The sequence below is a fragment of the Dipodomys merriami genome, unplaced genomic scaffold (genome assembly GCF_024711535.1).
Source record: "Dipodomys merriami isolate MVZ:Mamm:240054 unplaced genomic scaffold, mDipMer1.0.p SCAF_422, whole genome shotgun sequence".
Classification (NCBI taxonomy): domain Eukaryota; kingdom Metazoa; phylum Chordata; class Mammalia; order Rodentia; family Heteromyidae; genus Dipodomys; species Dipodomys merriami.
The window spans coordinates 167,920-240,008 of NW_027205849.1; the positions used below are offsets into that span (position 1 = coordinate 167,920).

General features: G+C 38.9%; 1 protein-coding gene across 1 annotated transcript; it reads left to right on the plus strand.

Moving 5' to 3' along the window:
* The first annotated feature begins 24,542 nt into the window (after positions 1-24,542).
* LOC138807623 (zinc finger protein 182-like) lies at positions 24,543-45,641 on the plus strand. Its single transcript, XM_069993405.1, has 7 exons — positions 24,543-24,577; positions 34,298-34,409; positions 35,801-35,927; positions 37,134-37,223; positions 37,860-38,768; positions 38,852-39,419; positions 45,248-45,641. Exons 1-7 carry the CDS (start codon positions 24,543-24,545, stop codon positions 45,639-45,641), a joined length of 2,235 nt encoding a protein of 744 aa, XP_069849506.1.
* Positions 45,642-72,089: the final 26,448 nt, after the last annotated feature.

The window sequence follows — 72,089 nt, forward strand, 5'->3', positions numbered from 1 at the left end:
TGTAGGAAATATTCACGCCTGATATTCAGTCTTCCAGTGCATGGGTTCTCCATGCCTCTTTTAGTGGACCTGAGCTATTCCTCATGAAAATGGAGATCATGAGGCACATTTGGCTATATAGATGTCAACTTTGGAGCACCTATAAAATATGAAGCAAAAATAATACTTTCTTTTTTTTATTTTTTATTTTTTAGAATCATGAACATTTTATGTGTTTTGAAGTTTTATGTGTATATGAGACTTCTACAACTTCAAGTTGGAAAGCTTACTGACAAAGATGTATGCTTATTTATTTATTTTACAATATTGTTAATATTTACTATGTTAAAATCCAAAGGATTGAAATGTGAAATAGTTAAACTTGAAAAGAGATTCATTCATTACTTTTCAAAGAAGAAAATCTTCTTAAAGCTAAAACATTCAATTCTTGGTTTCTGTCCAATGGCTCTGTCTAGTTGTTTTGAAGTTACAAGGGAAAAATGTACTTTTCCTATCGTGCCCATTGACATTTTTAAACAAAAATAATTCAAAGATATTTAAACAGTATGACTTCAAATGTCTGTGGTTAATCTGTTGCGGAGAAGAATCTGTTGAAGAAAAAAGTACTATGAAAAAAATAAACGCAGTTTGATCATCCTTTCAAACACTGGAATCAAACACGAATTCTTCTAGGTTCATGATTGTCCTATCAAAGTGGAGTTTATTTTAGACTAAATGAGAATACATGTTTACTTTCTTTTTTTTAATTTTATTTTATTTTATTTGAGAACATACTGTACAGAGGGGTTACAATTACATGGGCAGGATAATGCATACATTTCTTACCAAGTATTGCAGCCTCCTCCTTTGTTTACCCTTCACATCCCTTCCCAGCCTCCCCCCTCCCCCCACCCAATTATACCCCCCTCCCCCCCACACCGACATTGTAAAGTTGGTATTGACATGACATTTTGTACTTCTCATTGTTGCAACAGGTCCACCTGAATCCTTAAACGACTTGTTTGTCCCCATCTCCTCCACATGTTATACTGACATCAAATATAGTGAAAGCGGGGGTTACACTGTGGGGGAGGGACATACAAAGCAACAAAGAAATAATCTTATAAATGCGTTAGAAACACATGCATGAAAGAAACAAAAACATTAAAATACATATTTAAGGGTTCATTTTCCTCAATAATACTTTCTTTCTGAAAAAGTAAAACGTAAGTTTCTGAGAGGCAAGAAGATAAGGATCAGGTATAAATCAGTGCTTCCTAGACTAGCTGTGTCACATAGTTTTCATTGTTCAAGCGTACATTTTTCAAACATTCATTTCTAAGCATTATGTTCATTGTACTAGTATAAATAGAATTTATTTCCTACATTATTTTTGAATTGTTCATTGCTCACAGAATAAGTCTCATTATTTGCTATACAAATATTATATCCTCTTTCTTCATTCATCTCTATGATTGACTGTTGTTGATCCTGAGGTAACAGGTACAAGTATGGTAAGGTAGTCACGGATAGATTATGGTTCTGACTTCCTCTGGAGGAAAAGGTGAATGAATGGAAAACATGGAGCTTATGCATAACACTTCTAGAATTCCTTTGGCAGGAGATATGGTACACCCCTCTTGGGTTTCACTATGACCAGAGATTCCTGTCTTTGCAATGATCCACCATTATGGAGGGCATGTAGATTATGGAGGGCTTGTGGATTTCACATCCTGTCTACTGTTGGGCTGGTGGAAGTCTACCAAAATGCACTGCACAACTGGGCTCAGAGGAATGACATGATCAGTGGTACCTTGCTGGCCCCCATGTTTGTCAGTCTGTTTGGACAAGCTCACCCTGACATCTGTAACTGACTGCTGCTGAGGTCTTATGGAATAATGCCTCTCTTCATTCCATACCTCTGTGTCAGAGACATGTCCTGTTTCATGGTTTTGTATCATGTACTGTGCAAGGTTGTGTTATGTATCCATACATGCTGATAGTTGAGCTAGGTATGGTTTTGAAGGGTGGGGTGGTTTTTGATGCCTCTAGCAGGAACAATTGTGTTCTCACTAACTGCATAAATACTCCAAGGTTACTATGCAATCACCTTAACTTATGTTGCCTGTTCTGTTGATATAACCATTATGGTATAATAAGTTTGGGTCTCTGTTTGCTATTGAGGTTTATAGGCTCTTAGCCATTGCTGCAGATTTTTGGAATATTGGTTGCCAGCATTTTTGCTACCCTAAATGTTCTTGCTAGTGCTACTGATTCTGCTGTGAACCTTATCCAAACCATATATACAACATAACATGTTAATATTTTGGCTTGATATGTTTCTGGTGCCCTGGGATGCAGGTGGGCTTAGATAAAAAGATTGTGATATGTTTTATAATTTGGAAACAGCAATGATGTATGTTGATAATCAGGTAGACGTGCTAAAGACTCGGTTAAAAATGATGTGCCATGCTAATGGTTAGTACAACTGTGTTCTCATTCTTAAATATGGTGGAAATAAGATTTTGGCCAATATCCAGTGACATATTTGAGCAATCTAGTACTTTGATAATTTTTGGGGGGGTACGGTAATGGGGCCTGAACTCTGGGACAGGGCACAGTCCTTCAGCTCTTCCCAAGGCTAGCGGGTTACCACTTCAGCCACAGCTCCAATTCCGGCTTTTTTCTTTTTGCTTATGTGGTGCAGAGGAATCGAACTCAGGACCTCATGCATGCAAGGCAAGGATTCTACCACTGAGCCACCTTCCCAGCCCTCCTTTGATAAATTAAGCTTAGACATTATGGAGCTTCAGGGTCAGAAATCTGATATTGGTCACTCCACCCTACAGGTAGCACACCCTGCAGACTTAGCTACATCAGTTCTCCACTACCTGCAGGGATTTAACCTGGGAAATAGCAATCCTTTTACCATTTCTAAGCATTTTCCTGTTTCTTGTTTTGTTATTCCTTTTCTTCCATTTTTCCTGAGATATAAGATGTGCTGCTTTTTCCAGGTTCAGGCTGATAGATACTTGCTCAATTTACAAAATAAAAAGGAGGACTTGTTGCAGACTCAGAGGTGCCAGGAGCTGGCAAGGTGTGAGCAAAAGCTCCACAACCCCAGACTACAACCTTCAGGGCTATAAGTACTTGCCCTTTTCATAGGAGGGAGTGTTCTTTTTAGCTTCTGGGCCTGGGGCCTTACCTGTAGGAGTTTGGTGGACAAAGGTTGAACTAGAATGAGGAAGGATGCATATGATATGCAGTTGTTGCCACATTGAGTCCTAGAACAGTGATGCAAGCACTGGACAGATATACAAAGAGTCTATAGCTAAGGTTATTGCTGAATTAAAGAGAGATTCATCATTGGCCTTGTCTCTGTCTCTTCCATTATCATCCCCTTGTGCTTCTGGAGCACTGCTGGTGTTGTGGCAGGCCCCCTGCAGTGGTAGTATGCTTACCTAACATGCATGAAGCCCTGGGTTCAAGTCCTCAGTACCACAAACACAGCAAAGCAAAATGTGGAATTGTCACTCAAGTAGTAGGCTGCTAGTCTTGAGCAAAAGAAGTTCAGTGACAGTGTCCATGCACTGAGTTCAAGACCCAGCGTTGGGACATAAAACACAAGAAATGTAAGCTGGGTGCTGTTCCTCATGTCTGTAATCCTTGCTGTTCAATAGGCTGAAACCTGAGGATCCCAGTTCAAAGTCAGCCTGGTCAACAACATGTGAGACATTATCTCCAGTGACCACTAGAAATCCAGATGTGTGTTATGGCTCACATGGGAGATCCCTTGAGCTCAAAGTTAGTTCCCAGGCTCAGAGTACAAGTGCCATGACCGACCAAAAAAAAAAAAAAGGATAAAATAATAAATAAATGCATCAGAAATATAGGCTTGAACAATGAAAACTAAACTTCACATGTAATCTTGGAAGTATTCCAGTTCTTTCTGATCCTTTTCTCCTTGCTTCTCAGGAATTGACTTTTACAGGATGAAATTAGGTTTTCTTTATATTATTAGAGGTGCTTTTTAGGTGAAGTCTATACATCCAAATATGCCCTTTGATTCCCATTTTCATGAGGATTAGTTCAGGTCCACAAAAGAGTCATGGAAAATCAATACACTAGAGGACTAATATCAGACGGGAAAGTTTCTAATCCAAACTATCCCAATTATAGTGCGTGTAAAGGATTAACAAGCATCACAATAAACATTTAAGAGACAAGTATAGGATCTCTGATTATGAGAGAGGGAGACTGTTGCAGACCCTGGGGTGCCTGCCAGAAGCAGGCAAACTGAACAAAGGCTTCAGGGCCATTGACTCCCACTCTCAGGACTGCAAGTCCTTGCCCTTTATGGTTTGAGAAAGTGTGTGTTCTTGCTGATTGGCCTGGGCCTTTAAGTGAAGGGAGGCTTTGGTGGAAAAGATAGATTGAAATAGAATGAAGAAAGATGCGTGCTGTTTGCACTTTTTGGCAGAGTGTGCCTAGACCTATTTTATACAAGCATTTGAGAAATACAGCAGAATTGTGCCATCAGCCATCTTTCTGTCTCCTTAATTATTATCCCGGTGTCCCAGAGAAGTCTTGCTTGTGCTCTGATGGCACTGTGGAAGAAGACAAACATTTATTCCACAGCTTAATGGGTAAGGTCTGAGAAGACAAGTCTGAGGTCCCCTAGATATGTAGCCTAAAGCTACTGAGAGGAACTGTTAGGATCAGAGAAGAGGTAAGAATTGTAAAGAGATTTTCACATGCAAAATGAAAAGACAAAAGCAGACTGGTTTGTAAATGATTAAGATTCACATCAACATAGCCTAGCCTAAACTTCACTCTTCTATCCCTCCTGCATTCATTCCTGACACCCAAATCAGTCTCTTTGTAGGAAAATCAGGGAAATGTGCCTTGGTCTTAAGAATCCCTGTGAGGAAACTTTTCACTAGTTACCTGAAGAAATTATTAAAGGAAATCCAATTAGAGCACAGCAAATGCTCACAGACAGTGACCAACCTCTGAGTTGAAGCCTCAGGACAGAAAAAGAAAAAACATAAAACCCTTAAATGAAAAGCAAAATTCAGAAACAGCCAAAAACTCATTTTCATTTAATAGATAGAATTGGGGATTTTCAGGAAACTTAATTGTTTGATTTTGTGAAATCCAAATCAACAGAAGGATTATGATGCATATCCACATAAACATCTTCTTATTCTATGCCAGTGTGTACATTACACTAATGGAAAATGACCCGGTATAAGTTCAGTGTCTATGAGTATGTTTGTAGCTGAGAGGGAAGGTATTAAACAATGTAAAGCAAAACAGAGATACAATTTACACTCAGAAGAACACAGGCATAGAACAAAAAAGAAAGGTATGAGAAACAGTCTCATAACCTCAATTTCATTATTAGAACTAAGTTCCAAAAAGCCAATGCATCTAATTCTCCCCATGTATATCCATTTTCTGGTTGGTCTTACAATATTTCACAAAGGAAACAGTGGTTTTGAAGAAGAAACTCACCTTAGCTCCCACAACAGGGAGAGAAAAGTCCCAATGCATTCAAGCACTCTTCTCAGCAGAGGTGAAGCAAGGTGGAGCGGAGCATTATGGGAATTGTAGTCTCAGTGGAGGGCTTTAGGTTTGAAAGTCCTGAGTTGTTTTTGTTTTTGGAGGGCGGAAGTGGCGCAGAGATCCTTTTGCGCATGCGTCTCCCCACCAACCTTGGGCGTTTTAAGTCTGCCCCTTCTGGGTTCTTTTCCTTTGCCTTGCTGCTGGAAGTGCCCTGAAGTAAACTTTGGCCTTTCATAGGTGGGAGCCAGGAGGCAGGCGCCCAGCTCTGTGCAGTGGAGCTTGGTAGCTGTAACTTGAAGGAATCTCAGGCTTTGCAACTGATGTCAGGTAGGAACTGTGGGATTGTTGCCGGACTCTATCCTCCATGGGTTTCTTTTTCTGGTTCTGTTTTTTTGGTCGTTGGTGGGTCTTGAACTCTGGGCCTGCAAGCAATGTTCCTGAGCTCGTCAGCTCGATAGGAGAGCTTTACCCTTGAGCCAAAGCACCCGCTTTCCCCTCCACGTTTTTCTCCAGTCTGGGGTTGATAATTTGCTTGAGGTTCAGGAGCTTGTGCTGCCATTAGCTTCTGGGCCCTGAGCTGCAAGAACCTGGTTCCCAAATGTCTGAGAGCAAGCTTGGTGATTCTGCAGACAAGGAGAGCCCAAGAGCTGTGCATTTGTACTCCAAGACCAAGGGATTCTTCTATTAATCCATGTGACTTTATTGGCTTTGCCCAGGTGGAAGAGGAGTACAGGAAGAATTCTAGTGAAATTGTGAGGTGTGTGCCTGTCTTGAGTCCTCTTACATTGAAATTGTATTTGGGGTTTCTGTGTTGTTTCTCCTAGAGATATTTTAATCTGTTTGGCTTGAGTTTTTAATCTCTTGGCTTGAGTTCACAAGCGTTTGTAAACCACCCTGTTTCTAGAGACAGTTGTACATGGGATATTGGAGTATTGAGTGCTGGTCCTGTATTTTTAGGAATGAAGCCTAGCAATGTATGAAGCAGAGCATACTATGAATAGCAATTGCCATCCTATATGGACAGACCTTGTCAATTTTGAGAAGCCCTAGAGGGAAGAAGCAGAAAAGCACAGGAAGGGGAAGATGTTGCTAGCATCCATTGCCTTATGCAAAAATTATTGATACTTCCCTGAGCACCAGATTCACGTGGTACTCTTTGCCTACACCACTGTCAATCACTTTGTGTTGTTGCAAGATTTGAACTAATTTCCAGGAATTGTGATGCACTGGATTGAGGAATAAGCCAGAGCATAATTATCAGAGGGTACCTGAGGCTGTGGTGTGGGATGGTGGGGCAATTGTTAGGACTGAAAGTATCTATTCATGTAGTAATCCCTAATCCTCTTCTTGCTAATTTATTCAGCCTGTTACCACTATTATTTTTAGTATGTAATCATGTAAACTTATGTTAAATGTCCGATCTAAGGATTTGCTAATGCTAGCTCTTACTGGTTGGTTTTGCCTGGTAGTTCAGAAAGTATTGGTCAGGGACATTTGGCCTTAAAAAATCACAGAAGAAAACTTGAGATAATTATGTCTTACTCAAGGTTGTATGCTTTGTAGATGTTGCTTATCTTCAGGTGATATCACTCCTATATGGAGTATTTTATGTTGTATCTTTAGGATGGCCAAGGTACTTCTCAAGACTGTTTAGGGAAATGAACATTAGGGACTTCTCAAACCTGGGTTTACCTCATCTTTACTCTTGTCCCTTTGACCAAAGCATGTTAAATGGAAATTGAAAGTCTTTGCATATGTGTGCAATGGGTACAGTGAAATGTGCCATTTGACAATCATTGTTGAAATATTTTAACACAAGAAATATGTTCTGCATACATTTTTTCTCTAACTTTGGGTGAAAACTACTGAGTTACATCATACATGCTTTCCCTGGTGTTTAAATATGTAAATGAATGAGGTAGAACACAAATTCCAATGGATTCCTAGGATACCTTTGCATTAAAAAAAGCAGTTCCTACATCCCGAAGTATATTCAGTAATAAGTACATTTAGTGGAAATGTGATGTTTTTGCTTTCAAGTATTCAATAATATTAGTGGAAACATTCCTTTTTTTCGAATTTAATGTGTACAGAAACATAGAAATTAGTTGGTTTAATAATATCTATCTACCAGGAAATGGACTGGATTGGGTTTACTGGAGACTTTAATGCCCTGCCTGAGACATTAAAGATTCTTCTAAGACAGCTTTATGGTTTTGCAGCCCATGTATCATGTATACAAGAGAAAATTGTGGACCCCAAATCTCACAGATTCATTTCTGAATATGTCATTTGCCTTATAAAACAGCCATGCTTCCAGAGTCTTCTGTTCATTGTCAGCAGCAAGACAGAATGAATGGATCTCTGGTGAGTTTTTTTTTTTTTAATTTCTCATTTGTTTTCCATTCCATTATATGAACCTAAAGATTTCCAAGAATAACAAACAATACCAACCACACAGATTCAGCCTCAGGAATGTATTCATAAATCAGAAAAAGATGGCATGTAGATTAGGAGATAAAGATTACTTGTAGGTTTAGCAGATTAAATGGTTATATTCTTTCTAAGTTGAATTCAGATTGGCTTCAGAATGTCTAGGTTTCATCTTGTCATAACATGTAGTCATACCTGTTATGTGATGTAGTGACACCGAGAAGGATACATCTCATGGAAGGTGAAGGGTAGATTGCAACCAGTAACATTAAACTATCTCAATGAAATTTTCCTGGAATTGCTGAAATAATGTGGTCATATGCACCTTCATGTGTTCTTAAGGAATGATTAACCTATATGTACTTAAATTACTCTCCATATATAATTCTTGAACTACTTCATGGTCTTGGTCTTACTTGAAGCTGTGGCTATATTTGTTGCTAAACTTTATGGTCTTTTTACAAAATCTTGTTTGTTTTCTAAAGTATCCTCACAAGATTTCTTTCCTCTATAATCTCTCTCTACTTTTGGTTTTCTATTCACTTGTGTTGGTTATTTTTCTCTTTCTCTCTCTTTGTATCTATCTTTGAATAATTTTTTCTTACTTTTTTGATTCTCTCTTTCCTCCATATGTCTCTCAGTTTTTTCATTTCTTCAATGATCTATCTGGAAACTAGTTTTTCTTAGTGATTATTTTTAGTTTGCTGACATGGCTCTTAGGATTGGCATTTTTCTTACCAACTATATGGGAAAATTGTTGCCTAGAGAGTTCTACAGGATTCCAGAAACAAAGAAAATTAGAGAAACACAAAAACATAAACAGATAGACTTAGGGGAAACCAGGGTTCTGAAGCCTCTCTGGCACTTGGTCTTTGGTTGTCAGCAAGCTAGCATAGTACCTTGAGTTCACACAGGGAAGATTACCATTGATAACATGCAAAATTGAAGTATCTATATTAATATTACAATCTGAGCAACAACAGGTTGTGAGGAAAACATGTTTCCTTATTCTCCTGAGACAGAAGATTGGAGCCCAGAGAAAATGCAGACATGAAGTTCACCTTACCTTGCCTTCAAGGTGAACAGCAGCTCAGTTTCAGATGCTATCTTTCCAACAGTAAGGAAAAGGCCTGCACTCCAGTCTCTTAACCCTCTCCAGAATTCTCTTTTAACCCTTCTGCAGCCAGCTCTCAGTGCTCTCAATTCTGTCAGGCTGGAATTCCAACCTTTCAAAACTTTTCCCCCTTCAGCTCAACTTCAGAATTCCATACAGAAAAGGACGTCCTTCCCCCAATTGATAAACTACAAGAAAATTTGATTTCACCTGATTCTGTTATCTTTGGTCCAACTTCATTTGTGGTGGTACTCAGTTTTGTTTTTCCATACCATTACTTTTAAATATTTTCATTCACTGTCAGTATAAGATAGGTAGTTTTGATAAAAAAAAAAAATACAGTGAGGAAGTTTTCTCTATTATAAAAATTTGTTGCAAATTCCCACATGTTTGCTCAGGAATTGAATTTGTTCTCTGAGGAATTTCGCTATTAACTAACACAAGGGGAAATGTATCCTTAGGGATCTACTGGAGAAATGACTAAGAAATATGTAATACATTTGAGCATTTGGTCATATTTATCATTTTTGTCATCTTGAGTGTTCCTTGAGCCTATATTAATTTGCCTCCACCTTCCATGAAGATCTATTAAAATGAAAATCTTCTGAAGGGACATTTTATTCTCCTCCCACCTATATTTTGTATTGTAGAATGTAGGGAAAGTTTACAAAACGTCATGATAGCAGTTCTTTTTTACATAGGAAGGAAATATCAGGGAATCTATGACCACATTTCAATATTTAGTATTTAAACCAATCATGCTGAACCTAGGATATTTTTATGTGAGAACTAAATCAAGTCTTATAAGGGTTCAATAAATCATTAGGTACTTTCTGGAGTACTGTTACTGTTTTAAATATTCATGTGGTTACTGCTTTTCCTTGATCTAGTAATGTTGTATGTTCTGTATCCCATGTGATATCCTGAATGTGTTCTGCTTGCTTATGAGAGTACTTGTTAATAGAAGGTCTAAATAGGATTTATGGTGAAGCAGTATAGGTAAATGCAGAAAAAATATTTGTTTAATTCATTTTTATGCTGATATGTACTAAAATTTTATCAAAAATAATAATATAATTTTTTAGACACCACCTTAGGCTTAATGTCATCATGCCAGATTATTGTCTCCTTAGAGTTTTTATCTTGTCTCTATTGCTAGTAGCAGAAATGTGTTTGCATGCATTAGGGAATCTGTAACTTTTTATTGTTCTTGGGGCTTGAATTCTCGGCCTGGTTGTTGTCCCTCAGTTCTTCAGGTCAAGTTGAGTGCTCTACCACTTGAGTCACAGTGCTACTTTCAGTTTTCTGGTGGTTTATTGGAGATAAGTGTCTCATGGACTTTCCTGCCTGGGCTGGCCATGAACCTTGACCCTCAGACCTCAGCCTCCTCAATAGCTAGGATTACAGGCATCAGCCACCAGGTGCCCTGCAAATCTGTGTATTTTAAGGGCCAGGTTTATGTATTGTCAAATATTTCTAATTTGCTATTTAATTTTCCCAGTTAAAAGATAACACAGCCAGCTGCAAACATTTTATGTAAGATAAAAGCATACCTGCAGCGTAATGGAATTCCAGATTGGAATTCTCATGACTCTGGTCTAATTTCTTGATGGAAATGTGCCATTACAGAAGCTGATGTCATTTGATAATGTGGCTGTGTACTTCACCTTGAAGGAGTGGCAGGATCTGGATCCTGGACAGAGGAACCTTTATAGAGAAGAAATGCTGGAGATCTATAGCAAGCTAATGTCCTTGGGTGAGCAAAGGTCACTTTTATTTGGAAGAACAAGTGCTTTTATTTTAGTAGACATTTGACTGTTTATGTTATTTAGGTATAATATTCCAGTCCATTCCCAGGTAAAAAACTGCTAGTATAAAAGCCAGCCAAAGTCAGGCCTGGGAGCTTGATATTGTTTGCCTTTCACACTACTGCTTCAGCCACAACACAATTTTGGCTTTTGTTTTGGGGTATAGTCTGAATTTCCATCCCAGGTTGGTTTCAAGCCTGCCTCTTCTGATCTTACCTCCTAAATGTAGGGTTAGAAGTGTAAGCCTTTGGACCATTACATTTTGTTGAAAAAAAAAAAGATTCCAGTCCATGGGAAGTGTCATTTCTTCCTAAGGGAAACTTCAACTTCATTGTATGTAACTCAAGAGCTAATTTTATTCTCATTCTTTAATAAGGCAAATTAGTAGTTGGACAAAAGTTCTAAACGATGATCCACTAACAGGAAACTGACTTCCCAGACTTGGGGTGATTATTATAGGTGGATGTGCAGTCTAGAAAGAATATATATTACTACAGTCAGTACGATTTGGAAATCAGTAGTTGAAAGTGTGAAAGTGACATAGGTTGCATTGCTTCAAGCTTGGAATCCTAGATACTCTGGAAGCTGAAATCTGAAGATTTTGGATTGAAGCCAGCAACTGTAGAAAAATGAACATGATACTCTTATCTCCAATTAACCATTCCAAAACTAGAAAGGTAGCCAAGACTCAAAGTAGTAGAATGCTAGATTTGAGCAAAATAGCTGAGTTCAAGCCACACAATTGGCAAAATAAATGCGCAGCTGGGGAAAAGTCCACCATGGAGCTGTTAGAATTGAGACACCATGGGTTGGGAAGGTGGCTCAGTTGTATAGCGCTTGTCTTGCTTGCTTGAGGCACTGTGTTTGATTGCTCAGCACCACATAAGCATAAAAAAATCTGGAATTGGCATTGTGGCTCAAGTGATAGAGTGCTAGCCTTGAGCTTAAGAGCTGAGAGACAGCTCCCAGGTCCAGTGTTCAGGCCCCACAACAGAACCCACCCACCAAAAAATAAAACAATTGAGAAACCAGATTTAGGAGCAACCTTGTGAGCAGGATGTCTGCAACCTTATATTAATGATGACCCAGCAAGAACAATAGTTCTCCACTATTGCTTAATCACAGGCCTCTGTGTTCCTAAACCTAAATTGATTGTCAAGCTGGAGCAAGGTACAGATCCATGGATAAGAGAAGACTCAGAAGAGAATTTCACAGGTGAGTTAAAGCATCTTGAAGGTGATAATTGGTCCAGAGCCTATTGGTCTGTTTATCTTGAGCTGTTTAGCGGGAAATATGCCTTGTACGCCTGAGTCATGTGTAGCAGAAAAGTAGGTGATCTTTTGTCTCAAGGAATTGTAAATCCAGTATTCACGTGGAGACAAACTGAATTTGGTGTGCCAGTGTAGTTAATGTTAGCAATTCTCTTTTTCTGTAGAGAAGTCATTCATAAAGAGAAAAAGACAATAAAAAATGTAGAAAGGAGATCTCATTTTCTTTTAAACTAGTATTATCAAGTTAGGAGGAAAATAGGATTTGCTAGGGCTGCTATCCTCTGCTTTGACAATTTCTCATCAGTTATGCTGTGCATAGAGTGAGATTCAGAATGGAAGCATTAAAAGTACATAGATGAATAATTTGAGTAAATATTTCCTTGACAAAAAAAGAAAAATCTGAAATGCAGAAAAACATTATTTTCCATTGTGAAATGTCAGTACTACTTTCTTAATTACTACATTGCATAGGAAATATATATTCTGCATAAAGGAATGCTTTGATATTTGAAAATCTTGTAACAGTTAGAGTGTGAGAAAATACCTTTACATTAAGGAATTTATGGATCTCATTTATGTTTTTGTCTATTTTCCTGTTATTCATTTTAGATGTCCCAGAAATGGAGGATGAAATTAGCACCTGTCAGGAAAGTCACAATAAATATCTCTCTGAAGTAGCAGTCATGAATAGTAACCCAGGGGAGGAAAAAGTGAGACCTATAAGAAGGTTTAATTTGAGCTCAAAACAGAAGTCAGAACTGATTAAGAATAATGGGAATTCCTTAGGGATGAGGACAGAAAAGGTCACTGGGTGTCAGAACATGGGTGTTTTCAGTGAACCTGGTAAGATGTGTGCTGCATATTTTCCTCACGTGCCTTCTGTAGTTGAAGAATATAAACAATGTGAAAGGTCTTTCACTGAGAAGACATACCCTATCATCCCTCAGAGAAAACAGACAGGAGAGAAACCTTATGAATGTAACATGTGTGGAAAGATTTTTACCTGTAAGGCATACCTTACTGTGCACCTGAGAATTCACACAAGAAACAAACCATATGAATGTAATGTATGTGGAAAGTCTTTCACCTAGAAGTTACACCTTACTGTCCACCAGAAAAGCCACACAGGTGAGAAACCTTTTCAATGGAACATGTGTGAAATGTCTTTCACCTGGAAGTCAAACCTTAGTACCCACCAGAGAACACACACAGGAAAGAAACCTTATGAATGTAACATTTGTGGAAAGTCTTTCAACTGGAAGTCAAGCCTCACTGAACACCAGAGAACACACACAGGAGAAAAACCTTATGAATGCAATGTGTGTGGAAAGTCTTTTGTCAAGAAGGCATGCCTTAATGTCCACCAGAGAACACATACTACAGAGAAACCTTATGAATGTAACATGTGTGGAAAGTGTTTCACCCAGAAATCAAAGCTTACTTGCCACCAGCGAATACACACAAAAGAGAAGCCTTTTGAATGTAACATTTGCAGAAAGTCTTTCACTTGCAAGGAATACCTTAGTAGACACCAGAGAACACACACAGGAGAGAAAATTTATGAATGTAACTTGTGTGGAATGTCCTTCATCTGGAAGTCAAGTCTCACTGTGCATCAGATAACACATACAGGAAAGAAACCTTTTCAATGTAACTTGTGTGGAAAGTCATTCATCTGGAAGTCAAACCTTACTGTCCACCAGAGAACACACACAGGAGAGAAACCTTATGAATGTAATGTGTGTGGAAATTCTTTCATCCAGAAACCAAAGCTTGTTGTTCACCAGAGAACACACAAACAAGAGAATCCTTTTGAATGTAACATTTGTGGAAAATCTTTCACCTGCAAGGCATATCTTACTAGCCACCAGAGAACACACACAGGAGAGAAACCTCATGAATGTAAGGTGTGTGGAAAGTCTTTCACCCAGAAGGCATACCTTACTGTCCACCAGAGAATACATACTAGAGAGAAACCTTATGAATGTAACATGTGTGGAAAGTCTTTCCCCCAGAAATCAAGGCTTACTAGACATCAGAGAACACACTGGAGAGAAACCTCATGAATGGAACAGGTGTGGAAAGTCTTTCACCAAGAAGTCATACATTACTGGCCACAAGACAACACACACAAGAGAGAAACCCTATGAATGTAACATGTGTGTCGTGTGTCACCTGGAAGTCAAACCGCACTGTCCATCAGTAAAGACACACAGGAAAGAAACCTTATGAATGTCATATGTGTGAAAAGTCTTAGCCAGAAGCTACACCTTACTGTCCACCAGAGAGCACACACAGGAGAAAAATTTTATGAATGTAAGCTATATGGAAAATATTTCACCCAGAACATACAACTTTCTGTCCATCAGAAAAAAACCCACCAGAGAGAAATGTTATGTATGTAGCAGGCATGGAAATTCTTTCACCTGTAAAGCACACCTTAACCTCCATCACAGAACACAAGGAGAGAAACCTTATGAATGCAACCAGTGTGGAAAGACCTGGAGGTCACAGCTTAATACACAAAAGTTGATTCACACTAATGAAATAACTTAGCATTGTACCAAATGGACAAAGTTTTCGATCTGTATGAAAATTGAAATTGCAATACTGAACCAATACAGGATAGAGACCTTATGATATAGCAGATGTGGAGTCCTCCAACTAGAAAACAGAGCTCAGGGTTCATCACAGAACACACAAAACACACAGAGACACACCCTCTCACACAAAGAGGAGAGAAATCCTACATAGGAAAAATAAATGGAAAGGTTTTCAAGAAAAAGTCCTAACTCAGTTTGCATCAGAGAACAGACACAGATGAGAAAATACAAATGTAACAAATGTGGAAAGTCTTTTACCAAGTATTCATGGATCCAAGTTCATAGAACACACACACTGAAGAAATCTTACAAATATTACAAATGTGGAAATCCTTTGATCAGAAAGGAATACCTCATGTTCTTCAGAGAACTGACTCAAATAGGAGAAAAGAAAGTAGTACATAGAAGCTATGTGAAATGACTTTCAATGAGAATTGAATCCTGAGCATATGTGAGAGCATAGACAGGAAAGAAATTATGAGTATAGAAAACATTTTGCAAGAAGTCACATCTGTACAGGTTCCAGAGACCGGGACACATAGCAGAATTTCTGTAAATATAAACATGAGAGGAAGTCTTTCAACCAGAAGCCGTCCTTTAGCAATTAGTAAAACATTCACCCAGGAAAATAGCCCAATGTAGGAAAACATTTGTCAGAAAACCTCTATAAATTATGTAGAGAAATGCTTCCTGGCAGAGGTAAGCTAGGTATGATGGAAAACCATTCCTCACTCTTCAGCTTTCTTTGAGCCAACATTTCTCATCCTCTCATCGTGTTGAGTGGATATGGTGTCCTTCAATATTATTCAAAGCATGTGGAAACAACCAATCACAACAAGTAATTCAGAGATTCAAGTTATTAACTTGTGTTTTTTATACTAAGGAATGGTGTGTCAGGGTAATTTGATAAACTCTTCTTAGAAACATGAGCTCTGGCCCTTTGGGACTGGATTGAGGTCATCTCCAAAATGGTTAGGGGAACAATAGATAGGTAAAGAATGTGATGATTGGAGGCAAGAACATGAGAACAACCATTTTTCTACTGCTCCCTTAAGTCTCCCTCCGCGTGTGTGATCCATGCCTTATAGTACAAAGGCCTAACTTATTCCAGTTCAGTTTCTGAATGGAAGATCTAATGGAAGATATGAATCCTTATTGCAGTACATACATAGTAGTAAAGTCTTTCTCGGAGGGGTAACAATGCTCGATAGGAAATGTATTCATGACCTAACTCATATAATGGTATAACGAATCTATAGTATAACTACAATATATATATTTTAAAAAATATGGTGGAGGGCTTGCAAGGTGGCTTAGTGTTAGAGTGCTTGCCATGCATGCATGAGGCCCTGGGTTCAATTCCTCAGCACCACATAAGCAAACAGAAAAAAGCTGGAAGTGGTGCTGTGGCTCAAGCGGTAGAGCACTAGGCTTGAGCTGAAGAGCTGAGGGAGAGTGCACAGGACCAGAGTTTAGGCCCCAGGACTGGACGAAAAAAAAAGAACAAATGAAAAAATATGGTTGATAAATAAAGACAAGAGTCTCTGCATTTTTCCTTGGGGCAGAACCCCAAAGTGTCTTCAGTGCTTGATCTTTTCTTTATTTAATCACTGGTGATGAGCAACTTGTGATTGATTCACTCTTAGCCCATTATGTTGTTCTGCTGAGTAAGTTATAATAAAACAGTGTGGACGATGTGTCATGCCTGTTTTATCTTATAGAGGGCAAATGTAGATATGACATTAGGGAAAATAATCAGGCACAAAATGATATTGATCAATCTCACAAAAATTGAAGTTAACAAAAACATAAAACCATCTGCCACTTGAGCTACAGCATCACTTCTAGGCCCTGAGACAAGGGAAGGAAGGAGGGAAGTGAGAGAGGGAAAGAGAAAGGGAAGGAATGAAGAAGAAGGAAGAAATAAACTATTCAAAAGAAGAATGTTTAATTTTTGTTGAATGTGAGAATTATTCTTTCAGAGGTGGGGCTCAAGAAAAATGGCTTTTACAAAAAGCAAATTCTTTAACTGTTTACAAAACGATAAAGAGGATGTAACATTTTGTAAATTAATTTAATAATTCAGTAATATTAAGTAAGGAAGTCAGGTGTGGCTGGTGCGCTATTGGCCACAGGGTGGTTGGTGGGGTCTGCCGTCTGGTATTTATGCTTGGGGAAGGAAATGACAACATACATCACTTGCCACCCAACAGATGGGTGTGTCTGGTTTCCTGGAAGCAGGGGTGAGCATTTGGCTGATATGTTACTCAATCTGTTAGTCTAGTGCCTGGGACTGGAATTTCCTGTAGACGTGCCTCCTGCTTAGGTCCTATTTAGGCTTGACCAGCAGTGGCACCAGATACAATGCCACATGTCTCTGTGAACATGTCCTGTGTCCTTTCCCCTGGCTTGTCTCTGGTCATCCTAGTGTCCCAATTCAACACTCTCTTGGTGCTGATTGGTTTCTTGGTGTTGGTTTTATTCTTTTTTTTTCCTTTCTGTCCTATTTCCAAGCTGTCTAAGTGTATTTGTGGACTTCAAGTCTTTGTTACTACAGGCTGCTTGCAGACTGCTAGCTGTGTAATAAACACTGCAGTATTCCATTTTCAAAAATGTGGCTTCCAACAAATATACTGTCTTCTTTTACAGAAACACAAAGGTGGACCTAACATTAGAATTTCTAGAGCCAAGATAGATGCCACAGTATAGTGATGTAATTAAAGATATCCTGGAGGCATTTACAAAATATGTCTGTTACATCAGAAAGTGCTTAATTAGTAAACCAAGACCAAGACTCCAGATCCTATATAAGCCAGTCATTCTAGATATGTCCAGAGCTTTTTGGTTACATGAAGAGCTCTACTTTCACACTTTCTTTTTTTTTAATTTTAATTTATAATGTCATATTGTGAAAATACTCTACAGAGGAGTTACAATTCCATGGGTGATATAATGAGTACATTTCTTATCAAGCATTGTAGCCTCTTCCTTTGTTTCCCCTTCCCATACATTCCCTTCATCCCCCCCAGCTCCCCACCTAATCATCCCCGCTTACCCACCCTGTCCACCCCCACCAAAGTTGTAAATTTCATTTTTCGACATAACGACTTGTACATCTCATTGTTGCAATGGGTCCACCTGTATCCCTATTTACTTTCACACTTTCATGAAGGAATGCTTTTGTGCCAATATGAGGTCTGGAACTCAGGAACTGAGTTGAAGCCAGCTAGAGCTGGCTTCAAAGGAGATTCTTTCATCTTGGCCTCCATAAAAGTTAAGAATCAAAGCATGAGCTCTGTGGGCTGTTCTGAAGAAATCTCTCTCTGGTAACAGGAGGTTTCCTTCAGTGCTTTACCTCATGCTACCTGTGCCTTCAACAATTTCAGTATTTATTTTAATTGTTTAAAGAGAATCCTTAAATACTGCCTATGATTCCATGTACAAGAAAAGGACAGTGGACTTCACATTGCAAGACTTACCTAGTTGCTAGCTTAACCCCTTCTCTAACACTGTTCACCCTTCTGCTTTTTTGGGGGGGGGGTTGGTCGTGTGCCCTGAACTCTGGGCCTGGGTGCTGTCCCTCAGCTCTTCAGCTCAAGGTTAGCACTCTATCATTTGAGCCACAGCACCACTTCCAGCTTTTTTTTCTTTTTGTTTATTTGGTGCTGGGGATTTGACAGGGTCTCATGCATGCAAGGCAAGCACTGTACCACTCAGCCACCTTCCCAGCCCAACACTTCTGCTTATCTACAGAGGACTAGTCAAAAAAATTGGGGGATTGGGAGGCACCTGTGCCCTTGGCCTTCCTACTTGTACCCCCCCCCCACACACACCCTCAATTTGGAAATAGCTCATTCTCCCACGTTTACAAACTGGATGCTTTCTGAGAAGGTATGGTTCACAGACTGGAGTCCTACCTTGGCCTGTTATATAGCTCAATTTATGAATCAACATACCACATTCATTTAAAGTATGCCTGATGATAACATTTTATTAATGCTTTCTATTATTTTGTTATTATCATGTGTCCAACACTTTGCTTGAACTCACAATTTAAGGGACTTAATGCTCATTGAATTGGTAATGTACCCTATCCTTCTTTTAATTTAAGACCAGCAATTAAAAATGAGCAATTACACTCCCTCATGTGTGGAATCTTAGCAACTCAGGAAGCCGACATTAGATATTATTTGTAGGGTATCCCATGCAAAAGCTTCATGAAAATGGTATCTTAGCTAATAAAAGTGTGGCTCTGGTTATATGTGCCTATCTTGTTTGCTACTTGTGATATGTAATTATAAAATTAGTGTGTCAAAAGACCAAGGCAGAGAAGCAAGATCCTAAGGTGAAAAATCAGTGATACGAAAGGGCATCTGGTACAGAAGGTAAAGGAAGCCTCACAAATTTTTGTCCCTGAATTCAACCTGAGGACCAATAATAGGATCTGTGCAAACAATGCATTCTTCCAAATATTTAGTGGAAGCATTTGAATGTAGTTTACAGAATGATAGGTAAACAGTCTTTTACCAAGTTATTGCAAAAGGAACTTTGCATATGGCTATATGATGTTAAGAATTTTATATCCTGTTATGTGGACACCATGAGTCCTGCTTGGATCAAGAAATTAAGATCTCCTGATCTAACAGGGCACTGATGCTTCACATGTGAATAATTAGTTGCTCAAGAGGATGAGCTTTAAAGATCACAATTGAAAGGCAAACTAGGTAGGAATTGCTGTGAGAGTGTTATCGCCAGTTATCACCAAATTTCCCACAAGTAGTGCTGTGAATAAAATTGATAGATTGTCAACACTTTTGTTCCTTTATTACCAAAGCTCAGGGACAGTACCCAGGCCCTGAGTAGAAAGCACTCCAAGGCTAGGGAAGATATTTTGTAAAATGGGTTCTTTGGCCCTCATGCAGAAAAGTTACCATTCCTGAGAAAGCCTAAAGTTCTCCATATTGTATAGTCATTGACCTCAGTTGAAGTTGATATTGAAATGTCTGATAGATTGTCACGAATAGTTTGGTATCTTTTTTCATGTGAACCCACATGCACATACCTTTATGTTTCTGACTAGTTCATAGGTCCTTGCAGAGTTCAAGTTACTATGTAGGACAATGTGGTCCACGTGTGTAAAGTGCAGAATGAGACCTTCAAAGAGATATCTCAACAGAAAATATGACCAAATATTTCAGTATCCTTGAAACAGTATCATAAGAAAAGCCATTTGAAGAAAAGTAAAATTAAGAGAAAAATGGAGGAAAGATAAGCAGAGAGAATGAAAGAGAAAAAGAGAGAGAGAGAAATAGACAATGAGAGAAGAAAGAGAGAAATAAAACTAGTGAAGCCACATGATGGTGGCTCATGCCTGCAATCCTAGCTAGTCAGAAGGCTGAGATCTGAGCATAGAAGTTCAAAGCCAGCCCAGGCAGGACCATCTGTGAGACTCTTATCTCCAATTAACCACTAGAAAATTGGATGTGGTGATGTGGCACCAGTGGTAGAGTACTAGCCTTGAGCTGCAGAGTTTAAGTATAGCGCCTAGGCCCAGAGTTCCAGAACTATGACTGAAAAGAAAAAAAAAAAAGAAAGAAGAGATGGTAAAGAGAAAAAAAGGCGGAGGCAACAATGTGTGATAAGAAATGTACTCACTATCTTGACCATGTAATTGTAACCTCCCTTTATGGTATTTTCACAATAAATAAATGTAATGCAAAAGAAAGAAAGCTAATAAACATGAAAAATAGAATGAATTGGGAAAATAGGTAAGAGAACTCTTATGAGAGCAACATAGAGAAAAACAGTGATTTCTATAAATACCATCAAGCTCAGCCTAAGTTTCAAGTAAAACAAAGACCACAAAGCAGTCCAAGAGTATTTACAGAGATTAATTGAAGTACTTAAAGCTCACTCAGTCCTGTAGAATATTTGAAGTTATGTTTGACCACACTATTTCAGCAAATCCAATAAAATTTCATTAGGATAGTTTAATATTACATATGAGGATGTGATGTCTGAGCAGTTGCTAGCCATCCTTCACGTTCTATGAGAAGTCATCTCCTGGGTGTCACTGAATCACATAACTAGTGGGACAACTTTCTCTCACACTAGAAAATGTAGAAACAAACAAGCATATCTGCACTTAACTTGGAATGTCAGATTTTATAATCTTCTCAATCTCCAAGCCATCTTTAGTTTTTTGTTTTGTTTTTTTTTGTCCATCGTGGGGCTTGAACTCTGGGCTTGGGTGCTGTCCCTGTGTTCTTCAGCTCAAGGTGAGTGCTCTACAGCTTGACCCACAGTGCCACTTCCCTTTTTCTAGTGGTTTATTGGATAAAAGAATCTCACAGACTTTCCTGCTTGGGCTGGCTCTGAACCCTGATCCTCAGCTCTCACCTCCTGAGTAGCTTGGATTACAGGTGTGAGCCACCCGCGCCTGGCTACATCTTTAGTATTGTTAGAAACATGTTCCTGAAGCTGAATCTTTTTTTTTCTCTTCATCCATCTTGGACATCCTTAGGTTCATAATGGAATGTCAAACAAAGTGAAAAATAAAAGAATCTCACTAGAGATCCTTTCATGCTTTCTTGCTGTTGACAATGAATAACGATTATGGAACCATGGCTTGCAGTGAAGGCAAATAATGGAGTCAGAAAAGAACCTGTGTGATTTTACCCTAGATGTTCCTGTTCAAAACATGATATGTGGCCTGGAAGAGCCTTCCTATGGGAGAAGAATCATTCCTGTCTTAAGAAGAGCATTAAATTGTCCACTAAAGACATATGCATGGGGGCTGGGAAGATGGCTCAGTGGTAGAGCACCTGCCTTGCATGCCTGAAGCCCTGGGTTCGATTCCTCAGCACCACATAAGCAAAAAGAAAAAAGCTGCAAGTGGCACTGTGGCTCAAGTAGTAGAGCTCTAGGCTTCAGCTGAAGAGCTAAGGTATAGGGCCCAGGCCCAGAGTTCAGGCCCCAAGACCAGACCCTCCCCCCAAAAAAGAACAGAAAAAAATCTAAAGCTCCTACAAAAGATTGTTGAAAAATTGAACCCAAAAAAGGAAAACAGGTAACTTGTTCACTAAAAGTAATTATCACTGAAATACACCTAGGGATATATAAACTATTTTTCTATTAATGTAAAGATATCTTAGGAATCCATTGATTATTTGTACTCTACCTCATTTATTTACATATTCAAACACATGTATGTTATGAACAGTATTTTCACACAAAGTTATAGAGATAAAATATATACAACACATATTTTTGTTTTATAATATTTCAGTAATAGTTGTCATATGGCACATTACCCTTTATGCAAATAATTAGCATACCTTGGTACAATGACTTGCAATTTGAGTTTGAACCTGCTTTGGCCAAAGGTACCTCAGTAATGATGATATAAACACAGATTGAGAAGTCCCTCACTTTCCTAAGTAGTCATATTAAGAATCATGTCCATTCTGCTGGAGATACAGGGCCTAATAAAGATGCAACATAAAATGCTGGTCAGAGGAGTGACAAAATCCCAGTCAACCATCCCCAGCCAAGGCACCAGTAGATTGAAGTCTTATGTGTTATCAAACAATCTTAACAGAAAATACACCCCAAAATGTACATCCATCAAAATTAAAACCAAAAAATTATATCACAATGTGCTTTTGCTTGTACTTATTGGTTGATTACACAGGATATTCTGTTATCGAGTAGTGATGTAGTTTCTACAATTACATAGAACGGTAATTGTTAATATAAAATACATGACCTTTACAGTGACATATACAAAAAGTGAAAATCTATTCTGTATAAATCATTGAGGTTGTTTTTGCTCAGAAAGACACTATGAATACTTTAAAAGCAATACTTGCACATTACTACTCGGTTTTTCTGTCACAAGAATGTTTTCTCACAGTGAAAGACTTAAAAGAATTTATTATAGATTAAGTGTTCACATTCACAATTCTTAAGATCAGGAGTGTTACAGATTTCAAGGTGGGGGCATTTTCTGTGTGTTTTGGGATTTGGACTGTCCTCATACACCTTAGTGACTGATCATCCTGCCTTAAAAATGTCAAGTTTTCTATTTCATATTATTGCATTAGAATATAATCTGAATTTAAAAAAGAGCATTGTAACTGGGCTATCATGTGTAATAACTGTAATCTTAGTTATTCAGAAGGCTGAGATATGAGGAAAGTTAGTATTATCCTCACCTTTACTTCTCAGCTCCACCAAGACCTGAGCTCTTCCCAGACCTAGAGTTCCCTCAGTACAGCTGGCCACTCCCTCTCTCATCTCAGACTCACCTGAGCATGTATTTAATTCACATCCTGCCCCCCAGATCCTGTTGCAACCAGAAGAGGGACAAATGCTTGTGCTCCCTGTCCTGGGAAATATGTTCCTTCTAATAAACCTTATAATAATTTTTCTCCCGTGCCTGCTTGTGGCTCCCTGGGATGGACATGAAGGAATGATACAAGGATCACAGATTGAAGCCAGGGCATATGAAAGTCTGACAGACTTATCTCCAATACACTACCAAAGTAGTGGGAAACGCAAATGTGGCTTAAGTGGTAGAATATTAGCATAGAATCAAATAATTTCAAGGTCAGTTTCCAGACCTTGAGTTCAAGAATCAGGACAGGCAGACACATATCAAGGGCATTGTATTGTATTCAAATTATATTTTAACAATTGTTTTTGGTGTACATGTATAGGAAATCTCTCTCATTTTTTTTGTCGGTGTGGGGACTGAACTCTGAGCCTGGGCACTGTCCCTCTGACCTTCAGCTCAAAGTTAGCACTCTACTACTTGAGCCACAGTACACTGCTGGCTTTTTCTGCTTATGTGGTTCTGAGGAATCAAACCCAGGGCTTCATTCACGCAAGGCAAGCAGTCTACCACTGAACCACTTGCCCAGCCAGTCTCTCTCATTTTAAGTGATGTAATATAGGCTAATTAAATTAGTGGAGAAATTGTAATTTGTCAAGAACAGACACATTAATTGGAGTATATTGGTGCCAGCAGCATTTTGAAAGTTTCAAAAGCCCTAGAAAGTGCAGAGGATGAAAAGAGGATCAATATGTTTATATAAGACATTTTCAAGGAATGTTTACCATTCATTGACTTCAATTCAAAAAACCAAGTTCATAAAGTCATATGTGTGCATACCAGAATCTCTAGGTTCAGGAGTATAAACGCACAACTCCTGACTCCTTGTCTCGAAAATCAGAGGTTTGTGAGCCACTTTCTGGCACCTGGAGCAACAAGTGCTAATGGCAGCACAAATCTATGAGCTCATAAAGTATCATCCACCCCAGACTGGGGAAAGATGGGAAGGGCAGACTCTGGCTAGGAGCCTCAGATCACTTCCAGTTAAAGCTCCCAAGATCCCCTGAAAAAGAGAAGCTGGGCTTCTACCTCTTGGCTCTGACTATGGAGTGCAAAGCTCTACTTCAGAGCACTTCCAGAAGCAAGGGAAAAGCAAAGTAACCCGGATTTGCAAACTAAAAACACCAACAGTGGGCAAGGAGGGACTGGTGCCTCTTCCCCCCACCCCTGCCACCCTGATTTCCCCCCACCCCCGACCGCTCCCTCCCCCTCCTCCCTGCCCCCCCACCCCCCCCCACACACTTTCAAAGGATCTATACCACCATAGAAACTACAATTCCCAGAATGGATGCACAATTCACCTAGAGGAAGTGGTCTTGTTACAGGGTTTTGATTGGCACAAGGCACTTGGTCCTAAGTGTGCAAGGATGCATGGGGACCTTTCTCTTCCAGCTGCGGAATCTTAGGTGAGTTTCTTCTTGAAAATTCAGTTTACCAACATAAATATTGTGAGACCAATTAAAAACACAAATGTATTAGGAGCACTGCATATTTTGGCTTTTTAATTCTTAGTTCTTTTAATATAATTGAGGTTATGAAACTACGTAGTTTTTGTTTTTGTTCAAAAAGTGCGTTCTGCTGAACGTAAATTATGTCTCTGTTTTTCCTTAAAGTTTTGAATATCTCCCCTCTCATTTTACAACAGTATTTGCAGCTGGGTGCCAATGGCTCATGCCTGTAATCCTAGGTACTGAGGAAGCTGAGATATGAGGATCCCCGTTCAAAGCCAGCCTGGGCAGGAAAGTTCATAAGTCTTATCTCCAACCAACTACCAAAAAAATGGAAGTGGCCTTGTGGCTCAAGTTGTAGAGAGCTCACTTTGAGCTGAAAAACGCAGGGGCAGTGCTCAGGCTGGTTTCAAGCCACAAGATCGACCAAAAAAAAAAAAAAAGTACTTGCAGACAGTAAACTGATTAATTCTGGCATCATCTTCCCCTGCTCTAATATATATACTGGAACAAAATAACAGAATTTAAAGACATATACGTTATAATCTTTGAATTAAATTGATTTGTCAAATTCTACTCATTATTTTCCCCAAAACTCCCAAATTCCATCTATGAAATTTTAAGGAGTTTTTGCTTATTTCTGTCTGAAATTTGCCTTTCCTTATAAAGTTTTTCCCTCATTTTGTTGTTGGTCCTGTGGCTTGAACTCAGGGCTTGGGCACTGTCTGTAAGCATTTGCTGTGCTGTACTTGCATTTCTTTTAGTAATTGTTTCAGGGGACTAGTGAAATGTTTCCTCCGAGGGATTTCTTAGAAAGTGGCACTGCTCCTCCAAAAAATTGGTTGTCTAGGTAGATCAGGATGAATGTGGGAGGAGGTAGAGTTCAGGGCAGGTTCAGGTTCATGTGAAGCTTGATTACTTGCTCCAAACCAGTCTGATTTTACTTTTCTGTTTTGCATATCCTATTTTGTTTTGATTTTCTACCTCTTATCTGAACCTAGAAGTTCCTGTCAGCAAGTCTAGGTCACATATCTAGGGGTCCTCAGACTTGTCTTCCCAGACTCCATCCATTACACTGTGGAACAAATCTTTTGCCTCCCTCCTCCCTCCCTCATATCAGACATCCTAAGCTTGTCTCTTAAGGGTTTATTGTGATTGATGATGATCCTTTCCCCACATCATGTTTGGGAAGGATTGTGTAGGAAGTTTTCATGCCTGATATTCAGTCCTCCAGTGTAAGGGTTTTCCATCCCTCTTTTAGTGGACCTTAGCTATTCCTCATGAAAATGGAGATCATGAGGCACATTTGGATGTATAGACGGCAACATTGGAGCACCTATAAAATATAAGGGAAAAATAATTATTTCTTTGTGTAAAAGTTAAAAGTAAGTTCCAGAGAGGTAAAAGTGGGTGCTTCCTAGACTAGCTGTGTCCCATGGTTGTCCTTCTTCTTGGTTACCGTTTTCAAACATTCATTTCTAAGTATTATGTTTATTGTACTAGTATAAATAGAATTTACTTCCTACATTACTTTTGAATTGTTCATTGCTCATAGACGTAAGTCTCATTATTATACAAATATTATATCCTCTTACTTAATTGATCACAGTTATTGACTATTGCAGATCCTGAGGTAGAAGGTACAAGTACGGTAAGGTATTCAGGGATAGATTATGTTTCTGACTTCCTCTGGAGGAAAAGGTGAACCAATGGAAAAAGATGGAGCTTATGCATAACACTTGTAGAATTCCTTTGGCAGGAGATGTGGTGCATCCCTCTTGGGTTCCACTATGCCCAGTGATTCCCATGTTTGCAATGATCCATCGCCCTGGAGGGCCTGTGGATTTCACATCTTGTCCATTGTTCTTGTGGTAGCAATCTCCCAGTATGTAAGGCAGGACTGGTCTCACAGTTGCTGGCTCCCATGTTTGTCAGTTTTTGTGGACAAGCTCACCCTGACATCTTGAGCCTGACTGCTGCCATGAGGCCTATTTGAACTAATGCCTCTCGCCATCCCATAACTCTGTTTCAGAGACCTGTCCTGTTTCATGGTTTTGTATCATTTACTGTGCAAGCTTGTGTTATGTATCCATATATGCTAGTAGTTTGCCTGGGTATGGTTTTCAAGGGTGGGGAGGTGGTGTTTCATGCTTCTTGCCGGAACAATTGTGTTCTCACTAACTGCATGCGTAATCCTAGCTTACTCTGCAATCCCCTTAACTTACATTGCATGTTCAGTTGATAGAACCATGGTATAATAAGTTTGGGTCTCCATTTGCTATTGAGGTTCTGAGGACTCTTAGCCATTGCTGCAGATTTTGGGGAATATTGGTTGCCCTCATTATTGCTACCCAGACTCTTATTGCTAGAGCTACTGCTTCTCTTGTGATCTTTGTACAAACCATATATACAGCATAACATTTTAATGCTTTAGTTTGAAATGTTTTTGGTACCCTTGATATGCAGGTGGGAGTAGATAAAATGATTGTGATATATTTTATGATTTGGAAACAGCAATGATGTATGTTGATAATCACATAGACCTGCTAAAGACCCAGTTAAAAATGATGTGTCATGCTAATTGTCTGTACATCTGTGTTATCCCTCTTAAATATGATGGAAAATGATTTGTACCAATATCCAGTAACATATTTGAGGAACCTTGCCCTCAATAATTTAAGCTTAGGTATTATGCAGCTTCCAGGTCAGATATCTGGTATTGGTCACTCCACCATGCAGGCTTAGCTGTATCACTTCTCCATTACCTGCAGGAATTCAGCCGGGGAAATAGCACTCTTTTTGCTATTTCTTAGGCATTTTCCTGTTTATTGTTTTGGTATTTCTTTTTTCATCCATTCTCCCTGAGATGTATGATCTGCTGATTTTCCAGGTTCAGGCTGATAGACACTTGCTCAATTTCCAAAATGAAAAGGGCAGAAGTGGTGCAGACACTGAGGTGCCAGGAGCTGGCAAGGTGTGAGCAAAAGCTCCACAGACTCCAACCTTCAGTGCTATAAGTACTTGCCCTTTTTGTAGGAGGGAGTGTTCCTTGTAGCTTCTGGGCTTGGTGGGCAAAGGTTGAAATAGAATTTGGAAAGATGCATATGGTCTGCATTTGTTGGCACAGTGGAAGCACTGGACAGATCTAGAAAGTGTCTATAGCGAAGGTTATTGCTGGAATAAAGAGAGATTCATCATTGGCCTTCTCTCAGTCTGTTCCATTATCATCCCATAGCCCTTCCAGGGCACTGTTGGTGTTGTGGCTGTCTTGCAACAGTGGTAGAGTGCTTACCGAACATGCATGAAGCCTTAGTTCAAGTCCTTAGTACCACATACATAGGGTGCTAGTTTTGAGCAAAATTTTAGGGACAGTGTCCAGGCACTGAGTTCAAGCCCCAGGGCTGGGACATAAAAGAAAAGAAATGCAAGCTGGGTTCTGGTACATCATGTCTTTAATCCTTGCTCTTTAAAAGACTGAAACCTGAGGATCCCAGTCCAAAGTCAGCCAGGGCAGCAATGTCTGTGAGACACTTATCTCAAATAAAAAACAGAAAACCAGAATTGGTGCTTTAGCTCACAATGTAGAGCACTTGACTTGAGCTGAAGGGCTAAGGGATGGTTCCGAGGCTCACAGTTCAAGTTGCATGACAAAAAACCAAACAAAACAAAAGGATAAAAGCATAAAGAAATTCATCACAAATGTAGGCTTGAACAATGAAAACTATATTTCAGGGATGGGAAGATGGTTCAGTGGTAGAGTGCTTGCCTTGCATGCATGAGGTGCTGGGTTCGATTCTTCAGCACCACATAAGCAGAATAAGCCAGAAGTGGCACTGTGGCTTAAGTGGTAGAGCACTAGCCTTGAGCTGAAGAGCCGAGGAACAGTACCTAGGCCCAGACTTCAGGCCCCATGACTAACAGAAAAAAAAAGAAAGAAAAGAAAACTACATTTCACAGGTACTCTTGGAAGCACCCCAGTTTTATTTCTTTGTCTCTCAGGAATTTAGTTTTAGGGAGGATTTATTTTTTTGGTTGTGGGGCTAGAACTCTGGGCCTGAGCACTTGTCTCTCAGCTCTTTAGCTCAAGGCGAACGCTCTACCTCTTGAGCCACAGTTCCACTTCCCAGGAATTTAGTTTTAAAGAATGAAATTATTTTTTCTTTATATTGTTAGAGGTGCTTTTAAGTTGAAGTCTATACATTCAAATATGCTCTTTGATTCCCATTTTCATGAGGAATAGTTCCAGTCCACAATAGAGACATGTTGAACCCATACACTGGAGCATTAAAATCAAAAGTGAAAGTTTCCAATCCAGTCTTTCCCAATTATTTTTTATGGAAGGGATTACAAAAAATCACAATAAACATGTAAGAGACAAGGGTAGGTTCTTTGATAAGAGAGAGGGAGACTGTTGTAGACCCTGGGGTGCCTGCCAGGAGCAGACAAAATGTGAGCAAAGGCTTCAGGGCCATTGACTCCCACCCTCAGGACTGCAGGTCCTTGCCCTTTCTTGGTTTGAGGAAGTGTGTGTTCTAGCTTTTTGTCCTGGGGCTTTATCTCTCTGGAGGCTTGGGTGGAAAAGATGTATTGAAATAGAATGAGGAAAGATATGTGCTGTTTGCACTTTTGGGCACAGTGGGTCTAGACCAATATTATGCAAGCATTGGAGAAATATAGAACTGTGTCATCAGCCATCTCTCTGTCCCCTTAATTATCATCCCATTGGCTCTCAGAGCCTTGCTTGTGCTCTGATGGGATTGCCGCAGTAGACAAAAGGTTTATTGCACATTTTAATGGATAAGGTCTGAGAAGACAAGTCTGAGGTCCCTTATATATGTAGCCTAAAGTTACTGAGAGGAACTGTTAAGATCAGAGAAGAGGTAAGAAGTCTAAAGAGATTTTCACATGCAAAATGAAAAGACAAAAGCAGACTGGTTTGCAAATGATTAAGCTTCACATCAACATAGCCTAGCCTAAACTTCACTCTTCTATCCCTCCTGCATTCATTCCTGACACCCTAAACCACTATCTCTTTGAAGGGAAATGGAGGTGATGTGCCATGTTCATAAGAATCCCTGTGAGGAGACTTTTCACTACTTACTTGAACAAATTCTTAAAGGAAATGCAAATAGAGCACAGCAAATGCTCACAGACAGTGCCCAAGTTCTGAGTTCAAGCCATAGGACCAAAAACAAAACAAAACATAAAATCCTTCAAAGAAATGCAAAATTCAGAAAAAAAACAAAAATTCATTTGATTTAATCGATAGAACTGGGGAGTTTCTGGAAAATTAATTGTTAGATTTTGTGAAATCCAAATCACCACAAGTATTATGCTGCATACTTACCTAACAATCTCACTATTTTATGCCAGTGTTTTCATTACAGCAATGGGAAATGACACAGGTATAAGTTTATGGCTGTGAATACCTTTTTTTTTTTTTTTTTTTTTTTTTGGCGATTGTGGGGCTTGAAATCTGGGCCTGGGCGCCTGTCCCTAAGCTCTTCAGCTCAAGGCAAGCACTCTACCACTTGAGCTACAGCACCACTTCCGGTTTTCTAGTGGTTTATTGGAGACAGGAGTTTCACAGTCTCTTCCGTGCGCGGGCTTGCTTTGAACCTCGATCCTCAGATCTCAGCCTCCTGAGTAGCTAGGATTACAGGCTTGAGCCACCGGCACCCGGCAATATCTTTGTAAAGTAGGAGGGGATATATTAAAAAAATTTAAGACAAAACAGAGATATAATTTACATTCAGCAGAAGGCAGGCATTGAATAAACAGAAAGGTATAAGCAACCCAATCTCATAACCTCAAATTCATAATTAGAACTAAGAATCAAAAAGCCAATGTATCCAATTCTCCCCATATATATCCATTTTCTGGTTGATCTTATGTATTTCAAGAGGAAACAGTGGTTTTCAAGAAGAAACTGAGCTTAACTTCCACAGAAGGCAGAGAAAAGTCCCAATGCACAAGAGCACACTTGTTCCCATGTATGTAGCAGGGTGGCACCGAGCATTGTGGGAATTGTAGTCAGCAAGGAGGATATTTTCTTTGAAAGTCCTGGTTGTTTTTGTTTTTTGGAGGCTGGAGGTGGGGCAGAAGATGCTTTTGGGCATGTGTCTCCCCGCCCACCACGGGCCTTTTCAGTCTGCTTCTTCCTGATTCTTTTCCTTTGCCTTGCTGCTGGAAGTGCCCTGAAGCACAGTTTGGCCTTCCACGTGTGGGAGCCAGGAAGCTGGCGCCCAGCTCTGTGCAGTGGAGCTTGGGAGCTGTAACTTGAAGGAATCTCAGGCTTTGGAACTAATGTCAGGTAGGAACTGTGTGATTGCCGCGGGAGTCTACCCTCCACTGGTTTCTGTTTGTTTTTCTGTTTCTGTTTGTTTGGTGTGGCTTGAATTCTGGGACTGCAAGCAGCATTCCTGAGCTCTTCAGCTCAGAGGGAGAGCTTTATACTTGAGCCAAAGCGCCTACTTCCCTTTCCATGCTTTTCTCCATCTGGGGTTGATAATTTGCTTGAAGTTCAGGAGTTTTTGCTGCCATTAGCCGCTGGGCCTTCAGATGCAAGAACCTGGTTTCCAAATGTCTGAGAGCAAGCTAGGTCATTGTGCAGATGAGGAGAGCCCAAGAGCTGTGCATTTGTACTCCAAGACCAAGCGATTCTTGTCTTAACCCATGTGACTTCATTTGCTTTGCCCAGGTATAAGAGGAGTACAGGAAGAATTCTAGTGAAATTGTGAAGTGTGTGCCTGCCTTGAATCCTCTTACATTGCAGTTGTATTTGGGGCTTCTGTGTTGTTTCTCCAAGAGATAATTTAATCTGTTTGGCTTGAGTTTTTAATCTCCTGGGTTGAGCTCACAAGTATTTGTACATGACCCTGTTTCTAGAGACAGTTGTTCATGGGATATTGGAGTAGTGAGTGCTGGTCCTGTATTTTTAGGAATGAAGCCTAGCAATGTTTGAAGCAGAGCACCCTATGAATAGGAATCTCCATCCTAAATGGACAGACCATGTCAATTCTGAGAGGCCCTAAAGGGAAGAAGCAGAAAAGCACAGGAAGGGGAAGATGTTGCTAGCTTCCCTTGCCTACTACAAAAATTGTTGCTACTTCCATTAGCACCAGATTCACGTGGTACTCTTTCCTATACCACTGTATATCACCTTGTGTTGTTGCAAGCTTTAAACTAATTTCCAGGAATTGTGATGCGCTGGACTGAGGAATAAGCCAGAGCCAAGTTATGAGAGGGTACCTGAGGCTGTGGTTTGGGAAGGTGGTGTAATTGTTATGACAAAGTATCTATTAATGTAATAATCCCTAATCCTCTTCTTGCTAATTTATTCAGCCTGTTACCACTATGATTTTTAGTATGTAATCATGCAAACTTATGTTAAATGTCCCATGTATGGATTTGCTAAGGCTAGCTCTTATTGGTTGGTTTTGCTTGGTAGTACAGAAAGTATTGGTCAGGGAAATTTGGCCTTAAAAGAAAAATCACAGAAGAAAACGTGAGGTAATATGTCTTACTCAAGGTTGTATGCTTTGTAGGTGTTGCTTATCTTCATGTGTGTCACTCGTATATGGAGTATTTTATGTTGAATCTTTAGGATGGTCAAGGTTCTTTCCAAGACTGTTTAGGGAAATGAACATTAGGGACTTCTCAAACCTGGGTTTACCTCATCTTTACTCATGTCCCTTTGGCCAAAGCATGTTAAATGGAAATTGCAAGACATTGCATAGGTGTGCAATGGGTACAGTGAAATGTGCCATTTAACAACCATTGTTGAAATATTATAACACAGGAAATATATTCTGTAGACATTTTTTCTCTAAATTGGGTGAAAACTACTGTGCTACATCATACAAGCTTTCCCTGGTGTTAAAATATGTAAATGAATGAGGTAGAACACAAATTCCAATGGATTCCTAGGATAACTTTGCATTAAAAAAAGCAGTTCCTACATACCGAAGTATATTCAGTAATAAATACTTTTAGTGGAAATGTGATATGTTTTTGCTTTCAAGTATTCAATAATATTTGTGGGAACATTCATTTTTTCAAATTTAATGTGTACATAAACATAGAAAATAGTTGGTTTAATAATATCTATCTGTCAGGAAATGGACTGCATTTTTGTTTCTTGGACACTTTAATGCTCTGCCTGGGACATTAAAGATTCTTCTAAGACAGCTTTATGGTATGGCAGTCCATGTATCATGTTTGCAAGAGAAAATTCTGGACCCCAAATCTCACAGATTCATTTCTGAATATGTCATTTGCCTTTTATCCCAGCCCTGCTTCTAGAGTCTTCTGTTCATTGTCAGCAGCAAGACAGAATGAATGGATCTCTGGTGAGTTTTTTTTTTATTTCTCATTTGTTTTCCATTGCATTATATGAACCTAAAGATTTCCAAGAATAACAAACAATACCAACCACACAGATTCAGTCTCAGGAATGTATTCATAAATCAGAAAAAGATGGCATGTAGATTAGGAGATAAAGATTACTTGTAGGTTTAGCAGATTAAATGGTTATATTCTTTCTAAGTTGAATTCAGTTTGGCTTCAAAATGTCTAAGTTTCATCTTGTCATAACATGTAGTCATACCTGTTATGTGATGTAGTGACACCGAGCAGGTTATATCTCGTGGAAGGTGAAGGGTAGATTGCAACCAGATCTCATTCTCATGAGTAACATTAAACTATTTCAATGAAATTTTGCTGGAATTGCTGAAATAGTGTGGTCATAAGCACGTTCTTGTGTTCTTAAGGAATGATTAACCTATATGTACTTAAATTACTCTCCATATATACTTCTTGGACTACTTCATGGTCTTGGTCTTACTTGAAACTGTGGCTATATTTGTTGCTAAACTTTATGGTCTTTTTACAAAATCTTGTTTGTTTTCTAAAGTATCCTCATAAGATTTCTTTCCTCTATAATCTCTCTCTACTTTTGGTTTTCTACTCACTTGTGTTGGTTATTTTTCTCTTTCTCTCTCTTTGTATCTATATTTGAATCACTTTTTCTTACTTTTCTCATTCTCTCTTTCCTCCATATGTCTCTCAGTTTTTTCTTTTCTTCAATGATCTATCTGGGAACTAGTTTTTCTTAGTGATCAGCTTTATGTTGCTGACATGGCTCTTAAGATTGACATTTTTTATAACCACTGTATAGGAAAATTGTTGCCTAGAGAGTTCTACAGGATTCCAGAAACAAAGAAAATTAGAGAAACACAAAAACATAAACAGATAGACTTAGGGGAAACCAGGGTTCTGAAGCCTGTCTGGCACTTGGTCTCTGGTTCCCAGCAAGCAAGCATACTTCCTGAGTTCACACAGGGAAGATTACCATTGATAACATGCAAAATTGAAGTATCTATATTAATATTACAGTCTGAGCCACAACACATTGCGAAGAAAACATGTTTCCTTATTCTCCTGAGACAGAAGACTGGTGCCCAGAGAAAATGCAGACATGAAGTTCACCTTACCTAGCCTTCAAGGTGAACAGCAGCTCAGTTTCATATGCTATCTTTCCAACAATAAGGAAAAGGTCTGCACTCCAGTCTCTTAACCGTCTCCAGAATTCTCTTTTAAGCCTTCTGCAGCCAGCTCTCAGTTCTCTCAGTGCTGTCAGGCTGGAATTCCAAACTCTCAAACCTTTTCCCCTTTTAGCTCAACTTCAGAGTTCCATACAGAAAAGTACGTCCTTCCTCCAGCTTATAAACTACAAGAAAATTTGATTTCACCTGATTCTGTTATCTTTGGTCCAACTTCATTTGTGGTGGTACTCAGTTTTGTTTTTCCATACCATTACTTTTAAATATTTTCATTCACTGTCAGTATAAGATAGGTAGTTTTGATTAAAAAAATAATAATAATACACTGATGAGGTTTTCTCTATTAGAAATATCATTTGTTGCAAAATCTCACAAGTGTTTGCTCAGGAATTGATTTTGATCTCTGAGTAATTTCACTATTAACTAACAAAAGTAGAAATATATCTTTAGGGATCTACTGGAGAAATGACTCAGGAATATTTCACACATTTGAGCATTTGGTCATATTTATCATTTTTGTCATCTTGAGTGTTCCTTGAGTCTCTATCAATTTGCCTCCACCTTCCATGAAGGCCTATTAAAATGAAAATCTTCTCAAGGAACATTTTATTCCCCTCCCACCTATATTTTGTATTGTAGAATGTAGAGAAACTTTACAAAATTTCATGGTAGCAGTTCTTTTTTACATAGGAAGGATATATCAGGGTATCTATGACCACATTTCAATATTTAGTATTTAAACCAAACATGGTTAAAGTAGGATATTTTTATGTGGGAACTAAATCAAATCTTATAAGGGCCCAAAAAGTCATTAGCTAATTTCTCGAGAACTGTTACTGTTTTTTTATATTCATGTGGGCACTGCTTTTCTTTGATCTAGTAATGTTCTATGTTCTGTATACCATGTGATATCCTGAATGTGTTCTGCTTGCTTATGAGAGTACTTGCTAATAAAAGGTCTAAATAGGATTTATGGTGAAGCAGTAAATGTAAATGCTGAGAAAATATTTGTTTAATTCATTATTATGCTGCTATGAACTAAAATTTTATCAAAAATAATAATATAATTTTTTAGACACCACCTTAGACTTAATGTCATTATGCCAGATTATTGTCTCCTTAGAGTTTTTATCTTGTCTCTATTGCTAGCAGCATAAATGTGTTTGCATGCATTAGGGAATCTGTAACTTTTTATTGGTCTTGGGGCTTGAATACTAGGCCTGGTTATTGTCCCTCAGGTCTTCAGGTCAAAGTGAGTGCTCTACCACTTGAGTCACAGTGCTACTTTCAGTATTCTGGTGGTTTATTGGAGATAAGTGTCTCATGAACTTTCCTGCCTGGGCTGGCCATGAACCTTGATCCTTAGACCTCATCCTCCTCAATAGCTAGGATTACAGGCATAAGCCATCATTGCCCTGTACATTTGTGTATTTTAATGGTCAGGCTTATGTATTGTCAAATATTTCTAATTTGCTATTTAATTTTCCCAGTGAAAAGATAACATAGCCAGCTGCAAACCTGCTATGTTAGACAAAAGCATACCTGCAGCATAATGAAATTCCAGATTGGAATTCTCATGACCCAGGTCTAATTTCCTGATGGAAATGTGCCATTACAGAAGCTGATGTCATTTGATGATGTGGCTGTGAACTTCACCTGGAAGGAGTGGCAGGATCTGGATCCTGGTCAGAGGACCCTTCATAGAGAAGTAATGCTGGAGACTTATAGCAACCTCTTGTCCTTGTGTGAGCAAAGGTCACTTTTATTTGGAAGATCAATTGCTTTTATTTTAGTAGACATTTGACTATGTTATTTAGGTATAAGATTCCAGTCCATTCCCTTGTAAAAAAAAAAAAAAAAGCTTCTAGTATAAAAGCCAACCAAATTCAGGTCTGGGAGCTTGATGTTGTTTGCCTTTCACACTACTGCTTGAGCCACAACTCTATTTTGGCTTTTGTTTTGGTGTATATTCTGAATTTCCATGCCCAGTTTGGTTTCAAGCCTGCCTCTTCTGATCTTACCTCCTAATTGTAGGGTTAGAAATGTAAGCCTTTGGACCATTACATTTTGTTAAAAAAAAAAAAAGATTCCAGTCCATGGGAAGTGTCATTTCTTTCTAAGGGAAACTTCAACTTCATTATGTGTAACTCAAGAGCTAATTTTATTCTCAGTCTTTAAGATTTCTATTCAGTAATTGGACAAAAGTTCTAAACTATGATCCACTAATAGGAGACTGACTTTCCAGACTTGGGGTGATTATTATAGGTGGATCTACACTCTAGATAGAATATACATTACTACTGTCAGTATGATCTGGAAATCAGTAGGTGAAAGTGCGGAAGTGTGTATTTGTAAGCCAAACCTGACATAGGTTGCATTGCTTCAAGCTTGGAATCCTAGATACTCTGTAGGCTGAAATCTGAAGATTTTGGTTTAAAGCCAGCAACTGTGGAAAAATGAACATGATACTCTTATCTCCAATTAACCATTCAAAAACTAGAAATGTAGCCAAGACACAAACTAGTAGAATGCTAGATTTGAGCAAAAGAGCTGAGTCCAAGCCACACATTGGCAAAATAAACCCAAAGCTGCGGGAAAGTACACCATGGAGCTGTTAAGAATTGAGACACCATGGCCTGGGAAGGTGGCTCAGTGGTAGAGCGCTTGCCTTGCATGCTTGTGGCCCTGTGCTCGATTCCTCAGCATGAAAAAAGCAGAAAAAAAGCCAGAATTGGCGTTGTGGCTCAAGTGGTAGAGTGCTAGCCTTGAGCTTAGGAGGTCTGATACAGCTCCCAGGCTCATAGTTCAGGCCCCAAAAACGATCCCACCCCCCAAAAATAAAACAATTGAGAAACCAGATTTAGGAGCAACCCAGTGAACAGGATATCTGCAACATTGCATTAATGATGACCCAGCAAGAGCAATAGTTCTCCACTATTTCTTACTTACAGGGCACTGTATTCCTAAACCTATATTGATTGTGAAGCTGGAGCAAGCTGCAGAAACATGGATGAGAGAAGACTCAGAAGAGAATTTCACAGGTGAGTTAAATCATCTTGAATAGTGATGTTGGGTCCAGAGCCCAGTTGGTCTGTTTATCTTGAGCTTTACAGAGCAATAGTATTCCTAGTGCCCTGAGTCATGTATGGAAGAGAACTAGGTGATTCTTTGTCTCAAGGAATTGTCAATCCAGAATTCTTGTGGAGAGAAACTGAATTTGATGTTCCAGTGTAGTTAATGTTAGCACTTCTAGTTTTCTGTTGAGAAGTCATTCATAAAGAGAAAAAGACAATAAGAAATGTAGTAAGGAGATCTCATTTTAAACTAGTATTTTGCAGGAAGGAGGAAAATAGGATCAGGACAATTTCATATCAGTGGTGCTGGGCATAGAGGGAGATTCAGAATGGAAGCATTAAGAGTACGGAGATGAATAATTTGAGTAAATATTTCCTTGAGAAAAATATAAAAATCTGAAATACAGAAAAACATTATTTTCCATTGTAAAATGTCAGTACTACTTTCTTAATTACTACATTGCCGAGAAATATATATATTCTGCATAAAGCAATGCTTTCATATTTGAAAATATTGTAACAGAATGTGAGGAAATATCTTTACATTAAGGAATTTATGGATCTCATTTATGCTTTTGTCTATTTTTCTATTATTCATTTTAGACGTCCCAGAAATGGAGGATGTGATTACCACCTGCCAGGAACGTCACAATAAATATCTCTCTGAAGTAGCAATCATGAATAGTAACCCAGGGGAGGAAAAAGTGAGACTTATAAGAAGTTTTAATTTGAGCTCAAAACAGAAGTCAGAACTTATTAAGAATAATGGGAACTCCATAGGGATGAGGATAGAAAAGGTCACTGGCTGTCAGAGCATGGGTATTTTCAGTGAACCTAGTAAGATATGTGCTGCATATAGTACTCATGTGTTTTCTGTAGTTGACGAATGTAAACAGTGTGAAAAGTCTTTCACTGAGAAGAAACACCCTGTTGTCCCTCAGAGGACACACACAGGAGAGAAACCTTATGAATGTAACATGTGTCAAAAGTCTTTCACCCAGAAATCAAAGCTTACTGTCCACCAGAGAACACACACAAAAGAGAAACCTTTTGAATGTAACATTTGTGGGAAATCTTTCATATGCAAGGCATATCTTACTAGACACCAGAGAACACACACAGGACAGAAACCTTATGAATGTAACATTTGTGGAAAGTCTTTCACCAAGAAATCAAAGCTTACTCGCCACCAGAGAACACACACAGGAGAGAAACCTTATGAATGTAACATGTGTCAAAAGTTTTTCACTGAGAAATCAAAGGTTACTCGCCACCAGAGAACACACACAAAAGAGAAACCTTTTGAATGTAACATTTGTGGAAAGTCTTTCTCCTACAAGGAATATCTTACTCTGCACCAGAGAACACACACAGGAGAGAAACCTTATGAATGTAACAAGTGTGGAAAGTCTTTCACAGAGAAATCAAAGCTTACTGTCCACCAGAGAACACATACTAGAGAAAAACCTTATGAATGTAACGTTTGTGGAAAGTCTTTCATCCAGAAATCACAGCTTACTGTTCACCAGAGAACACACACAAAAGAAAAACTTTTTGAATGTAACATTTGTGGAAAATTTTTCTCCTGGAAGCATATCTTACTAGACACCAGAGAACACACACAGGAGAGAAACCTTATGAATGTAACAAGTGTGGAAAGTCTTTCACCCAGAAATGGCTGCTTACTCGCCACCAGAGAACACATAATACAGAGAAACCTTATGAATGTAACATTTGTGGAAAGTCTTTCTCCTGGAAGGCATATCTTAATCTGCACCAGAGAACACACACAGGAGAGAACCCTTATGAATGTAACAAGTATGGAAAGTCTTTCACCCAGAAATGGATGCTTACTCGCCACCAGAGAACACATAAAACAGAGAAACCTTATGAATGTAACGCGTGTCGAAAGTCTTTCACCGAGAAATCAAAGCTTACTCTCCACCAGAGAACACACACAAAAGAGAAACCTTTTGAATGTAACATTTGTGGAAAGTCTTTCTCCTGCAAGGAATATCTTACTCTGCACCAGAGAACACACACAGGAGAGAAACCTTATGAATGTAAGATGTGTGGAAAATCTTTCACCAGGAAATCAAATCTTAATCTCCATCAGAGAACACATACTAGTGAGAAACCTTTTGAATATAACATTTGTGGAAAGTATCTCCTGCAAGGCATATCTTACTCTGCACCAGAGAACACACACAGGAGAGAAACCTTATGAATGTAAGATGTGTGGAAAATCATTCACCAAGAAATCAGCTCTTAATCTCTATCAGAGAACACATACTAGAGAGAAAATTTATTAATGTAACTTGTGTCGAAAGTCTTTCACCCATAAAGGAAACCTTACTATGCACCAGAAAACACACACATTAGAGAGACCTTATGAATGTAACATGTGTGGAAATTCCTTCTCTTGGAAGTCAAGCATCAATGTCCATCAGATAATACACACAGGAAAGAAACCTTATGAATGTAACATGTGTGGAATGACTTTCACCTGGAAGTCAAACCTCACTGTCCATCAGCAAACACACAGGAAAGAAACCTTATGAATGTCATGTTTGCAGAAAGATTTTCAGCCAGAACCTACAACCTACTATCCATCAGAGAGCACACACAGGAGAGAAATTTTATGAATGTGACCTATGTGGAAAATCTTTCATGCAGAACATACACCTTTCTGTCCATCAGAAAAAAACCCACCAGAGAGAAATGTTATGTATGTAGCAGGCATGGAAATTCTTTCACCTGGGAGGCACAACTTAACATCCATCACAGATACAAGGAGAGAAACCTTATGAATGTGACCAATGTGGAAAGACAGCTTAACACACATAAGTTGATTCACACAAATGAAATAACTTACGATTGTACCAAATGGGAAAGTCTTTGATCTGTAAGAAAATTGAAATCGCAATACAGAACCAATACAGGATAGAGACCTTATGATATAGCAGATGTGGAGTCCTCGATCTACAAGACACAGCTCAGGGTTCATCACAGAACATACAAAACACACACACACACACACACCCTCACACACAAAGAGGAGAAAAATCATATGTAGACAAAATGGAAAGATTTTCTAGAAAAAGTCATAACAGTAGTAAAGTCTTTCTTGGAGGTGTAACAATGCTCGATAGAAAATGTATTAATGACAACTCATATAATGGTATAACCAATCTATACAGTATCTTTACAATAAAATATATATTTAAAAAATATGATGGATTAATAAAGACTAGAATCTCTGCATTTTGTTTGTTTGTTTGTTTTTGGGTCCGGTCGTGGGGCCTGAACTCTAGGCCTGGGCGGTGTCCCTCAGCTCTTTAGCTCAAGGCTAGCACTCTTCCACTTGAGCCAGAGCACCACCTTCGCAGCCTTGCATTTTGTCTTGGGGGAGAACCCCAAAGTGTCTTCAGTGCTTGCACTTTTCTTTAATTAATCACTGGTGATGGAAAACTTGTGATTGATTCACTCTTAGCCCATTTAGTTATTCTGCTGAGTGAGCTATAATAAAAGACCATGTGGACGATGTGTTGCACCTGTGTTATCTCATAGAATGCCAAAGTGGATATGACATTAGGGGAAATAATCAAGCACACAAAGATATTGATCAATCTCTCACAAAAATTGAAATTAACAAAGAAATAAAAACATGTGCCACTTGAGCTACAGCATCACTTCTAGACCCTGAGAGGAAGGAAGGAAAGAGTAGGGAAGTGAGAGATGGAAAGAGGAATTGAAGGAATGAGGAAGAAGGAAGAAATAAACTATTCAAGAGAAGAATGTTTAATTTTTGGTGAATGTGAGAATTATTGTTTCAGAGGTGGGCCTCAAGAAAAATGGCTTTTAAAAGAGCAAAATTTTGAATGTTTACCAAACGATAAAGAGGATGTAACATTTTATAAATTGATTTAACAATACAGTAATATTAAGTAAGGAGGTCAGGTGTGGCTGGTCCCCTATTGGCCACATGGTGGATGGTGGGGTCTGGCATCTTTTTTTCATGCAGGGGGAAGGAAATGCCCCATCCATCACTTGCCTCTCAAATGATGGGTGTGGCTGGATCCCTGCAAGCAGGCATGGGCATTTGACTGATATGTTACTCAAACTGATAGTCCAGTGCCTGGGACTGGGAATTTCCTGTAGACCTGCCTCCTGCTTAGGCCCTACTTAGGCTGGCCCAGCAGTGGCACCAGATGCCATGCCACATGTCTCTGTAATCATGTCCTGTGTGCTGTCTCCTGGCTTGTCTCTGGTCATCATAGTGTCCCAATTCAGCACTCTCTTGGTGCTGATTGGTTTCTCATTGCTGTTTTTATTCTCCCCCACCCCCCTTTCTGTCCTATTTCCAAGCTGTCTAAGTGTATTTTTGGACTGCAAGTCTTTGTTACAACAGGCTGCTTGCAGACTGCTAGCTGTGAAATAGACTCCAGTATTCCATCTACCATAATGTGGCTTCCAACAAATATACTGTCTTCTTTTACAGAAACATAAAGGTTGATCTAACAATAGAATTTCTAGAGCCAAGATAGATGCCACTGTATAGTTATGTAATTAAAGATATCCTGGAGGCATTTAGAAGAAATTTCTTTTACATCAGAAAGAGCTTAATTAATAAACCAAGACCAAGGCTCCTGATCCTATATAAGCCAGTCATTCTAGATATGTCCAGAGCTGTTTGGTTACATGAAGAGCACTACTTTCACACATTCATGAAGGAATGTTTTTGTGCCAATATGAACTCAGTTTTGAACTCAGGAACTGAGTTGAAGCCAGGCAGAGCTGGCTTCAAAGGAGATTCTCTCATCTTGGCCTCCATAAAAGCTAGGAATCAAAGCATGAGCCCTGTGGGCTGTTCTGATGAAATCTCTCTCTGTGAACAGGAGGTTTCCTTCAGTGCTTCAGCTCAGGCTTCCTGTTGCTTCAAGAATTTCAGTATTTATTTCAAGTGTTCAAAAATAATAACTCTTCTTTACAGTATTTTCACAATAATAAAAGGAATCCTTAAATCCTGCCTATGATTCCATTTACAAGATAAGGACAGTGGAGTTCACATTGCAAGATTTAGCTAGTTGCTCGCTTAACCCCTTCCATCACACTGTTCACCCTTCTTTTTGGGGGTGGGAGTTCTGGTCTTGTGGTCTGAACTCTGGGCCTGGGTGCTGTCCTTCAGCTCTTCAGCTCAAGGCTTGCACTCTACCACTTGAGCCACAGTGGCACTTCCAGCTTTTCTTTCTTTTTGCTTATGTGGTGCTGGGGAATCGAACCCAGGACCTGACCTCATGCATGCATGGCAAGTGCTCTAACACTGAGCCACCTTCCAAGCCCAACACTTCTGCTTATCTACAGAGGCCTAGTAAAAAAAATGGCATTGGAAGGCACCTGTGCCCTTGGCCTTCGTATTTGTACCACACACACACACACACACACACACACACACACACACACACACACACACACACACACACACACACTATCCATTGGAAATCTCTCATTCTCCCATGTTTACAAACTGTATGCTTTCTGCGAAGGGATGGTTCACAGACTGGAGTCCTACCTAGGCCTGTTATATACCTCAAATTATGAACCAACATACCACATTCATTAAAAATATGCCTGATGATAACATATTTTATTAATGTTTTGAATTATTTTTGTTATTATCATTTGGCCAACACTTTGCTTGAATTCAGAATTAAAGGGACTTAATGTTCACAGAATTGGTAAAGTACACTTTCCTCTTTTAATTTCAGAAAAGCAATTAAAAATGTGCCATTACACTCCCTCATGTGTGGAATCCTAACTACTCAGGAAGCTGAAATTAGATAGTTTTGTAAGCCATCCTATGCAAAAGCTCCATGAAAATGGTATCTTAGCCAATAAAAGCATGGCTCTGGTTATATGTGCCTATCTTTTTTGCTACTTGTGATATGTAATTATAAAATTAGTGTGTTGAAAGGCCCAGGCAGAGAAGCAAGACCCTAAGGTGAAAAATCAGTGATACAAAAGGGCATCTGGTATAGAAGGTAAAGGAAGCCTCACAAATTTTTGCCCCTGAATTCAACCTGAGGACCAATAATAAGATACGAAAACCAATACATTCTTCCAAATATTTAGTAGAAGAATTTGGGTGTGGTTTAGCCAATGATAGGTAAACAGTCCTTTACCAAGTGATTGCAAAAGGACCTTTGCATATGGCTATATGATGTTATGAATTTTATATCCTGTTATGTGGACACCATGAGTCCTGTTTGGATCAAGTAATTAAGATCTCCTGATCTAACAGGGCACTGGTGCTTCACATCGGGATTCTTACTTACTCAAGAGTATGAGGTTTAAAGATCACAATTGAAAGGCAAACTAGGTAGGAATTGCTGTAAAAGTGTTGTGGCCAATTATCACCAAATTTCCCACAAGTAGTGCTGTGAATGAAGTTGATAGACTGTCAACACTTTTGTTCCTTTAATACCAAAGCTCAGGGACAGTACCCAGTCCCTGAGTAGAAAGAACTCCAAGGTAAGGGAAGATATTTTGTAAATGGGTTTTTGACCCTCCTGCATAAAAGTTACCATTCTTGTTTAAGCCTAAAGTCCTCCATTGTCCTCAATTGAAGTTGATATTGAAATGTGTTATAAGCCAGGGTAATGATAGATTGTACGAATATTTTGGTTTCTTTTGTCAAGTGAAAACACATGCACATATATTTATGTTTCTGACTAGTTCTTAAGTCCTTGTAGAGGTTCAAGATACTATGCAGGACAATGTGGTCCATGTCTGTAAAGTGCGGAATGAGACCTTCAAAGAGAGATCTCAACATATAAAATGTGGCCAAATATTTCAGTATACTTGAACCAGTATTACGAGAAAAGAAGTATCAAGTAGTGATGATTTAAGGTCCCAGAATACCAATATATTTGAACGAGAAAACTGTGATCTTGTGATGTGTGCACATAGATGTAGGAGAAAACCTCTTTTCAATCTGAGCTCTTCAGATGTGTTTAAGCATTTTTGTTGTTTTTCCCTTTCTGATTGCACTTTATTTCAAGGCCACTCCCAGGGGTGAATGACAGGATATTTAGTTTCAGCTCATTCTAAAAGCTATGTCCTCAGAAGAGAAGTGGTGAACCATGACTTAGGTACATATTCACCCTAGACACAATCACTAAGAGTGGGTTAAGTTACATAAGTTTTCAGAATGTCAAGGGTCCTACCACATGGTTCATCCTGTAGCCCTTTTCAAAATTAGGCTTTAGAAGAGTTCTGCCTTTGTATGAAGATTGCAGCTCTAAATTAGAATATTTTCAATAGCCATTCAGTGAATGTTATTGGATAAAGTATACAAATGAAGTCATATTTATTTTAGAGAAAATTCTGATATCATCAGCAGGGGCAGTTAATATGATTCAAAGTCATGACCCTGAAGAGTCTGCTCTCCAGAGATCTCAGTACTTAACCAAGAACCTCCAATTCCCAATCAATCTTGATCCCAATGAGAGAACAAGATGTTAGGAGAGCCCTTGTTTCTTCCTCAGGTTAACCTGGAATGATGCACCTCAGAGTGACTGGAAGGGAAAGAAGCTGGGATACTGGGCACAGTGGGTACTGAACAAGGCTATCATAGGATTTTGACTAGACCCTCAGGGACCACCCAAGGACACCTTTCATTACCTTGAGCTCTTATATCTTTATGTTTATCCAGCTCTAGGTCATTTTTCTTCCCATAATTAGCTTAACATTAAGTGTACAATTTTTTCTGTTCCCTCAATGAATTGAGTTCTTTTAAAATTCTCTTTCATTTTTCTGGATCACTTACACCCTTGTATGAAGTCCCTGTTATACAGGTCTCAGTACTTTGAGTAGATGACTAACTGGAGCATCCACAGCCAACCATCTTTGCTTCAGTTGTATATGGATCTGAGCAAAACCCAGCCAAAACTTTATATGTGCATTCTAACTTAAATGTTTGTTACCAAAAGTTTGATGTGGAGACTTCATCTGATGTGGTGGAAGTTGGTTGGGCTCATGGTCTATGCCAGAACTCAAAATGGAAGGTACAGCAAAGAAAAGTTTGGTAAGGAGCCAGCTGAGGAGAGGAGGACAGTGCCAAATTCTTCATGCAATAGGCAAACCTGGCAAGCCCCTTGGGACAGGAGTGAGAAGCCCAGAGCAGGGTATGTGCTGCCCATCAGTCCACCACCAGCACAGCATGGCACCTGCAGCATGGGCCAAGGTGCACACGTGTTTCCTGCAGGGCTGACTGTTGACACAGGGACCTGTAAGAGAAGTCAGTGGCCTAATGTAATAGTCTTGTCCTATGTAGATGATACAATTGCTTGTGGACTAGAAGAATTAGTAGTAAAACATTGTTAAATGAACTAGTAAAAATTCTTCAGGATGGGGCTGAGAAGTTGGCTCAGTGGTAGAGCACTTGCCTTGCATACATGAGGCCCTGGGTTCGATTCCTCAGCACCACATAAGCAAAAAGATAAAAGCCGGAAGTGGCACTGTTGCTGAAGTGGTAGAGCGCTAGCCTTGAGGTGAAGAGCTGAGGGACAGCGCTCAGGCCCAGAGTTCAGGCCCCACGACCGGACCCAAAAAAAAAATTCTTCAGGATGTGTGTGAATGTGTGTGCCCTAAGAAGAAAAGAAATTGAAAAGTAGTTCAGAGGGAACTTCAATGACAAGTGTGGGACTTGAGTGCACAGCAAAATAGATCCATTACTATCACAACAAATATGTGAAAAGGAAGGGTTTCCTTCACTTATTTTTATCTACCCTTACAAATCCCATTGTGTTCAAAATAATAAGAATAGAAATGTATGTGTTGATGCTTAATGTTGTACAACAGCTAGTTTATAAATGACAGCAGAGGCCTAGGGTCTCTTCTGTGTGCTGCCCCTGAACTCTCTGGAAAGGAGGACAATACTATTGAAAGTGAACTTATGTCACTTTTAAGTTTGTCGTTTAAATTCCAGAGGAATATTGACTAATTTAAATGAGCAGACTTTTTGTTTTGCGGTCTTTAGGCTTGAACTCAGGGGACAGGTGCTATCCTTGAGCTGCTTTTGCTCAAGGGTAGCACTCTACCACTTGAGCCACAGCACCACTTCTGGCTTTATCTGTGTATGAGAATCTGAGGAATAGAACCTATCTCCTCATTCATACGATGCAAACACTCTACCACTTAGCTACCTTCCCTGTCCTATAAGCAGACTTTTTATGTTAAAAGGAGAAAGAATAGGTTGCTATGTAGGATCCACTTTCCTTGTGCAAGTCTGAAGGTTCAACCCCTCAAATTGAAAGGAAGAAAGTAGAAAATGGAATGACAGGAAGTATTCAGTTACAACTACAAAGAAAAATAGAACAAAGGCAATGAGCAAGTAATAAGGTTTTTGTTTGGGATTGTTTCTTTTTTCTTTCAATTGTTAGCTGTGGGATTTGAACTCAGGGAGGGCCTGGCATATTCCCTATGCCTTTTACTAAAGGCTGGCATGCTACGACTTCCAGCCAGAATGTCACTTCTACTTTTCTGGCATTTAATTGGTGATAAGTCACAATGAATTTTCTGCTGATGTGGTGCTGAGGAATGGAACCCAGTGCTTCATGTATGCAAGGCAAGCACTCTACCACTGAGCCACACTCCAGCCCTGCCTTCTTTCTTAAAACAGTGTGGTTGGGGCTGGCAATGTGGGTTAGTGATAAAGTACTTGCCTAGCAGGCATGGAACATTAAGTTTGATATCTCAGTACCCAATAAACAACAACAGCCCCCAAACACTCCTAAAAGCAATGGTGCTGTAGCTCAAATGGTAGAGTGGTAGGCTTCAGCATAATGAAATTCAGGAACAGTTTTCAAGCCCTGAGTTCTAGCCCCAGGAATCTCAAACAAAAACAACAAAAACAAGCTGAAATGAGCCAATGAAAACAATAAACCCACTATCAGCAAGTTTCATTGATAAACACAACACACAAACACACACATAGACACACATACACAAATAGACTTTTATCAAACCATATTACTCTCCTTTTCCATGTCTGCTCACCCTCCCTGCAGCAACTGCTACCTACATCCACTGGAGAACTTACTCTGTGTTTCTCTTGTTTTTGCATTCTTAAAAAAATTTATTGTGAAGATTAACATATAAAAGTAGTATCAATACTCATGAGAAAAATTCCAATCAAAAGTACAATAAAATAACCATTTCATACATGTTAGTGTGGCCATAGTTTTAAACAAAACAACGAAAACCCTTCCAAAGTCTAACAAAATCTAGGAAAGATGTGACAACAATGTGAACTTGGTGCATTTCTCTCCGGTATGTAAAACTATCAAAGATGGGACAAAAAGTCCTAAAAAGAACTGAATATAGAATTACATAGAAATATTGTCCAGTACTTCTACACTTGTACATAACTTAGGGAAAAACAAAGATTTCTATAAATACCATCAAATACGGACTAAGTTTCAAGAAAGACAAATACCACAAAGAAGTCCAAGAGTATTTACAGAGATTAATTGAACTACTTATAACACACTCAGTCCTGTACAGCAGTCAAAATTATGTTTGACCACACTTTTTCAGCAAATCCATTAAAACTTCATTAGGATAGTCTAATGTTATTTATGTGAATGTGATGTCTGACAAGATTCTAGGCAACCTTTACCATCCATGAGAACTTACCTCCTAGGTGTCATTGAATCCCAAAAAAGTGAGGCAACATTGTGGTCAAATTAAAAAATGAGAAGCAAACTAAAGCAAATGTGCACTTAACTTAGAAGGCAAGATTTGATCATCTGCTAAATCTACAAGTCATCTTTAGCTTTTTTAGAAACATGTTCCTAAAGCCGAATCTTTTTTTTTTTTCTGTTTTTCAATCTTGGGCACAGTTAGGTTCATAAAATGGAATGTCAAACAGAGTGAGAAAAGAATCTCATCAGAGATCCTTTCTTCTTTCTTGCTATTGACCATGAGTAAAGATTCTGGAACCATGGTGTGGAGAGAAGCCAAATGAGAGAGTCAGAAAAGAACCTTTGTGATTTTACCCTAGAAGTTTCTGGTCAGAACATGATAGGTGGACTGGAAAAGCATAAAGCCTTCTTATGGGAGAAGAAACATTCCTGAATCATGTAGAGCTTTAAAGTCTCCTCTAAAGACAAATCCACAGAAGACTGAAGTCTTATGTATTACTGAACAGTATTAACAGAAAATACACTCCAAAATGTAGATCCATAAAATGTAAAAGAAACAACTTATATAGGTATGTGCTTTTGCTTATACTTGTTGGTTGATTACACAGGAAATTCTTTTATCCAGCGTTCTGGTTTTTCTTACACTTACCCATAATGATAATTGTTAATATAAAATGCATGAACTTTGCAGTGACATTCACAAAAAGAGAAAATCAATTCTGTTTACTTCAGTAAGGTGTTTTTGATAGGAAAGACGATATGAATCCTTTAAAAGCAGTGTTTGCACATTAGTACTGGGTTTTTCTAATTCACAAGAATGTTTTCTTACTTTGAGAAACTTAAAGAGAATTTATTATAGGCTAAGTGTTCACATTCACAATATTTAAGATGAGGAGTGGTACAACTTTCAAGGTTGGGTATTTTCTGTTTGTTCTGGGATTTGGACTGTCCATATCCACATTAGCGACTGGATATCTTGCCTTAAAATTTTCAAGTTTTCTATTTCGTATTATTTTTTAGGATATAATCTGAATTTAAAAGAGGACATTGTAACTGGGCTCTCATGTCTAATGGCTGTAATCTTAGCTACTTAGAAGGCTGAGATCTGAGGAAAGTTAGTATTATCCCCACTTTTGCTCCTCAGCTCCACCCAGACCTGAGCTCCCCCCAGACCTAGATTTTTCCTCCATACTGCTGACCACCCCTCTCTCTACCCACACCTACCTGAGCATGCACCTACCTAACTTCCTGCTCCCCAGCTCCTCTGGCTACCTGCAGAAAGACAGATGCATGTGCTCTGTCTCCTGGGAAATATAGTCCTTCTAGTAAACTTTATAATAATCTTTCTCCTGTGCCTGCTTGTGGTCCCATGGTATACACATGAAGGATCCCTACAAGGATCACAAAATAAATCCATGGGTAAAAGAATATCTGAGACACTTATCTCCAATAAAGTACCCAAAGTAGCTGGATGTCGAGATGTGGCTTACGTGGTACAACATTATCATTGATCCAAATAATTTCATGGTCATTTTTGAGACCTTGAGTTCAAGAATCAGGACAAGCACACACATATCTAAGGCATTGTAATGTATTCAAATTATATTTTATATATTTTATATATATTTTATATTTTATCAATCATACACAGGAAGTCTCTCTCTCTCTCTCTTTTTTTTTTTTGGTAGGACATGGGGCCTGAACTCTGAGTCTGGGAACTGTTCCTCAGCTCCTAAACTCAAAGCTAGCACTCTACAATTTGAGCCACAGTGCACTGCAAGCTTTTTCTTTTCTTTTTTCTTTTTTTTTTTTTTTGGGTCCGGTTATGGGGCCTGAACTCTGGGCCTGGGCACTGTCCCTCAGCTCTTCAGCTCAAGGCTAGCGCTTTACCACTTGAGCCATAGCACCATTTCCGGCTTTTTTTTCTTTTTGCTTATGTGGTGCTGAGGAATCGAACCCAGGGCCTCTGGCATGCAAGGCATGCGCTCTACCACTGAGCCACCTTCCCAGCCCACTGCAAGCTTTTTCTACTTATGTGGTTCTGAGAAATCAAACCTGGGACTTATTCATGCAGGCAAGCACTCTACTACTGAATCACTTGCCCCAGCAGTCTCTCTTATTTTAAGCGATGGAGAATAGGCTAATTATATTAGTTGAGAAATTGTAATGTGTCAGAACATAAAGTAGAGTATATCTGTGCAAGCAACATTTTAAAAGTTTCAAAAGCCATAGGAAGTGCAGAGGTCAAAAGAGGATGAATATGTTTATATAAGACATTTTCAATGAATCTTTAAGATTCATTAGCTTCAATTCACAAAAAGCAAGTTTATAAAGTCACATGGGTATGTACCAGAATCTCTAGGTTCAGGAGTATAAGTGCACAACTCCTGACTCTCCTTGTCTAGAGGACCAGAGGTTTGTCAGCCAGTTTCTGGCACCTGGAGGAACAAATGCTAATGGCAGCACAAACCTATGAGCCTATAAGATATCATTAAACCCAGACTGGGTAATGACTCTCCCTAGGATCCTCACATGGCTTCAAGTTACACCTCCCAAGAAGACAAGCTGGGCTTCTACCTCTTGGCTCTGACTATGGAGTGCAAAACTGTACTTAAGAGCAAGTCCAGCAGCAAGGCAAAAGGAAAGAAACCCGAATTTGCAAACTAAAAACACCAACCGTGAGCAAGGAGGCATTGGCTTCTTTTCTCCCCTTTCCCCCAAACACACTTTCAAATGATCTGTGTCCTGATAGAAACTACAATTCCCATAATGCGATGCATTCACCTAGAGGAAGTGGGCCTGCTACAGGGTTTTCACTGGTGCCAGACACTTGGTCCTATGTGTGCATGGATGCATGGGGAACTCTCTCTCCCATCTACGGGAACTAAGGTGAGTTTCTCCTTGAAAACTCAGTTTACTTCCTGAAACTTTGTGAGATCAACCAAAAGAAAGAAATGTATTAGGAGCATTAGATAATTTGGCCTTTAAATTCTTAGGTCTATTAATGTAATTGAAGTTATGAGACCCCATGGTTTTGTTTTTATTATTGTTAAAAATGTGTGTTCTGTTACATATAAATTATGTCCCTTTTGCCTTAAATTTTGAATATCTCCCCTCTCACATTAAAAACGTATTTGTAGCTGTGTGCCAATGGCTCATGCCTGTAATCCTAGGGACTCAGGAGGCTGAGATCTGAGGATGTTGGTCCAAAGCCAGCTCGAGCAGGAAAGTTCATGAGATTTCTCTCCATTAAACCACCAGAAAAATGGAAGTGGCCTTGTTGCTCTATTGGTGTAGAGCTCACTTTGATCTGAAGGGATCAGGGATAGTGCTCAGGCCCAGAGTTCAAGTCACACAATCAGGTATTTACAGACATTTAACCGATTGATTCTGGAATCATTTCCCCCTTCTCTAATATATGTATACTGAAATAAGATAGCAGGATTTGAAGGTAGACATACTTTATACTCTTTGAATTAAATTGATTTGTCAAACTCTCCCCATTACTTTCCCAGAAACTCCCCAATTCCATCTATGAAATTTCAAGGAGTTTTTGGTTATTTGTGTCTAAAGTTGCCTTTCCTTAAAAAGTTTTTTTCCCTTGTTTTGTTGTTGGTCCTGTGGCTTGAACTCAGAGCATGGGCATTGTGTGTAAGCATTTGCTGTGCTCTACTTGCCTTTCTTTTATTAATTGTTTCAGGGAACTAGTGAAAAGTTTCCTCCCAGGGTTTCTTAGAAAATGGTACTCCTTCCCAAGACTTCAAAAAATGCTTGTCTAGGGAGATTAGGTTGAATATGGGTGGAGGTAGAGTTTAGGGTAGGTCTATGTTCATGTGAAGCTTGATCACTTGCTCCAAACCAGTCTGTTTTTACTTTTCTGTTTTGCATACCCTGTTTTGTTTTGATTTTCTACCTCTTCTCTGATCCTAGAAGTTTCTGGAAGCAACTGTAGGCTACATATGTAGGGGTCCTCAGACTTGTCTTCCCAGACTGTATCCATTACACTGTTGAATAAACCTTTTGCCTCTCTCCCTCATATCAGACATCCTAAGCTGTCTCTGAATGATTTGTTGTGATTGTTGATGATCCTTTCCCCACATCATGACTGGGAATGATTTTGTAGGAAATATTCATGCCTGATATTCAGTCCTCCAGTGCATAGGTTCTCCATGCCTCTTTTAGTGGACCTGAGCTATTCCTCATGAAAATGGAGATCATGAGGCACATTTGGATGTATAGATGGCAACATTGGAACACCTATAAAATATGAAGCAAAAAGAATTCTTTCTTTCTGTAAACGTTAAAAGCAAGTTCCTGAGAGGCAAGGAGATAAGGATCAGGTAAAAATGGCTGCTTCCTAAACTAGCTGTGTCGCATAGTTTTCATTGTTCAAGGTTACATTTTTCAAACATATATTTCTAAATATTATGTTTATTGTACTAGTATAAATAGAATTTACTTCCTACATTATTTTTGAATTGTTCATTGCTCACAACTTGTCTCACTATTTGTTATACAAATATTATATCCTCTTATTGCATTGATCTCAATTATTGAGTGTTGTAGATCCTGAGGTAGAAGGTGCAAGTATGGTAAGGTATTCAGGGATAGATTATGGCTCTGACTTCCTCTGGAAGAAAAGGTGAATGAATGGAAAATATATGGAGCTTATGCATAGTACTTGTAGAATTCCTTTGGTAGGAGATGTGCTACACCCCACTTGGGTTCCACTATTCTTAGAGATTCCTTTGTTGGTAGTGATCCACCACCATGGAGGACCTGTGGACTTCACTTCTTGTTTGCTGTTCTGGTGTTAGGAGCCTCTCAATATTCACTGCAGGGTCTCAGAGGGGTGACGTGATCAGTGGTAACTTACTGGACCTCATGTTTGTCAGCCTGTGTGGACAAGCTCACCCTGACATTGTAGACTGGATGCTCCCTTGAGGCCTATTTGCATGAATGCCTGTCTCGATTCCATACCTCTGCTTCAGAGACCTCTTTTGTTTCATGATTCTTTGATCACTTACAGTGTTATGTATCTGTACAGGCTGGTAGTTGAGCTGCATATTGTTTTCAAAGGTGGAGTGGTGTTTCATGCCTCTTGCAGGAACAATTGTATTTTCACTAACCTTATAAATCCTCTGGGATTACTATTCAATTACCTTAACTTATGTTGCCTGTTTAGTTCATAGAACAATGATGGTAGATTAAGTTTGGGTCTCTGTTTGCTATTGAGCTTTAGAGGGCTCTTAGCCATTGCTGCCAATTTTTGGGAATATTGGTTGCCAACCTTATTGTACCACAACTCTTCCTGCTAGTGGTACTGCTTCTGCTGTGAACTTTATGCAAACCATATATACAGCACAACATGTTAATTCTTTAGCTTGATAAATTTCTGGTGACCTGGGATGCAGGTGGAGTAAATAAAAAGATTATAATAAGTTTTATGATTTGGAAACAGCAGTGATGTATGTGGATAATCAGGTGGACCTGCTAAATATGTGGTTAAAAATGATGTGTCATGCTAATAGTCAGTACATCTGTGTTATCTTTCTTAAATATGATGGAAATATGACCTGTACCACTATCCAGTGACATATTTGAGGAATCTGGTCCTTGGATAATTTAAGCTTAGACATTATGCAGCTTCAGGGTCAGATATCTGATATTGGTCACTCCACCCTATAGATAGCACACCCACAGAATTAGCTGCATCACTTCTCCATTACCTGCATAATAATAACACACCTTTTGCTATTTCTTAGGCATTTTGCTCTTTCTTCTTTTCATATGCCTTTTTCTTCCATTCTTCCTGAGATATATGATCTGCTGCTTTTTCTAGGTTCAGGTTGATAGACACTTGCTCAATTTACAAAATGATAAAGGAGAGACATTGGAGATTCCTTAGCACCACATAAGTAGAAAAAAAAAAAAGCCGGAATTGGCGTTGTGACTCATGTGGTATAGTGCTAGCCTTGAGCTGAAGATTTGCCTGACAGCTTCCAGACCTAGTTTAGGCCACACAACTGGATCCCCATCCTCTAAAAAACAATTGAGGAAACAGATTTAGGAGCAACCTTGTGAACAGGATATCTGCGACCTTACATTAATGATGACCCAGCAAGAGCAATAGTTCTCCACTATTTCTTAATCACAGGGCACTGTGTTTCTAAACCTAAATTGATTGTGATGCTGGAGTAAGGTGAAGATCCATGGATAAGAGAAGCCTCAGACAAGAATTTTACAGGTGAGTTAAAGCATCTTGAATGGTGATGATGGGTCCTGAGCCCAGTTGGTCTGTTTATCTTGAGCTGTACAGAGCAATAGTATTCCTAGTGCCCCTGAGTCATGTATGGCAGAGAACTAGGTGATCCTTTGTCTCAAGGAATTGTTAATCCAAAATTCACGTGGAGACAAACTGAATTTGGTGTGCCAGTGTAGTTAATGTTAGCAATTCTCTTTGTCTGTAGACAAGTCATTCTTTAAGAGAAAAAGACAATAAGAAATGTACAAAAGGAGATCTCATTTTCTTTTAAACTAGTATTATGCAGGTAGGAGGAAAATAGGAGAATGGTAGTGCTGCTATTCTCTGATCCGGACAATATCTTGTTCATTTTGCTGGGCATAGAGTGAGATAGAGAATGGAAGCATTAAGAGTACATAGATGAATAATTTGAATAAATATTTCCTAGAAAAAAATAGAAAAATCTGAAATACAGAAAAACATTATTTTCCATTGTAAAATGTCAGTACTATATTCATAGGTAGTACGTTGCAGAGAAAAGTTTATATTCTGCATAAAACAATGCTTTGATATTTGAAAATCTTGTAACAGTTAAAATGTGAGAAAATACATTTACAGTAAGGAATTTATGGATCTCATTTTAGTTTTTTTCTATTCTTCTATTTTTCATTGTAGATGTCCCCGAAATGGAGGATGTGATTAGCACCTGTCAGAAAAGTCACAATAAATATCTCTTTGAAGTAGCAGTCATGAATAGTAACCCAGGGGAGGAAAAAGTGAGAGGCATAAGAAGTTTTAATTTGAGCTCAAAACAGAAGTCAAAACTGATTAAGAATAATGGGAACTCCTTAGGCATGAGGAAAGAAAAGGTCACTGAGTGTCACAACATGGGTGTTTTCAGTGAACCTGGTAAGATGTGTGCTGCCTATAGTCCTCATGTGTCTGCTGTAGTTGAAGAATATAAACAATGTAAAAGGTCTTTCACTGAGAAGACACACCCTATTTTCCCTCAGAGAACACACACAGGAGAGAAACCATATGAAAGTAAAATGTGTAGAAACATTTTCACCAGTAAGACATACCTTAATGTCCACCAGAGAAGACACACAAATGAGAAACCTTTTGAATGTAACATGTGTGAAATGTCTTTTACCTCATAGTCAAACCTTACCCTCCACCAGAGAACACACACAGGAAAGAAACTTTATGAATATAATATTTGTGGAAAGTCTTTCAACTGGAAGTCAAACCTCACTGTCCACCAGAGAACGCACACAGAAGAGAAATCTTATGAATGTAACATGTGTGGTAAGTCTTTCGCCCAGAAATCAAAGCTTACTGTCCACCAGAGAACACACACAAAAGAGAAACCTTTTGAATGTAACATTTGTGGAAAGTCTTTCACCTGCAAGGCATATCTTACTGACCACCACAGAACACACACAGAAGAGAAACCTTATGAATGTAATGTATGTGGAATGTCTTTCACCCAGAAGTCAACTCTCACTGTCCACCAGAGAATACACACAGGAAAGAAACCTTATGAATGTAACATTTGTGGAAAGTCTTTCACCTGCAAGGCAAATCTTACTGACCACCAGAGAACACACACAGGAAAGAAACCTTATGAATGTAATGTGTGTGGAAATTTTTTCACCAACAAGTCAAACCTCACTGTCCACCAGAGAACACACACAGGAAAGAAACCTTATGAATGTAATGTGTGTGGAAAGTCTTTCACCCAGAAATCTCACCTTACTGTCCACCAGAGAAAGCATACAGGTGAGAAACTTTTGAATGTAACATGTGTGAAATGTCTTTTATCTGGAAGTCAAACCTTACTGTCCACCATAGAACACACACAAGAGATAAACCTTATGAATGTAACGTGTGTGGAAAGTCTTTCACCCAGTAGCTACACATTACTGTCCACCAGAGAACACACACAGGGGAGAAACCTTATGAATGTAACGTGTGTGGAAAGTCTTTCACCCAGAACATACACTTTTCTGTCCATCAGGAAAAAACCCACCAGAGAGAAATGTTATGTATGTAGCAGGCATGGAAATTCTTTCACTGAGAAGGCACAACTTAACATCCTTCACAGAACAAAAGGAGAGAAATCTCATGAATGCAACCAGTGTGGAAAGACCTGGAGGTCACAGCTTAACACACATAAGTTGATTCACACAAATGAAATAACTTAAGATTGTACCAATAGGAAAGTCTTTGATCTGTAAGAAAATTGAAATTGCAATACAGAACCAATACAGGATAGATAACTTATGATATAGTGGATGTGGAATCCTCTAACTACAAGACACAGCTCAGGGTTCATCATAGAACACCTAAAACACATGCACACACACACACTCACACACACACACACACACACACACACACACACACACACACACACACACACACACACACACACACCCTCACACACAAAGAGGAGAGAAATCCTATGTAGGAAAAATAAATGGAAAGGTTTTCAAGAAAAAGTCCTAACTCAGTTTGCATCACAGTACAGACACAGGCGAGAAAATACAAATGTAAAAATTGTGGAAAGTCCTTTACCAAGTAGTCATGGATCCAAGTTCATAGGATGAACACAGTGGAGTAATCTTAAAAATATTACAAATATGGAAATCCTTTGATCAGAAAGGAATACTTCATGTTCATCAGAGAACTGACTCACATAGGAGAAAAGATAGTAGTGCATAGAACATATGTGAAATGACTTTCAATCAGAACTGAGTCCTCAGCATATGTGAGAGCAGAGACAGGAAAGAAATTATGAGTGTAGAGTGGCTGAGAAGGTGGCTCAGTGGTAGAGCGCTTGCCTTGCATGCCTGAGGTCCTGGGTTCGATTCCTCAGCACCACATAAGCAAAAAGAAAAAAGACGGAAGTCGCACTGTAGCTCAAGTGGTAGAGTGCTACCCTTGAGTTCAAGAGCTGAATGACAGGACCCAGGCCCAGAGTGCAGGCCTACGAGTGGAACCCCTCCCCCCAAAAAAAGTAATTATGAGTATAGAAAACATTTTGCCCGAAGTCCCATCTGTATAGGTATCAGAGACCTGGACACATGACATAATCTCTGTAAATATAAACATGAGAGGAAGTCTTTCAACCGGAAGTCAACCTTCAGCAAGTATTAGAACATTCACCTAGGAAAGAAGCCCAACCTAGGAAAATCTTTGTCAGAAAACCTCTGTAAATTATACAGAGAAATCCTTCAAGGCAGAGGTAAGCTAGGTGTGATGGGAAACCATTCTTCATTCTTCACGTCTGATTGAGCCAACATTTGTCATACTTTCATCGTGTTGAGTGGAGATGGTGTCATTCAATATTATCCAAAGCGTGTGGAAACAACCAGTTATAACAAGTAATTCAGAGATTGAAGTTATTAACTTGTGTCTTTTATACTAAGGAATGGTGTGTCAGGGTAATTTGATAAACTCTTAGAAATGTGAGGTCTGTCCCTTTGGGACTGGATTCAGATCATCTCCAACATGGTGAAGGGAACAATAGTTGAGTGAAGACTGTTATGATAGGAGGCAAGAACATGAGAACAACTTTTTTTCTATTGCTTCCTTAAGTCCCCCTCGGTATGTGTGACCCATGCATTACAGTACAAATGACTTACTTATTCCAGTTCAGTTTTTGAATGGAAGATCTAATGGAAGATATTAGTCCTTATTGCACTACATACATAGTAATAAAGTCTATATTGGTGGGGTAACAATGCTGGATAGGAAATGTATTCATGACCTAATTCATATAATTGTATAACCAATTTGTACAGTATATTTACAATAAAATATATATTCTAAAAAATATGGTGGATTAATAAAGACAAGGGTCTCAAGATTTTGCCTTGGGGGAGAACCTCAAAATGTCTTCAGTGCTTGCTCTTTTCTTTAATTAATCACTGGTGATGAACAACTTGTGATTGATTCACTCTTAGTTGTTCTGCTGAGTGAGCTATAATAAAACACCATTGTGAACGATGCGTCGCATCTGTGTTATCTCATACAGAGCCAATGTAGATATGACATTAGGGGAAATAATCAAGCACACAAAGATATTGATTAATCTCACAAAAATTGAAATAAAGAAAAAAAACTATCTTCCGCTTGAGCTACAGCATGACTTGTATGCCTTAGAGGAAGGAAAGAAGGAAGGAGGGAAGTAAGAAAGGGAAAGAGGCAGGGTAGGAATGAGGAAGAAGGAAGAAATAAACTTTTCAAAAGAAAAATGTTTAATTTTTGGTGAATGTGAGAATAATTCTTTCAGAGGTGGGGCTCAAGAAAAATGGCTTTTACAAAAAGCAAATTCTTGAACTGTTTACAAAATGGTAAAGAGGTTGTAACATTTTATAAATTGATTTAATAATTCAGTAATATTAACTAATGAGGTCAGGTATGGCTGGTGCCCTATTGGCCACATGGTGGATGGTGGGGTCTGGCCTCTGTTCTTCATGCAACGAGGAAGGAAATGCTGTGAGACTTTTATTGCCAATTATCACCAAATTTCCCACAAGTGGTGCTGTGTATCATGTTGATAGACTGTCATCACATTTGTTCCTTTATTACAAAATCTCAGGGACAGGACCCAGGCCCTGAGTAGAGAGAACTTAATGGCTGGGGAAGATATTTTGTAAAAATGGGTTTTTTGGCCTTCATGCAGGAAAGTTTCCATTCCTATAGAAACCTAAAATACTCCATAGGGTATAGTCATTGTCCCTCAAATGAAGTTGATATTGAAATGTCTTATAAGCCTGGGTAATGATAAATTGTCACAAAATTTTAGTTTGGTATCTTTTGTCATGCAAATGCACATGAATATGCCTTTATGTTTCTGACTAGTTCATAGGTCCTTGTAGAGGTTCAAGTTACTATGGAGGACAATATGGTCCACATCTGTAAGGTGTGGAATTAAACATTCCAAGAGAGATCTCAACACATAAAATGTGGCCAAATACCGAAATTTTTTGAATAGAGACCCAGAAACACAACAAATCAAAGAAAGGTTGGACAAATGGGATTGCATAAAGTTGCAGAGCTTCTGCAGGGCAAATGACATAGCTAGCAAGATCAATAGAAAGCCCACGGATTGGGAGAAGATCTTTACTAGCCATACAATGGACAAGGTTCTCATATCTAAAATATACTTGGAACTCAAAAAATTAAACCCCCCAACAACAAATCCTCAAAGAAACAACTGCCCAATAAATAAGTGGGCGAAAGACTTAAAGAGAAACTTCTCTGAAGAAGAAAGAAGGATGGCCAATAGACACATGAAGAAATGTTCAACATCCCTAGCCATAAAAGAAATGCAAATCAAAACAACATTGAGATATCACCTCACCCCAGTTAGAACAGCAAAAATCAAGAACTCTAACAACAACAGATGCTGGAGGGGATGTGGACAGAAAGGAACCTTACTTCATTGTTGGTGGGAATGTAAACTTGTTCAACCACTTTGGAAAGCAGTATGGAGGTTCCTCAAAAGACTTCACATAGAACTCCCCTATGACCCAGCAATCCCACTTTTGGGCATTTACCCAAATGTTTACAAATAAGACCACACTAAAGCTACCAGCCCAACAATGTTTATTGCAGCATTATTTACCATAGCTAAGATATAGAACCAACCCAGATGCCCTTCAGTAGATGTATGGATCAAGAAAATGTGGTATATATACACAATGGAATTCTATGCCTCCATCAGAAAGAATGACATTGCCCCATTTGTTAGGAAATGGAAAAACTTGGAAAAAATTATATTAAGTGAAGTAAGCCTGGCCCAAAGAAGCATAGGTCCCATGGTTTCCCTTATTTGCAATATCTAGTATATGTATGAGTCAAGCGGAAAAGGTCAGATAATGTGATGTCAGGAAAATGAACCCTTAGATATGTATTTTAATGTTTTTTTCTTTCATGCATGTGTTTCTAACACATTTATAAGATTATCTCTTTGTTGCTTTGTATGTCCCTCCCCCACAGTATAACCCCTGCTTTCACTATATTTGATGTCAGTATCACTTGAGGAGGAGATGGGGAAAAACCAGTTGTTTAAGGATACAGGTGGACCTGTTGCATCAATGAGAAGTACAAGTTGTCATGTCCAAAACGAGCTTTACAACGTCGGTGCGGGGGGGGGGGGAGGGGGAGAAGGAGAAGGATTGGGATTGCGGGGAGAGGGGAGGTTGGGAAGGGATGTGAATGGTAAACAAAAGGAGGAGGCTGCAATGCTTAGTAAGAAATGTACACAGTATCCTGCCCATGCCCATGTAATTGTAACCCCTCTGTACAGTATGTTCACAAATAAAATAAAAAAAAATGTGGCCAAATATTTCAGTATACTTGAAACAGGATCATAAGAAAAGGAGTCAATAGTGATCATTTAAGATCTCAGAATTCCAATATATTGAATGAGAACACAATGGTCTTCTACTGTGTGCACACAAATGTAGGTGAATACTCTTTTCAGTCTGTTCTGTCCAGATGTGTAGAAGCACTTTTGCTGTTCTTCCATTATGGATGGCTCTTTATTTGAAGGCCACTCCCAGGGGTGAATGAGTGGATATTTAGTTTCAGCTCATTCTAAAAGCTCCTATGTCCTGAGAAGAGAAGTGGTGAACCATGACTTGGATCCATATCCACCCTAGACCTAATCACTAAGAGTGGGTTAAGTTATATATTTTTCAGAATGTCAATGGTCCTACCACAAAGTTCATCCTGTAGCAATATCCAAAGTTAGGCTTTAGAAGAGTTGTGCCTTTGTTCAAAGATTTCAACTCTAAATTAGATTATTTTCAATAGCCATTCATTGAATGTTACTGGATAAAGTATGCAAACATAGTCGCATCTATGTTACAGAACATTGTGATATCATCAGCAGGGGCAGTTCATATGACCCAAAGTCATGACCCTGAAGAGTCTGCTCCCCAGAGATCTAAGTATTTAACCAAAAACCTCCAGTTCCTAAGCAATCTTGATTCCAATGAGAGAGCAGGATATTAGGTGAATCCTTGTTTCTTCCTGAGGTTAACCTGGAATGATGCATCTCAGAGTGACTGGAAGGGACAGAAGCTGGGATACTGAGCACAGTGGGTACTGAACAAGGCTCTCATAGGATTTTCACTAGAACCTCAGGGACCACCCAAGGCCTCCTTCCATTACCTTGAGCACTTATATCTTTATTGTTGTCCACCTCTAGGTCATTTTTCCTCCCACAATTAGCATAGTATTAAGTGTACATTTTTCCTGCTCCTTTGAGAAACATCTTATCCTTACCTCTCTTTTCTGTTTCTTCCATGAATTGTGAGGTTCTTTTAAATTTTTTTCATTCAGCTTTCTGGATCAGAAAAATCCTTGTATGAAGTCCCTGTTACAGAGTTGTCAGTACTTTGAGAAGATCACTACCTGGGGTATCCTCAGCTAACCATCTTTTCTTCACTTGTCCATGGGGTCTGAGCAAAACCCAGCCCCAACTTTATATGTGCATTCTAACTTAAATGTTTGTTACCAAAAGTTTGATGTGGAGACTTCATCAGGTGTGTTGGAAGTTGGCTGGGCTCATAGTCTAGGCCAGAACTCAAAATGGAAGATACAGGAAAGAAAAGATTGGTGAGGAGCCAGCTGAGGAGAAGAGCACAGTGCAAAAGTCTTCATGCAATATGCAAGCCTGGTAAGCCCCTGTGCTACCCATCAGTACACCACCAGCACCACATGGCACCTCTAGCATGGGACATGGTGTGCCCAGGTTTCAGGAGGGCTGACTGTTGACACAGGGACCTGTTAGTCAAGTTAAGCCAGTGGCCTAATGTAATTGTCTTGTCTTATGTAGATGATACAATTGCTGTGGACAAGAAGAATTGGTAGTAAAACTATTGTCTGATGAACTAGTTAAAATTCTTCAGGATATTTGTGTGTGTGTGTGTGTGTGTGTGTGTGTGTGTGTGTGTGTGTGTGTGTGTGTGTGTTCTAAGAAGAAACCAAATTGAAAAGTATTTCAGAGAGAACTCAAATGACAAGAGTGTCAGACTTAATTCCTCAGCAAGATAGATCCATTACAATCACAACCAATAAGTGAAAAGGAAAGGTTTCCTTCACTTATTTTTACCTACCTTAACAAATCCAATTCTGTTCAAAATAAGAGAAACGTATGTGTTGATGCTTAGTGTTGTACAACAGTAGTTTACAAGTGACAGCAGAGGCATAGAGTCTCTTCTGTGTGCCACCCATGTACTCACTGGAAAGGAGGACAGTAGTATTGAAAGTGAACTAAAGTCACTTGTAAGTTTGTCTTTTTAAATTGCAGGGCAAGCATTGACTAAATGAGCAGATGTTTTGTTTTGTGCCGCGGACCGGGTTCTGTAGGGACGACGGAGGACACCTAAGGGAGGAACCTGGAATAGGATGGGGAGATGGCAAACAGACAACTCACACACAAGAGGAGTGGATGCTGAGTGCTGAGTGCGATTTAATGCAGAGGATAGCAAACTTTTATAACAGAAGTCTTCATGAGAAAGGGCAAAAGGTTACACAATCTTGCTGCATGGCTTCATTTTTAGGTGGTCACCAGCTGATCGCCTGACAGGCACTTGTTTCCGGCTTATCTCTAAGGAATACAACGATTACGATGTTTGTCACCAATTAACCATTATCTATCTTTACAGAGGCCTTAACTTTCCCAAATAGATCTTTCCTGTTTCTTCTTTAATAGTAAACCTCAAGGAGACCTGGATCTAGCAATTCTCTAGGTTTAGCAATTCTCTTAGTAAATAGCAGGAAATTCTTTCTCCTAAATAATTATTTCAGCAATTGCCATACATTCTTTCTGTTCTAGCTGAGCCTACAGCTTCTTGTAAATCCCTTACAAACAATTCCTTCTGCTGAAGTGACATTGTGAAACCTCCAATACTTTTATATTTGCTTATAACTTGTTTCCTAGCCTCCATAAGAGGGGTTTCAGGTTAGCACTTAACTCTGGTGAGTTAGTCATATTTTTAAGACACTCATCAGATATTGGAGTCATCAACACTCTTAAGAAAGAGCTTCAAATAAGGGAACGTTGACAATGAGCAAGTACAAAGAGCAGTAGAAGCAGTAAAAGATTAATAGGCACTCTTATACAGTGAAGAAAGGCAGAAACACATCTTTTCCCAGGGGTTTTTCCAGCCTTTTCCCAGGAGTAGGCCTCTTAGAAGCCCTATTCTCCGAGGTAGACTTCGGTGAAGTCCCAAAACTTGGAGATAGGTGTCTGTAAAGCCCCATTCTCTGAGGTAGACTTCGGTGAAGTCCCAAAACTCAGAGATAGGTTTCTGTAAAGCCCCATTCTCTGAGGTAGACTTCGGTGAAGTCCCAAAACTCAGAGATAGGTCTCGAAGCCCCTATCATGGTCTGATAGATGGTTTCCAATGCTAAGCAGACGCTACTGGGGTCGGCGTGGCAGTTTTGTTGGTCCTTAGGCTTCAACTCAGAGACAAGGTGCTGTCCCTGAGCTGCTTTTGCAGTGTAGCATTCTACCCCTTGAGCCACAGCACCACTTCCAGGTTTTTCTGTGCATGTGGACCTGAGGAACAGAACCCAGCTCCTCATTCATGCGATGCAAGCACTGTACCACTTCACTACCTTCCTGTCCTGTAAGCAGACTTTTTATGTTAAAAGAAGAAAGAATAGGTTGGTATGTAGTATCCACCTTCCATGAGCAAATCCTAAGCAAATCCCCCAAAGTGAAAGGAAGAAAGTAGAAAATGGAATGATATGAAGTATACAGTTTCAAGAACAAAGCAAAATAGAAGAACAAAGGCAATGAGTGAGTATTTAGGTGTTTGTTCTTGATTGTTTGTTTTTTCTTTTAATTGTTGGTTGTGGGGCTTAAACTCAGGGAGGGCCTGGCATATTCCCTAAGATTTTCACTAAAGGCTGGCATGCTACCACTTCCAGCCAGAATGTCACTTCTGGTTTTCTGGTATTTAATTGGTGAAAAGTCACAATGAATTTTCTGCTGATGTGGTGCTGAGATATGGAACCCAGTGCCTCATGTAGCAAGGCAAACACTCTACCACTGAGCCACACTCCCAGCCCTGCCTCCTTTCTTAAAAGACTGTGGTTGGGGCTGGCAATGTGGTTTAGTGATAAAGTGCTTGCCTAGCATGCATGTAGCACAGGTTTTGTTTTCTCAGTACCTAATAAACAACAACTAGGAAACATCCCTAGAAGCACTGGTGTTGTAGCTTAAGTAGTAGAGTGGTAGCCTTCAGCATAATGAAATTAAGGAACGGTTCTCACAACCTGAGTTCAAGCCCCAGGAATGTCAAACAACAACAACAACAACAACAAGTGAGCAAATGAAAACAAAAAATCCAATGTCAGCAAGTATCATTGATAAACACACCACGCAAACACACACACACAGTATTTTAAAACCATATTCACCTCCTATACCGTGTCTGCTTATCCTCCCTGCTCCAAATGCTACCTACATCCATAGGAGAACTTATTATATGTTTCTGTTGTTTTTGCATTTTTAAAACATTATTGTTAAGGTGATATATACATACATACGTATGTATATATATATATATATACACATACACATATATGTCTAGATATACATATGTGTGTACATGTGTATGTATATACATATGTGTATATATACATATATATGTATGTCAAAGTTCCATAAGCCAGATATTGATTTCATTACTTGATTGATTACCCAATTGATTTCATTGATTTCATTTCTTATTGAACAATATGCATTTTTGCACAATTCTACCCAATTTTTAAAAGTAGCATTTATTTCCATATATCACAGTAAATTATACCAACATTAGGTATTGATCTCATTGTCTGCATGCTGTCAGTGACCATTTTATCTTAAGGATCTATCACTGGAGCCATCTATCAATTTCTACTGCTGGATTTTTACGTGATTAATTGTAGATAAGAGTTTCATTGACTTTTCTAAAAGGGCTAGATGAAATCTCAATCCTCAGGTCTCAGGTTTACCAGCATGAGACACTTGTGTCCAGCACCTTTAAATATTATTATATTCACTATGTTATTTGTGGTATGTTTTTTATTTTCATCATTCATGCAGCTTGATCCCTGGGCCTGGGCTCTGTCCCTCAGCTCTTCAGCTCAAGGCTACTGCTCTACTATTGGATCCACAGCACCACTTCCAACTTCTTCTGTTTATGTGGTGCTGAGCAACCTAAAGCAGGACCTCATGCATGCAAGGCAAGCACTCTCCACTGAGCCACCTTTCCAGCCCCTACAGTAGCATTTTCAAAGGAATATATTAGGCCTTACATATTTGCTTGTTGCACAGATTCAACAAACCCTAGAACCAAAATACTTGAAAAAGCATGGTACCTATAGTAAACATGTAGTCTTTGAAAAAACTTGCATTATCCTATAAACAATGCATTTTAACAACTATTTAGTAGGATTTAAATTGTAATAGGTATCACTGGTGATTTACAGTGTATAGAAGATTCCCTGGAGATTATATTAGAAGTGATTTGCACTGTATAGAAGGATGTGTGCATCCCAGGCCCAGAGTTCAGGCACCATGACCGGACCCAAAATAAATAAATAAATAAAAATAGAAGGATGTGTGCAGGTTACATGAAAGCAAACTAAGAAATAAATATCAGATGAAACAAACACAATAAATAGCAAAGTAATCACTAAAATGAAACCATGTTAATATTGTAATATAAAAATAGTAACTATATCAGGTACTGTCTGATTTGAACAGAAGAAAACATACTCAAAAAACTCAATAAGCCAAAGAGACATACATTAATAATCAAGAAATATAAGTAAATCAATATAAACATACCATATGCAACAATCAATACTCAAAAATACAAATAATGATAATATGAGAGAAAAAGAACTTCAGCCAAATTGTGTTTCCACAGATACAGAGCATTGATAATAACAGGCAAATTATAAATCTTTATAACAAAAGTTCTATGCTGAAAAGTAAAGTCTACAAAGACATGATTAAAAGGCCAACCAATGATAATTTATTTAATCTATCATTATGATTGGAGAAGTAATACTCCTCTTAATGAGTGAATAACTAGACAAACAGTCACTAGAAACACACACGGATGGCATTATTTTACTAAATGCTGTTTTTAAAGCACTATGCTGTTATATTTATCAAGACAAACACACTGAGAATAGATCTGAAGATAAATTGTCTAGAAGTCAGTATGACAAATAAATGTACATTATACAATAAAATCCAACAATATGTTTCAAATAATCTAACAGTAAAACAAACAAGGAAACTAGAATGGATATGTAAAAAATATATGTATACTATCATTGTGATTTATTCAATATTAAAGGGAGCTACTTTCTTACTTCACATGTGAAATAAAAACAGTTGCTTTCAATTATGTATGGTGTATTCACATGTATATCTTCTGGTGGGTGTGGCAGAGCCATAGATTGTGAGGGAAATAGGATGATGAAAGTAAAACATATAACTCAAGAGTAGAGATAGGAGGGAGAGATTGGGAGAGAGTGAAGACATGGAAGACACTGTATGAAAGAAAGGGTATTTTTTACCTCACTCATGACACTATATCTCTCTATACATCACCTCCACAATAACATTAATTGCATTAATTATAAAACAATACCTCCAGCATAAACAAGCGGCTTAGTGAGGAAAATCTACCACAGTTAGAACAGTTACAATTCTTAGAAACACAATACAACACTTAATTTGAAAGATAAACTATTTCAGTTTAGGTTGCATATTAATTCTACATAAACCAGTAACAATAAACTATTTCATTGTAGTATCCAATTAAGTGTTAATGTTAAATATTGAGGTAAGAAAAATCAAGGCAAGTACTTCTGGCTCAAGACTTTCATTTTAGCCTAGCTACTAAGGAGGAAACTGAGGTCTGCAAGCCAGCCTGGATAGGCAACTCAAACTAAGCAGCTAATGAACAGGTTAGAGGTATGGCTCAAGTGATAGTGCCAACAGTGAGTGAGGAAGTTGACTGACTGTGAGACCTGCAGTTCAAGCTCCAATAGTAGCTCATGAAAACCATGAAGTCTTTTGGCGCTGCTGCGGGCTTCCTGCCTCATGGTTAACGTTTCTAAAACCTGCCGTCCTTTTTGTAAGAAGTGTGGCAAGCACCAACCTCACAAAGTAACACAGTATAAGAAGGGCAAGGATTCTCTGTATGCTCAGGGAAAGCATCATTATGACAGGAAGCAGAGTGGCTATGGTAGTCAGACTAAGCCAATTTTCTGGAAAAAACCTAAGACTACAAAGAAGATTGTTTGGGAAAGTAATCAGTAGAATGTAACAAATCAATTTAATTCAAAGATTATGAAGTATATCTGTCTTTAAATTCTGTTATTTTATTCCAGTATATATATTAGAGCAGGGGAAGATAATGACAGAATTAATCAGTTTACTGTCTGCAAGTACTTTTTTTTTTTTGGTCGATCTTGTGGCTTGAACCCAGCCTGAGCACTGTCCCTGCGTTTTTCAGCTCAAAGTGAGCTCTCTACCACTTGAGCCACAAGGCCACTTACGTTTTTTTGGTAGTTAGTTGGAGATAAGACTTATGAACTTTCCTGCCCAGGCTGGCTTTTGACTGGGATCCTCATATCTCAGCTTCCTGAGTACAGGCATGAGCCACTGGCAACCAGCTGCAAATACCTTTGTAAAGTGAGACAGGAGATATTCAAAGCTTTAAGGAAAAACAGAGACATAATTTACATTCATCAGAACGTACTTTTTGAACAAAAACAAAAATAAAAACTACATAGTTTCATAACCTCAATTATATTTAAAGAACTAAGAATTAAAAAGCCAAATTATGCAATGCTCCTAATACATTTGTGGTTTTAATTGGTCTCACAATATTTATGTTGGTAAACTGAATTTTCAAGAAGAAACTCACCTAAGTTCCCGCAGCTGGGAGAGAAAGGTCCCCATGCATCCTTGCACACTTAGGTGCAAGTGTCTTGTGCCAGTCAAAACCGAGTAACAAGCCCATTTCCTCTAGGTGAATTGTGCTTCGCATTCTGGGAATTGTAGTCTCTATCAAGGCATAGATCCTTTGAAAGTGTGTGTGGGCGTGGCAGGGGTGGCGAGGGGTAATGGGGCAGGTGTGGGGGGAAGAGGCGCCAATGCCACCTTGCCCACTGTTGATGTTTTTAGTTCTGCAAATTCGGGTTTCTTTACTTTTGTCATGCTGCTGGAAGTGCTCTGAAGTACAGCTTGCACTCCATAGTGAGAGCCAAGAGGTAGAACAGCAATCTAAGGCTCCTAGCCAGAGTTTGCCCTTCCCATTTTTCCCCAGTCTGGGGTGGATGATATTTTAAGGCTCATGGGTTTGTGCTGCCATTAGCACTTGTTCCTCCAGGAGCCAAAAAGTGGCTACAAACCTCTGATTTTCGAGACAAGGAGAGTCAGGAGTTGTGCGTTTATACTCCTGAACCTAGAGATTCTGGTACTCACCCATGTGATTTTATTAACTTGCTTTTTGTGAATTGAAGCAAATGAATGGTAAACATTCCTTGAAAATGTCTTATATAAACATATTGATCTTCTTTTCATTATCTGAATTTCCTATAGCTTTTGAAACTTTCAAAATGCTGCTGGCACTGATATACTCCAATTGATGTGTCTTTTCTGACAAATTACAATTTCTCCATTAATATATTTAGCCTAATTTACATCACTTAAAATGAGAGAGACTGGCTGGGCAGGTGGTTCAGTGGTAGAGTGCTTGCCTTGCGTGAATGAAGCCCTGGGTTTGATTCCTCAGAACCACATAAGCAGAAAAAGCCAGCAGTGTACTGTGGCTCAAGTAATAGAGTGCTAGCATTGAGCTGAAGGTCAGAGGGACAGTGCCCAGGCTCAGAGTTCAGGCCCCACATGGACAAAAAAAAACATCAGAGAGGTTTCCTATACATGTACACCAAAAACAATTGTTAAAATATGATAATTGTTAAATATAACAAATGTTAAAATATGTTAAAATTTGAATACAATACAATGCCCTTGATATGTGTCTGCCTGTCCTGATTCTTGAACTCAAGGTCTGGAAACTGACCTTGAAATTATTTGGTTCAATGATAATGTTCTACCATTTAAGCCGCATTTGCACTTCCCACTACTTTGGTAGAGTATTGGAGATAAGTCTCTCAGACTTTCCTATCCCCCTGGCTTAAATCAGTGATCCTTGTAGGGTCTCTTCATTTCCATCCCAGGGGACCACAAGCAGGCACAGGAGAAAGATTATTATAAGGTTTATTAGAAGGACCATATTTCCCAGGAGAGGGAGCACAAGCATTTGTCCCTCTTCAGGTTGCACAGAATCTGGGGGGCAGGAAGTGAGTTAATTATATGCTCAGGTGTGTCTGAGATGAGAGAGGGAATGGCCAGCTGTGTGGAGGGAACTCTAGGTCTGGGAGGAGCTCAGGTCTGGTTGGAACTGAGGACTAAAATTGAGGCTAATACTAACTTTCCTCAGATCTCAGGCTTCTGAATACCTAAGATTACAGCTATTAGACATGATAGCCCAGTTACAATGCTTTTATTAAAATTCAGATTGTATTCTAATGAAATAATATGAAATAGAAAACTTGAAAATTTTAAGGCAGGATGTTCAGTCACTAATGTGTATGAGGACAGTCCAAATCCCAAAACACACAGAAAATGCCCCCACCTTGAAATCTGTAACACTCCTGATCTCAAGTATTGTGAATGTGAACACTTAGTCTATAATAAATTGTTTTAAGTTTTTCAAAGTAAGAGAACATTCTTGTGACAGAAAAACCCAGTAGTAATGTGCAAGTATTGCTTTTAAAGGATTCATAGTGTCTTTCTGAGCAAAAACAACCTCAATGATGTATACAGAATAGATTTTCACTTTTTGTATATGTCACTGTAAAGGTGATGTATTTTATATTAACAATTACCATTCTACATAATTGTAAAAACTACATCACTACTCGAGAACAGAATATCCTGTGTAATCAACCAATAAGTACAAGCAAAAGCACATTGTGATATAATTTGTTGGTTTTAATTTTGATGGATGTACATTTTGGGGTGTATTTTCTGTTAAGATTGTTTGATAACACATAAGACTTCAATCTACTGGTGCCTTGGCTGGGGATGGTTGACTGGGATTTTGTCACTCCTCTGACCAGCATTTTATGTTGCATCTTTATTAGGCCCTGTATCTCCAGCAGAATGGACATGATTCTTAATATGACTACTTAGGAAAGTGAGGGACTTCTCAATCTGTGTTTATATCATCATTACTGAGGTACCTTTGGCCAAAGCAGGTTCAAACTCAAATTGCAAGTCATTGTACAAGGTATGCTAATTATTTGCATAAATGATAATGTGCCATATGACAACCATTACTGAAATATTATAAAACAAAAAAATATGTGTTGTATATATTTTATCTCTATAACTTTGTGTGAAAATACTGTTCATAACATACATGTGTTTGAATATGTAAATAAATGAGGTAGAGTACAAATAATCAATGGAATCCTAAGATACCTTTACCTTAATAGAAAAATAGTTTATATATCCCTAGATGTATTTAAGTGGTAATTACTTTTAGTGAACAGGTGGCATGTTATCCTTTTTTGTGTTCAATTTTTCAACAATCTTTTGTAGGAGCTTTAGTTTTATTTTCTGTTTTTTTGGGAGGTGCGGGGGTCTGGTGGTGGGGCATGAACTCTGGGCCTGGGCCCTGTACCTTAGCTCTTCAGCTGAAGCCTAGCGCTCTACTACTTGAGCCACAGTGCCACTTGCAGCTTTTTTCTTTTTGCTTATGTGCTGCTGAGGAATCGCACCCAGGGCCTCAGGCATCCAAGGCAAATGCTCTACCACTGAACCACCTTCCCAGGCCCCGTGCATATGCCTTTAGTGGACACTTTCATGCTCTTCTTAAGACAGGAATGATTCTTCTCCCATAGGAAGGCGTTTCCAGCCCACATATCATGTTTTGAGCAGGAACATCTAGGGTAAAATCCCACAGGTTCTTTTCTGACTCCCTTATTTGCCTTCACTCCTAGCCATGGTTCCAGAATCTTTATTCATTGTCAACAGCAAGAAAGAATTAAAGGATCTCTATTGAGATTCTTTTATTTCTCACTTTGTTTGACATTCCATTTTATGAATCTAAGGGTGTCCAAGATTGAAGAAAAGAAAAGAAAAGAAAAAAGAATCAGCTTCAGGAACATGTTTCTAAAAATGCTAAAGATGTATCTGGACACCAGTGGCTCACACCTGTAATCGTAGCTACTCAGGAGGCTGGGAGCTGAGGATCAGGGTTCAGAGCCAGCCCAAGCAGGAAAGTCTGTAAGACTGTTATCTCCAATAAACCACTAGAAAACCAGAAGTGGTGCTGTGGCTCAAGCTATAGAGCACTCGCCTTGAGCTGAAGAGCACAGGGACAGAACCAAAGCCCAAAGCTGAAGCCCCAGGAACGACAAAAAAAAAAAAAAAAAAAAAAAAAAAAAAAAGCTGAAGATGGCTTGGAGATTTAGCAGATTATAAAATCTGTCATTCTAAATTAAGTGCAGATGTGCTTCAATTTGTTTATACTTTTTCTAGTGTGAGAGAAAGTTGTCCCACTAGTTATGTGATTTAGTGACACCTAGGAGATGACTTCTCATAGAACGTGAAGGATGGCTAGCAACTGCTCAGACATCACATCCTCATATGTAATATTAAACTATCCTAATGAAATTTTACTGGATTTGCTGAAATAGTGTGGTCAAACATAACTTCAAATATTCTACAGGACTGAGTGAGCTATAAGTACTTCAATTAATCTCTGTAAA

Excerpts from the sequence above, each read along its gene's own strand:
- LOC138807623 (XM_069993405.1), top strand. The coding sequence starts at position 24,543 with ATGGGGACCTTTCTCTTCCAGCTGCGGAATCTTAG. Across the intron at positions 24,578-34,297 it reads TTCCAGCTGCGGAATCTTAG|CTCAACTTCAGAGTTCCATA; the intron begins GTGAGTTTCTTC and ends TTCCCCTTTTAG. Across the intron at positions 35,928-37,133 it reads TAGCAACCTCTTGTCCTTGT|GGCACTGTATTCCTAAACCT; the intron begins GTGAGCAAAGGT and ends TCTTACTTACAG.